A 72,089-nucleotide genomic window follows, 5' to 3' on the forward strand; every position below is an offset into this window, starting at 1 on the left:
AAAACCTCAAACTCTTCCCCTCCTGCCAATTTCTAAGATTTCTAGATGCTCACACTGAAAATATATCAATATATCAATCAGCTCTTATGAGCTCATATGAGCTGGCTCTATCTCACCCCTGATTGAACATTTCATCGTACAACCTACTGAATGGAGATCTACCCAATTTACTGGCAACTTTCCTCCTGGTCTTTTAACATTCTGTGAGGATTTGTTAGTACTCAGGCAGTCCATCTGTTATCCCTAAATCTCAATGTGTGGTTGGTTCATCTCCTTTTCAAATCGTGCATTTCCTGGATGATCTTTTATTCCATTTATTGCCCTTATATGAAGACCATCACTGAACATGTTAAAGCAATTTACACCTTCAATTGCCTTTTGGGTAGGTCACAATTTTTATTCTTTAAAGGTTGTATTGCTCCATGATTTCCACAGCTACAAAAAATACCCAGAGAAATATTGGTGTTTAAATGATGAGGTTTTGTGATGTCCTTTGGATGTTTCTATTGACAAATGACAGCACTTAACACAGGGCCTGGCAAATGGTAGGTATTTAATAAACGCTTATTTACTTGACTTGACATTTTGGTTATTACATCAAGTCCTAGAATATTACAGAGTCTCCTCAATTAGATCAAAGGATTTTGTTCTGCATTGTTAAAGGGTTATTCTGCTTCCCAAATGCAATCTAGTCTACTCCTATTCTTCTCCTATTCAATTCTCCAACTGTTGTGCCTATCTAAAGTGTATTTATTGATGGACTGAATCAAGGGACTGCCTATTCAAGCTTTCCAAATGTAGTACAGCCCACTCTCTCCTATTCAATTGTCCAACTGTTGTGCCTACCAAAAATGTATTTATTGATGAACCAAACCTATTCAACTACATACGTATGCCCAGACAATAAGCATTTTTCATCTATTTGAGTCTTGTTATAACGATTTTAATAGGAAGCTGATCCCTTTTATGTGGTTGTGGAATTCATTGAGGAGTATCCTAGTATTCAAAAGAGCATCTAGAGATTGTCCGCATTCATAGGGAATCCCCCTTTCAGCTGAACTATACTGGATAGTCGGCATGATATTAACAAACACCATTGAGCATATGCCTCCATGTTTTATCCCATGTTTATTCAATGAATAATATTATTTCTGTGATTGCATATGTCTTATATGATGTTATCATACACATAGAAATATCTTCTTGGAAGAGAGTTTTTAAAGCTATTCTTTGTTCTAGTGAGAAAGAGTATATATATATATATATAAAATAAACATATTAATAATGTATCAGTGTACTCATGTATGCATACACGAATACACTCATGTCTATATATGTTTATATATATAAATGTATATTTGATTGATGAAGGGGCTGCGGACAGGCATATTAGTACACTGCTGGTGAAGCTGTGAGTTGGTCCAACTGTTCTGGAAAAAAAAACCTGGAATTAAGCCAAAAAAAAAAAAAAAAGGAGGGTTGCTCATCCCTCATGCTTCTGTCCATTGGCCCAGAGATCCAATTGCTAGGGCATCAGCAACAGACAGCAAGTTTCCATATGTACTCAAATATTTATAACAACTTGTTGCTGTTATGGTGTAGAACTGGTAACAAGTAGGAGCACATCCATTGAGAAGTGGATAAATAAATACATTAATATAATGGGATGTAACTGTAACCATACAAAAGAAACAAATATGAAGAATATGGAGAAATAGCAGAAAACAAAAGCAGGATGAAGTACGCAGAACAAGGAAAACAATATACAGGGTAATGGCAACAATGTACGTAGAAAGAACAATAGACAAAACTGAATGCTGTACGATTATCATGACCAAAGTTGGTCTTGGGAAAGAGTTGTGAAAATATATCTCCCTCCTTTTGCTAGAGAGGTAGGGTAGTATCAGTGTGGGTCAGATCTCAAAGTATACTACAAAACTATTTGGCACTGGTTAAAAATTAGAAAATTCAGCCAGTGGAACAGATTAGGCACACAATATGCAGAAGTAAATAAACCTAATAGCCTACTATTTGATAAACCAAATGACCACATCAAGTGGGGGAAGGGCTCACTTTTGACAGAAACTGTTAGGAAAACTGGGAAGTCAGGCAGAAATTAGGTATAGACCAACATCTTACACTCCATGCTAAGATAATCTCTAAATGGAAACATGACTTAGATATAAAAGGTCACACCATATTCATATTAGAGCAGCAAGAAAGAACATATCATTGGCAACTATGAATGGGAGACGAGTTCATGACCAAACAAGATAGACATGATCATAGAACATAAAATGGACAATTTCAATTGCATATAATTAAAAAGATTTTTCATAATCAAAACCATATTAGAAAGGAAACAAATGGAGAAAAATCTTTGCAGCAAGTTCTCTGACAAAGGTCTCATATCCAAAATATATAAGGAATGGATTCAAATTTATAAGACTAAAAATCATTCCCCAGTTGTCAAATGGTCAAAGAATATGAACAGGTGATTTTCACAAGAAGAAATCCAAACTATCACTAACCATATTAAAAAAAATACTCCAAATGACTAATAATTTGAGAAATGGAAATTAAAGTAATTCTGATATTCTACTTTATACCTATTAGATTGGCAAAGATCCCCAAAAAGGAAAATAATAAATGTCAGTATCACAATTGGAAAATAGCCACACTAATGGCAGAACTATGAATTGGGCCAGATATTCTAAAACGCAATTTGGAACTCTGCTCCCAAATCACCCAACTGATCATTGCCTTTGACTCACTTATAACAATAGTTGTTGTCCTTCATAATCAAAGAGAACCACAATGACATCACTATGTTGGAGCCAAGGTATAGTTTGCCTGACTATGGCTGATCAGACCAATATGAGCTCAGAATGCGCTACCACAGGTCAGGTACAAATAGTTCATATGAACATTTGGAATGGAAATTTCTCTAAATTCATGCATCTCACATTTCTTTTGAGCTACTGCAATTCTGCTTTGCTTATAGCGCACAGTGCCTGCCATACTGGGCTTTCCTGTGCCAGTGTCTTTCATGTCTTTCAATCAACTCCAGAGTTCTTCAGAAGACCTTTAGAGTCCTCTTGTATCACTTCTTCTGACCTCCATGTGAGTGCTTGCCTTGTGTGAGTTCTTTGTAAAATATGACTTAGATATAAAGGGTCATACCATATTCATGTTACAGCAACAAACAATAATGTACCATTAGCAACTATGAATGGGAGAAGAGTTCATGACAGAACAAGAGATGGACAGGATCATAGAACATAAAATGGACAATTTAAATTGCATAAAATTAGACAAACATACCTTTGGAATTTGACAATGTGACCAACACATCAGAGTTGCACTCTCTGCAACAGAGTTTGAATGTTTGAAGTTCAGTTCAAGAAAGGACCTCAGAGTCTGGTACCTTACCCTTCCAGGTGATCTTCAGAATCTTCCTAAGACAATTCAAATGGAAGCAATTCAGTTTCCTGGCATGGTACTGGCATACTGGTGCAGGCATATGACAGTGAGATCGGTACAATGGCTCTGTAGACCTTCAGTTTCATAGGCAGCCTGGTACTCCTCCTCTCCCACATGGGCTTCCCATGAACTAGCTCTGGCAATGCATTCATTAACCCTGTCATCTATGTGTGTATCCCTGGAAAGTATATTGCCAAGATAAGTGAACTTATCCACAACATTCAAATTTTCTCTATTTGCTATAACCAGTGATTCCATGTTTGGATGATGCCATGCTGGCTAGTGGAGAACTTCCATTTTCTTGGTGTTAATTGTCAGGCCAAAATTAGCACAAATGGCAGAGAATTGATCCATATTTTGTTGCATCTCAGCCTCAGAGGCTGCACTGAGTGCACAACCATCTTTGAACAAAAAGTTGCACACCAATTCTCCCTCTACTTTAGTCTTGGTTTGTAGCCTTTTCAAGTTAAATAATTTACCATCAATGCAGTAACTGACCTTGATGCTGTTTTCATGCACATTGAAGGTGTCTGACAACATTGCTGAAAACATCAAAAAACATAGGAGCAGGCACACAGCCCTGCTTCACTCCATTGGTGACTAAGAAAGCGTGAGGGCATCTTCCATTATCTAGATCCTCTGCAAACATGCTGTCATGGAATAGGTGTGAAATACTGATGAATTCCAAGCAACCAAACTTTGCCATGATCTTCCACAAGCCCTTACAACTGACACTATCAAAGGCCTTGGTCAGATCAATGAATGTTTTATACAGACCTCTGTTCTACTCCTGGCATTTCTCCTGGAGTTGTTGGGTAGAAAACACCATATCAACCATTCCTTGGCACTATTTGAAGCCACACTATCTTTTAGGTAGATGACCATCTTCCAGGTGAAGGATCAGACTCTTAAGGAGGACTCTGGCAAGAATCTTGCCATCACTAACTAATCGAGAGACTCTGCTGTGATTGTCACAGGACAACTTTTTTTCCTTTATAGAGTTGGGCAGTGGAAGCATCTTTGAATTCCTGGGGGATAACTTTCTCACCATATAACCTGGAAGATTTCTGTCAGCTTTTGCAGGAGTAGTGGACCCCCTGCCTTGTAAATCTCTGCTGAAATAGAATCAGCACCAGGAACTTTGCCACATGAGAGGAACCTAATGGCATTCAAAACCTCTTTTTCAGTTGGAAGTTTGACTGGAGAGGGATTGACTTCAACCTGAGGTATACAGTCAATGGCTTCAGCATTCATTGATGATGGTCTTTCGAGAATATTATGGAAGTGTTCAGCCTATCTCTCCAGGATCGTTTCCTTATCACTAATCAATGTGGCTCCATCAGCACAGAGTAGTTGAGATGCACCATAGGCCTCTGGCCCACAAATAGCCTTCAAGGTATCAAAAAAGTGCTTTGGTCCCCAATTGATAAATGGTCAAAAGATATGAACAGGAAGTTCTCAGATGAAGAAATAAAAGCTATCTATAGTCATATGGGAAAAAAAAGACCTAAATCTAGATGATTAACAATTACTTGGGATGCGGTGGATGACCTTGGCATCTTTGTTTCTAACCAAGTTCTAAGCACTCCATAGCACCTACTTTAGCTGCCTTTGTGGTCATTTGGAACAAATTGTTCTTATTTGCCCTTCTACCTTCACATGCTTGGTGTAGAGACCCCCCCCCCCAATTCACCAATGGGTTTGAAATCTATTGGTTACCATCAACCTGGTTTAGCCCATCTGCCAAAATGGTTTACTGGGGTGTAGTCACTACATATGCTCTGGTTTCTTGGAGCTACAAGTAAGAGTTGAGTTAATCAAGTGGACACCAAAGGTGGAGAGCAGCTGTCACACTAGTCTTCCCTTAACACTTTGTATACCCCATTATAACACTACTAGGTCTGTAAACACCCAAATGTATCTAAGGGTGGGTGTAGATTGAGTCAATCAATCAAATCATATCATCTCATTTAAAGTGCCAAGATGTTATGCCCTGATACATTAACCAAGTGAAAATTCTTCTCAGTTGCTTCAAACAATAATAAGCCTTAGACTAAGCATGAGAAAGTCCTTGATCAATTTAGATGTCATTGAAAGCCATAGAATAAACTGGAGTGGCATTGTACAGGACATGTATTTTGATTGGTTGGGAAATTCAGTCACTGCCTCTGGGTCATTGATAGAATATCACACCATTTTGGAATCCAGGGCTTAGTCATGGATTCCTCCAGCCAAGCCTCTGAGAAGGAATTGATTGGGGTGGGTGGGTGGCAGGGAGGTAGACAGCATTTTATCTTCAAACTTGTTCTCCTCTCACATCCCCAATCCATTTTGGCCAGAGCTAATCCTGGTGAACTCAGAATATTGAGGAGTTTTTACTTTTTCACTGGTGTTATAGCAATGTCCTTGGAATGTGGCAGTAGCTGGCAGAATGTCTGCATCAGGAGCTGTGAATAAACTAGAAACACGGAGGGAAGTCAAAATGAAGGCTCTCCAAGGAGTCCAGTAGAAAAACTGCACTATACCTAAGGGGAATGTCTTGAGGACTTCAACAAAAAGAATTCTAGAATGGCCACATGTGGCCCCCGAACTTGAGCCTACTTTCCCCTGGATTCTGTATATACTTATGGGACAGTGTGCCAAAGACTTTGAATAAAACAGTGTTTTGTGTCAGCCGTTCTTACTTCCTCCATCTCCTTAATAAATACCTCTTACTAAAAGCTAATTACATCTGGCTGACTAATTTACATCAACCTATAATTATGGGTTGGAGGGAAGGAGAAATCACCAATGGGGGTTTGGTGGGGCTGATAAGTAATAGCATTTTAATGAAACACTCCTCCCCAAACTCTCTGGGCTTATCCTAGAGCCTAGAAGGGTAGGTGAGCTCTGGGGATCTTATTTGCCAGTGCAAGTTAGGTTTGGGAAAGTAATTCCAGAACCCATGTACAAAAATATTTATAGTAGTTCTTTCTGTTATTGCAAAGAAGTAGAAACTAAGAGGAAAATTACCCCTCAATTGGGGAGCAGTTGAACAAATGTGAATATAATGAAATATCATTGTGCCATAAGAATTTGTGAAAGGGATGATTTCAAGGAAAGTTGGGAAGACTTGTATTAAATAACATAGATTGAAGTGAGCAAAACCAGAACAATTTATACAAGAAAACAATATAAGGACAATTTTGAAAGACTTATAAGAGTTTTCATTAGTTCAATGACCAACCACTATTTTAGAGGACTAATGCTTCTCTCTTTTGACAGAGAGGAGATGTCTCAAAATATAGAATGAGACATCCATTTTCAAATACAGCCAAAGTGGGAATTTGTTTTGCTTGGCCATGCTCATTTATGACAAAGGTTTTATTTGTCCTTTCTTTTTTATTTCAGTAAGCATGTGTAGGGCAGGGAGGAAGATTTAGAAGGGAGAGAAGGGCTGGGCATAGGGTAGACGAAAGCAGAAAGAAAAACAATAAAAGAAAAAAGTGGAATTCTTGATGACTATTTTCTAAATGCACAAAAGAGAACGAGGCAAGGAGGAATCATAGACAAGCAGAACAGCTTTGAAAGTTACATGTTGAAAATACTATACATTTAAACTGAAAAGTGAGCTATCTGTAACAGAGATTCAGAGTTTTGTATACAAACCATTTTTTCCCCTGTCCTATTGTTCATTTTACTGGTACTTAAAGTCAAAATAAAAAAATCAATAAACAAATTTTCAGAAATAAGAATGAGAATAATATCTCAATGAAAAAAATAATATTTTCAAAGGCTTAGAATTTGGAATAAACATGATATTCTTATATAGTTAATTTTCAGTCACCAGTAGTTTGTAGTCTAATGAAGATTCCATTGGTAATATATGACCTGTTGGCTAAGTTTCCAAGTTGCTACATTTCTTAGTACATAAAAATGAAAGAAAGAAAACACTGTGAATTTGATAGCTGCAACAAATATGCATCTGTTCGACATGCAACCATTATTATTGCCATGATGGAGCAGAGAGCACATCAAATATTATTGATGGGCAAACCTGCTTGTATTCATACATAATGTTTGATTTCTCCCTTGAATAACAATATTTCCATATCCTTCAAAGAACCATTGCTCTATGACTAATCTTGCAATTAGCAACAGCTTGAATGAAGAAGCTTTTCTGAAAATAGGCGTATCAAAGTTTCCTACTCAGGAAAGAATCACTGAGGGTGAACCAGGGACAGATCTATTACAATGGATTTTACACAGTTCCAGTCCACCTGAGTGGTTTCTATGCATGCCAAAGAGTCTTGGGACTTAGAGAAAAGAGATCCTCAGAGTTCAAGTCCCTGAAAGTTTCAAAAGTACTCACTATTCTAAAACTTTTTAAAATGTCATTTTTCTTTGGGGAAGAAAAATGAATCTAGCAAAAGCTTCCTACATTTAGATCTGGAAGTGATCTAAGCCCATTTTACAGGTGAGGAAATTGAGGCCTACAAAGACTTACTAGCTTGCTCAACTTAAGCATTGCAACTGGGACTAAGGTCGCCTAAATCCCAGTCTAGTTGGCTGTTTCCACTTCAATATGTGGTATGCCGACCTGGAATGATTGTTGGCTTTTTTTAATATTTGTTTATTTATTTTTAGTTTTCAACATTCACTTTTATAAGATTTTGAATTTTAAATTTTCTCCCCTTCCTTCCCCTATCTCCTCCCCAAGGTGGTGTGATGTATGTACAATCACATTAAATATATTTCCACATTAGTCATGTTGGAAAGAAGAAAAAGAACCAAAGGGAAAAACTACAAGAAAGAAAAAAAAGGAAAAACAATATACTTCAATCTGCATTCAGACTCTAGAGTTCTGTCTCTGGATGTGGATAATATTTTCCATCATGAGTGTTTTTGAATTGTCTTAGATCTTTGCATTGCTGAGAAGAGCTAAGTCTATCAAAGATGGTCATCACACAATGTTACTGTTACTGTGTACAATGCTTTCCTGGTTCTGCTCACTTTGTGCAAGTCTTTTCAGGTTTTTCTGAAGTCTTCCTGCTCACATGATTTTTTTTTTAAAGGTGTGAAGGACAGGGAGGAAAAGGTGAAAGTTTTAATTTGAAGGTAATGCATACTGCAAGGAACTAAGTATTTTTTTCTTCTTTTTTCTTGGAGGCAGTCAGGGTTAAGAGACTTGCCCAGGGTCACACAACTAGTAAGTGGTTGAGGCTGGATTTGAACTCAGGTCCTCCTGACTCCAGGGCTGGTGTTCTATCCACTATGGCATCTAAAAGCACCAAGGGAGCAGCTAGGTGGTACAGTGTATAGAGCACTGGCCCTGAAGTCAGGAGGACGTGAGTTCAAATCCGGCCTTCAGACCAAACACTTGACATTTACTAGCTATGTGACCCTGGACAAGTCACTTAACCCCAATTGCCTAAAAACAAAAATAGAAAAAGACACCAAAAGTTATTTTACAGAGCTAGAAAAAATAATAACAAACCTCATTTGGAAGAATAAAAGATGAAGAATATTAAAGAAACTAATGGAAAAAATGTAAAGAAAGGAAGTTTAGCAGTACCAGATCTTAAACTATATTATAAGGCAGAAATTATCAAGACTATCTAGTACTGGCTAAGAAATAGAAAGGTAGATCAGTGGAACAGAGTAGACATACAATCTCCAGCAGCAAATGAATATAGTTACCCAGAGTTTGACAAGTGTAAAAACTTAAGTTTTGGGGATAAGAATTCATTATTTGGTAAAAAAAAAATTGTTGGGAAAACTGAAAAGCAGTATGGCAGAAATTGGGCATAAACCAATATCTTACACCATTTACCAAGATAAGATCAAATTAGATACATGATCCGGATATAAAGGGAACTATTACAAGAAAATTTGAAGAACATGGAACTTATTACCAATCAAACGTATGGATAAACAATTTATGAGCAAATAAGAGGTAGAGAGTATTGTAAAATGTAAAATGGATAATTTTGGTTACATTAAATTAAAAGGTTTTTGTACAAATAAAACAAATGTAGTCAACATCAGAAGGAAAGCAGAAAACTGGGGCAGGGGACGAATTTATAGACAGTTCTTCGGATAAAGGTCTCATATCTCAAATATATAAAGAACTTTGTCAAATCTGTAAGAATGCAAGTAATTCCCCAATTGATAAATGGTCAAAAGATATGAACAGGAAGTTCTCCTATGAAGAAATCGAAACAATTTATAGTCATATGAAAAAATGCTCTAAATCACTATTGATTAGAGAAATGCAAATTAAAACAACCATGAGATATCATATTATACCTATCAGATTGACTAAAACGATAGAAGGGGAAAGTGACAAATGTTGGAGAGGATGTGGAAAAATTAGGACCTTAATTCATTGTTGGTGGATTTGTGAGCTAATCCAACCAGTTTGGAGAAAGATTTGGAATTATGCCCAAAGAGTTATTAAACTGCCTAGACTCTTTGACCCAGCAATACCACTAATAGGTCTGTTTCCCAAGAGGATTAGGGAAAATGAAAAAAAAAACCCACATGTTCTAAAATATTTATAGTAGCTCTCTTTGTGGTGGCAAAGAACTGAAAACTGTGATTGGGGAATGGCTAAACAAATTGTGGTATATGTTCATGATGGAATATTACTCTGCTATTAGAAATGATGAGCTCAATGATTTTAGAAAAGCATAGAGAGACCTCCATGAAATAATGAAGAAAACATGAGCAGAACCAAGAGAACACACAGCGAGAGCATATTGTTTTAAGAACAACTTCTGAGCAATCAAGTCATTCTATTATAAAGAATCAAATTAACCTCAAAGTTATTATGAAAGGGAGGTGGAGCCAAGATGGCAGAATAAAGGCAGGGACTCCAAATACCTTTAAATAATAACTCTAAACAAATTCTAGAATAGCAGAACCCACAAAAAGACCGCATAAAACAATTTTCCAGTCCAACACAACTTGGAAGGTGAACAGGAAAGGCCTGTTGCACCAGCATGAGAATGGAGCACAATCCAGTACAGGCCGGGCAAACCAGGCCCCAACAAACCAGGGGTAAGCTTTGGGGTGATTGAATCAGTGGCAGCAGTGATGGTTTCCAGACCTCTCAGCCCACAGATGGTAAGGGAATCAGACAACAGCTCAGAAGAAGATTTACAGGAGTCCCTTTGCTAGCACCAGGGTCAGGGCTCTGTTGCATTGTCTAGACTTGAATCTGGGTCACAGTCCTGGGTCTTAATTCCAGTGCAAGGAAGAGCACTAGCACAGCAGAGCTTGCAGCTGCAGGGGAGCAGGGACCTTGGTCACAGTTCCAGGGTTGAAAAGAGTGCTTGTGGTTGCTCGTAAACCAGTGCACAACACAGAAGCATAATAAACACACCTTACCCTAGATCATAGCACCTTGTAAAAACCAAAAACTGACAGGTCCTCAGAATTACTTCTGAAAACAGCTGCACAAAAAACCTGAAGCTTGGGTCAGTGCCCACCCCACTTGGGAAGCAGAGCCCCACTTTAGCATAGACTTAAAAGTCAATAAATAGGCTGGAAAATAAGCAAAAACAGAAAAAAAATTCTGACCATAGAAAGTTACTATGGTGACAAGGAAGATCAAAACACACACTCAGGAGAAGACAACAAAGTCAAAATTCCTGCGTCCAAAGCCTCCAAGAAAAATATGAATTGGTCTCAGGCCATAGAAGAGCTCCAAAAGCAGTTTAAAAATCAAGTAAGAGAAGTAGAGAAAAAAATTGGAAAAATGAGAGTGATGCAAGAAAATCATGAAAAAAGAGTCCATAGTTTAATAAAGGAGGTACAAAAAATACTGAAGAAAATAACACCTTTTAAAAAAAAGAAGAGGTCAAATGGTAAAAGAAGCACAAAAATCCAATAAAGAGAAGAATGCCTTGAAAAGCAGAAAAAGAAAAAAAGATATACAAAAATTCACTTAGAATTAGCCAAATGGAAAAGGAGGTACAAAAACTCCCTGAAGAAAATAATTCTTTAAAAGTTAGAATTGGACAAATGGAAGCTAATGACTCTAATGACTTTATGAGACATCAAGAAACAATCAAACAAAATCAAAAGAATGAAGAAAAAGAAAAGAACATGCAGTATCTTGGAAAAACAACTGAACTGGAGAGAGAATTTAGAATTATTGAAGTACTTGAAAGTCATGTTAAATAAAAAGAACCTAGACATGATCTTCCAAGAAATTATCAGGGAAAACTGCCCTGATATTTTAGAACCAGAGGGTAAAATAACAATTGAAAGAAACCACCAATCACCTTCCAAAAGAGATCCCCAGATGAAAACTCCCAAGAATATTATAGCCAAATTCCAGACCTCCCAGATCAAGGATAAAGTACTGCAAGCAGCCAAAAAAGAAACAATTCAAATATCATTGAGCCACAGTCAGGATAACACAAGATTTAGCAGCTTCTACATTAAAGGATCAGAGGGCTTAGAATATGATATTTCAGAGGGTAAAGGAGCTAGATTACAACCAAGTATCACCTACCCAGCAAAACTGAGTATAATCCTTCAGGAGAAAAAATTGATATTCAATGAAACAGAGAACTTTCAAGCATTCCTGATGAAAAGACCAGAGCTAAATAGAAATTTTTACTTTCAAATTCAAGAGGCAAAAGAAGCACAAAAAGGTAAACAAGAAAGAGAAATCATAAGAGATTCAATAAAGCTAAACTGTTTATATTTCTACATGGGAAAATGATATTTATAACTCCTAAAATCTTTCTCATTATTAGGGCAGTTAGAAGGAATATACATAGACAGAAAGCAGAGGTGTGAGTTCAATGTGATGGTATGATTATCTTAAAAAATAAAAGGGATTTAATTAAGGGATTGTGATTAAGGGACGAAAAAGAATAATGCACTGGAAGAAGGGGAAAGGGAGAAGTAGAATGGGGTAAATTATCTGACATAGAAGAGGCCTGAAAGAGATTTTACAATGGAGGGGAAATGAGGGAAATGGGGAGGAGAGCACATGGACTTCACTCTCCTCAGAATTGGCTCAAAGAGTGAATAATATACACACTCAGTTGGGTGTAGAAATCTATCTTACCATACAGGAAAGTAGGAAGAGAAGGGGATAAGAGGAGAGGGAGCTGATAGAAAGGAGGAAAGTTTGGGGGAAGTAAAAGTCAGAAGCAAAACACTTTTGAGAATGGACAGGGTAAAAAGATAGAGAGAGAGAGTAGGATAAGCAGGGGGAAAATAGTATGGAGGGAAATACAGAGTTGGTAATCATTACTGTGAAAAAAAATTTACAGTCAGTTTATCTGATAAAGATTTCATTTCTCAAACATATGGAAAACTGAGTCAAATAGAAATAAGAGGCATTCCTCAACTTATAAATAGTCAAAGTATATGAACAGGCAATTTTCAGACAAAGTAATCAAAGCTATCTATGGTCATGTGAAAAAAATGCTCTAAATCACTATTGATGAAAGAAATGCAAATTAAAACAACTCTGAGCTACTACTTTACATCTGTCAGATTGGCTAATATGACAGAAAAGGAAAATGACAAATGTTGGAGGAGATATGGGAAAATTAAAATACTAATGTACTACTGGGTGAAGTTGTGTACTGATTCAACCATTCCAGAGAGCAATTTGGAACTATGCCCAAAGGGCTATAAAACCATTTATGCCTTTTGACCAAGCAGTACCACTACTAGGTCTGTATCTCAAAGAGATTAAAAAAAAAAAGGAAAAGGACCTATGTGTACAAAAATATTTATAGCAACTCTTTTAGTGGAGGCAAAGAACTGGAAATTGAAGGGATGTCCATCAACTGGGGAATGGCTAAACAAGTTGTTGTAATGATTGTGATGGAGTACTATTGTGCTTTAAGAAATGATGAGCAGGATGCTCTCAGAAAAAACACAGAAATACTTACATGAACTGATGCAAAATGAAATGAGCAGAACCAGAAGAACATTGTACATAGTAACAGCAATATTGTATGGTGATCTTCTATGAATAACTTAGTTATTTTCAGCAATATAATGATCCAAGACAATTCTGTAGGACTTATGATGAAAGGTGCTGTCCATCTCCAGAGAAAGAACTGGTAGAGCCTGAATGCAGATCAAAGATACGTTTTCTTTACTTTCTTTATTTTTCTTGTTTTTTTTTGTCTGTGTTTTCTTTCACAGAATGACTGACATGGAAATATGTTTTGCATGTATACCTATGTCAAATTGCTTGCCTTCTCAATGAGGGGGGAGAAGAGGGAGGAAAAGAATTTGGAACTCAAAATCTGAAAAAAAAAAGAATGTTAAAATTGTTTTTACATGTAATTGGGAAAAATAAAATATTAAATAAGACCAAAAAAAAGATCATATGAAGGGAGATGCTGTTTGAATCCAGAAAGGAATATCATTGCAGTATGGGAAATGATGAGCTGGCTGATTTAGAAGGACATGGAAAGACTTGGACTTTCGAAGGAAGATGCCATCTACCTTCAGAGAAACAAATGATAGGAGGAAATAAGCATAATGGTCTTATATATATGCATATGAGTGTATATGTTTATGTTTAAATGTATATGTTTAACTCTATGTTTATAGATACCTATGTAAACATATATATTTCCATGCTTAATTGTAGCCTTCTTTATGATGGGGTGGGTAGGGAGAGGAAAAATAAAGTAGAAAGCAGACAGCAGAAAACAAAGGAAAACTGACAAGGAAGCAAAGAAAAGCTGGGCAACTTTGGAAACAATGTGTAGTATTTATTATACAGGTTTTCTTGAAATGGAAATGTATTGTTTTATATTGAATTGCCTCTTGTGGTCTGCTCTGTACGTGGCAATTTTTTTCCTTTTCTCATTTTGTATTTAAAAGTAAAAATATAAAATTATGAAAAGAAATAGGCATAGCAAGTAGTAGAGTATATTCCCAGAGTTAACATCACTAATGGAGTGAAACTAGGATGTCCATGGTTGCTATGGCAAGGAACAATTTATATTATTATATATCAAGGAAGATGTTATATGCTATTTGTGGAAGTACCTTTGTGAAAAATCTGGTCACTTGGACTTTCACTAAGCAGAAGTCCAGGTTGATATCTAGCTACTGTAGTCATCTTCAAATATCAAAAGCATTTTTTAAATCTTTAAACAGCAAAATCATATTTATAATGAGAAAGGAAAAACTAGCTTTAATCATTGTTTTGATAAATATTGAGTTGTAGCATTTGAAAGACAGCCCCAGAAGAAAAATTTTCTTGGACTACAAAGATTCATGTTGGAATAAAGAGCATGGATGTTAACTCATATGTCTTAGGACAATGAAATAGATAGATGCATAACTGTAACTATAATGTATCAAGAACATGTAGAATGTATATCAAGGACGTATCACATATAAAACATATCAAGAACATGTGATGTCATCAAAGTGGGAACTGTTTCCCAAGGCAGATCACAAGCCATCAAAGAAAAGTTCTTGAGGCTCAGAAAGGTTAAATGTCTTATGGTCATATGGTCTTATGTCTGTGGTCATAAAGCTTGTGAGTGTCAAGGGCATGATCTGAAATCAGCTTTTCCTGACTCCAAGTCTGGCACTCTATTCTTATACTACACTGCCCTCCCTCTCTCCACACAAAGTCACACAAACACACACACGCACTCACACTCAACAAAGTGCAGCACTGGTTTAGAATAAAAATTCATAGGTATTTACATACATATATACTATATGCTGTGCATATGCATATGTATATATGTATACATATACACATATATTCAGGTACATATGTATGTCATGTGTCTGTCTACCTACCTACCTGCTCCAAGAAGCTGTGGCATACACAGTAGCCACACTCCAATAAACCATCTTGGCAGATGAGCTAAACCAGGTTGCGGGTAAACAATAGGCCTCAGACCCATCGGTGAGTTAGGGGGATGTCGATCCCAAGCATGTGAAGACTTCCCCCAGCAGAATGGGTGGATAAGAACAGTTTGTTCCAATGGCCATGAAAATGGCTGAAGCAGATGCTGTGGAGTGCTTATAACTTAGGAATTGATGACACCAAGGTTATCCACTGCATCCCAGGCCACTGCCAGTCATCTTGACTTTTGTTCTGCTCCTGGACTTAGATGAGAGTGAGGCTGATGACTTTGTGCAACTCTGCCTTATGTGAATCCAAATCATGTGCAAGTCTAGACATCACCTGTGATGTCACTGGTCCTCCTAGAAAACGAAGGACAAACAGCAGTTAAGACCTACCTGCCTATCTATCTACCATCAGTGATTTTTCACAAAAGTACTTTCATAAACAGTATATAATTTATTGCTTCATATATGAATGTTATATAGAATATATATACATACATATATATTTTAAAAGATACTTTTGAAAAGTTCAAATACATTTTGTGTGTTATTAATTTATTTTTCTGTTATATTGAACAAGGATAAATTTTAATGCACTTAACAGAAATTCTTATAATTTACATCAATAGTGCAGACTAAGGAAAGTGAAGGAAGCTGTGGATTCTGAAAAGTCCAGTGCCATTTAATGCGGTGTGATTTATAGAAGCAAAAAAGAAAAGCCAAAGATTATCTCATTAGCCTAAGGCTGAGTATTTTGTGCTAACCCACACCATCACCATCTAAAACATTCTTTCTTAAATACCAAAGCTTTGATATAAGGATGAGTAATATCTCCCCAGGGGGTTCTATTCTTTTTCTTTCAGCCCTCAAGTGGGGTAAAGTCCACAGACCATAATCTATATGACCACAGTTAAATACTCAGTCAACTGTTTTTAACTAGAAGGAAAAAAAAAAACAGTCCAAAAAACAGAGCAGATGGTAACGTTCGCCGCTTCACTCAACTTCGTGAGAACGAGAAATGCTTGTAAAATTTCTAGGAAATAACATTTCCAGACAAAAAAAAAAGATAGAACATAATTAATAGCATCAGTGATCCTAAATGCACCTATGTTGCTGGGAATAGGAAGCTCATCACACATTACAAACCTGTCACATATATTTGAATTGTGGCCAAAAGAAAATCGGGTGGGTTTTCGTAAGTACGTTGCCTTTTTCTGTTCTCCTTCTCAGTCTCCGTTGCTGGATCTTCAACCAGATCACACCTGCTCAGAGAGGGTGTTCCACAGGGCTCTGATCTGGAACATCTTCTTTTCTCTCTCTAGACTATTTCATTTAGCAATTGCATGAGGTCCTATGGTCTCAATAATCTTCTCTATGCTGATGATTTTCACATCTACTCATCCAGCCCTCAGTCCTTTCTTGACCTCCATCTAGTCTTGCTCCTCCAACTATCTGTTAGACATCCTGAACTGAATGTCTTGTAGAGTTCTTAAACCTAATGTGTCTAAAATTGAATTCATTCTAATTTTCCTCAAATCCTCTCCCCTTCCAAGTATCCATATTACTGTCTATGGCACTACTATCCTCCCAGTTGCCCATACTCACAACCTAGGTGTCATCCTTTTCTCCTCACTATCTCTCATACCCTCTATCCAATCTGTTGCCAGTGCCTGTAGATTCTAGCTTCATAACATTTCTTGCATATGACTCCTTCTTTCCTTTGACACTACTACCACCTTGGTGCAAGCCCTCATCACCTCATGCCTGGACTATTGCAATATCCTACTGGTTGGTGTCCTTGTCACAAGTTTCACCCCACACCAATCCATCCTCTACTCAGTTGTTAAATTTTCCTAAAATTCAGGTCTGACAGTTTGTCACTCTACTCAATAAACTTCAGTGGCTCTTTATCACTTCCAGGATCAAATATAAAATCTTCTGTTTGGCATTCAAAGCCCTTAATAACCTGTCCCCCCAAACACCATTCCAGACTTCTTACATCTTACGTTCCCTCCCATATACTCTGTGATCCAGTGACACCAACTCCCTTTGTGTTCCTTGAACAAGATACTGAACTCCTGACTCCAGGTATTTTCACTAGCTATTCTCCCTATTCCTGGAATGCTCCCCCTTCTCATTTCTACCTCCTGGCTTCCCTGGCTTACTTAAAGTTCCAGATAAAATCCCACTTTCCACAGGAAGCCTTTCCTTAATTGCAGTGCTTTATCTCTGTTGTTTATTTCCAATTTATCCTGTAGATAGCTTATTTGTGCATAGCTATTCACATGCTGTCTCCCCATTAGACAGTGAGTCTCTTAAGAGAAATGACTGGTTTTTGCCTTTCTTTGTATTCCAGTACTTAGCACAGTATCTGGAACATAGTAGGTATTTAATAAATGTTTATTGACTGACTGACTTCCCTCTTCCCCTCTGTGGAATGTCTTGACATTTAAAAAAAAAAACCCTCTCTTTCAAAAAATGTTAGGCTATTTGTAAAAATTTGCTTTCTTTAAATGCAATATGTCAAATATAAGCCAGGAGAGGAAACAAAAAAAAAGTATTTGTTTAAAAACAAAAAAAAAAGTATTCTGAGTCTATATGCATGAAACGTACAAGGAAGACAGTACAAGGTAATGGAAAGAGAATTAGAGCCTGGTGATAACAGGTTCTAGTCCCAATTCTGTAATTAACTGTAATTGTGTGACTTTGGGTAAGTCTTTTCACCTTTCTGAAACTCAAGTTCCTCAGTTGTAACAAGGGTGGAGGAGATCATATTTTTTCCCAATCAAAATATCTAACTCTTGGCCAATAAGAAAGACCATTGTTGTAGGTAATTTTCACATTCCACTCCAACCCTAACTCCTCAAGTACCATAGAGTCAAATGGCAACCACATTTGCCCAAGAAGCGACAATGATTTCTGGGGGGTGAGGGGTTGAAAAGAAGAAGTCTCAGGCAAGAATGCAATTGTAGTGTCTGTCAAGCCACGAAGTGAGGAATGGTATTACATTCTTCATGGTCTGCAGGGTCCACCATTCTCAGTATGGGAAATAAAATAGGACTATCATTGATTTTAGCCACCAAAATAGAGACACCTTCACAAATTGTTACTTTCTCCCTCTAAACTATTAGATCTGTACAAATAGGTTCATGTTAGAATACACAGTAGAAAAGAAAGTTGAAAACCATAAGATATGGATGTGTGGAATGTCTAGAACATGTCTTATGACATAAGCAGTTGTGATTGGAACAATGAAAAAAGTCTAAAAGATATCACCCTTACCAAGCTACTGTGGCCACAAAATCTCCAGAATTAGTCTTTCTTTTGAATTTGACATTGCCAACAAGACAATTTGGACACTCAGTTCATAATATAAATCCATTCATTCAACAAACATGTATTGTCTACTACTTGCAGTAGACTTGAATTGTTGAAATTTACTCGCAGAGGACACCTAGGTGTTGCAGTGGATAGAGCACAAGACCTGAAGTCAAGAAGACTCATCTTCTTGAATTCAAATCTGGCCTCAGACACTTGCTAGCTGTGTTAGCCTGAGCAAATTATTTAACCCTATTTGCCTCAGTTTCTTCATCTGTAAAATGAGCTGGAGAAGGAATTGGCAAAACCACTACAGTATCTTTGCCAAGAAAGCCCCAAGTGGGGTGGTGAAGAGGGCAATATGACTGAAACAATTCAACAATTTGTTTGCAGACCAATGGGCTCAGGGAGATGTAAAAAGTTCATAAGACATAATCTCTGCCCTCTTGGAACATGCAGTTTGCTAAGGAGATAAGTTGCAAAAACAGATAACTGTACTATACAATATTACATACTAAGTATATCCAAAAATTTTAAGTAAAGACTTATGTGAAGTCTGGTTGGTGGGGAGGGAAATTGAGGGGGAGGCCATTACTGAATAGGGGAAGGCAGTGGCATTTAAGAAGGTTTTAAAGGGTATTATTAACTTAATTTGGGATGCATTGAGTTTGAGGTAGAAGATTTGAGTGCCTCATGAAATATCATGGAGGTAGAGAAAGAAAAAAACAAGTATAAAGAAAACTCAACAAGAAACCCAACTTATTTACTTTTGTATTTTTTACTTTGTATCTCCATTTTACACATATTGCAGGCCCAACTTAGAATATAAGCTTCTTGGAGGTGAGAATTATTTTATTTTTTACTTTGCATCCCCAGCCTGTAGCACCAATGTGCTTTGAATGTAGTAGGTAGCTAGTAAATGATTACTGTCTTGATTTGTTAAAATTTATGTCATATCTCCTAAAAAAATTTTGGGTTGTTAATAAATTTCAATGTATTCCCACCCATCATGCACTTTACCTTTCAGGTGACTTGCAATTTTAATTTTTTAAAGACTATATCATTCCAAGATTCATAGCATTACACTTTTTCTAAAAAGTATCATTGACAGAGGAAAGTTTTTATGTTGCCCTTGGCTTCCTTATCTTTCCATGTTGTGAGGAGATAAAAAATTTTCCAGTTGAGACAGTTTCTGGGCTTTTCTTGTCTCCTGTTGTGGCAACTACTTTATATTGGTTGAATTTCCAAAGGAAGTTCAATATCTTGTGTTGAAGTCCGTTCTTTAAAAAAATTTCTATTTTCGGGGTGAATCAACCTCTTTCAAAAATAGATCATATTGGGGGCAGCTAGGTGGCGCAGTGGCTGGAGCACTGGCCCTGAAGTCAGGAGGACCTGAGTTCAAATCTGCCCTTGGACCAAACACTTGATACTTACTAGCTGTGTGACCCTGGGCAAGTCACTTAACCCCAATTGCCTAAAAATGAAAAATAAAATAAAAAACAAAAAAAAGATCATATTAGAGTTTCCACAATTATGTGCCTTATCTTCTCATTTTTTATTCTTTCTCCTAATTTGATATTGATTTAGTTCTCTGCCTAGCAGGTATATGGTTTCCCTGTACAGAGATGGTTTGGAAATGACTCATATTGGAAATAAACCACTTTTGGACTATTTGAATATAATCAATTTTACTTTCTGTGATATTGTTTATTTCTCACTATGTTAAGCACTTCCAGATTCTCTTCTTTAAGAAATATTCATGATTCATTACTATGAGGCTTTTGTGTAATCTGTAAACTGTTGGCTTCACTCTTTTTCTATTCTTTTTTTTTTTTTTTAGGCAATTGGGGTTAAGTGACTTGCCCAGGGTCACATAGCTAGTAAGTGTCAAGTGTTTGGTCTGAGGCCAGATTTGAACTCAGGTCCTCCTGACTTCAGGGCCAGTGCTCTATCCACTGTGCCACCTAGTTGCCCCTCTTTTTCTATTCTTGAACTATATTTTGCTGCATATTTTTCATGTCTTCCTCAATACTTACTTTTGCATTGAAGTAACTAAATATCAATATATATGTTGACTTAATTTGGAGAGTCTTTTTGAATTCTTTGTGAGCTCTTTTCCTCCTCATCATCCTAAACAGATATCAACACAACGGCAATGTTCTTTAGAATGGTCTATTTGCTTTTGCTTATCGTAAGTCCTGCAATATAAGATGGTCAAGTGCCCCATGAAATGATGTTTCTTGTTGCCTTTAGACACACAATAAAACCAATTCCATTAACTCCTTTATTTGCCTCTCCAAGTACAGCTTGAGTCATCTTTCCATTCAGCTGAAGTTTTCTCTTGCCTTCTTGTATTATTTGTACCAATCATGTTGAAACTGATAGAATTCAATCAGGACAACCAATTTAGAAAGTAATTTGGAATTATTCAAATAAAGTGATTCAAATGTTAATACTTTTTTACCCAGAGATTCCTCTACTAGACTTATGCCCCAAAGAGTTCATTGATAAGAAAATCTCCGTATACACCAAAATATTCATAATAGCATTTTTTTTTGTGGTAGCAAAGAATTGGAAATAATGTAAATGCCCATTGATTTGGGAATGACTAAACAAATTGTAGTTTGTGACTGTAATGAAATATTATTGTATTATGAGAAATTATGTATGTGATGAATACATAAAAGGATGGAAAGACTTACATGAACTGATGCAGAGTGAAGTAATCTAATCAGAACCAAGAAAACAATATACACAATGACTACAGAAATATAAATAGAAAGGACAACTGCAAAACCATCAAAAGTGAATGTTATAAAATTACAGACATGACTACAAAAAAGAGATATGAGAAGATAGTCACATCCCAATTCTTTTTCAGAGGTGGGAGATCCATAGGTGTGGCACATTGCAAATACAGGGTATTCCAAAATTCTTAGTGAAGTTTTAAGCTAGTAATGCTTAAATTCATGCTTGAAGGTCTGATCTTCAGAGGGTAGCTGACTGCTGCTTCCGTAAGTTATTAAAGTATAAAATTGCATTAAGACTTTGGGGATACCTTGTATTTTTATTTATTAATTAGTTTTGCTTATTTTTTCTTCTTCCACTTTTTCTTTTCTTTAAAAATATTACTTGTTATGATGATAATACTTTGGATGGAAGATGGAGAGAGATAATGGGGAAAAATTCTCATGACATAAAAAGCAAAAAATGTCAATAAAATATTTTTTAAAGATGCTGCTATTAAAAAAAAGATAAATATGATTCATTTCCTTCAGTAACATGTCCACTTATTGGTTGGTTTTTTAAAAAGAATCTCATATTTATATTATTTTCAGTTAAATTGGGTTTTTAGATGATCTAAACCACAGGTATCAAACACATAGCCTGCAGGCACATTGCTTCTGTATCACTCCCTAATACTACTGAAATAGATTAAAATGTGATTGAAAAATATTTAACAACACAAATTAAAATATTATAGAACTTAGAAAATGCTCATGTGTAGTTTTGGAAGTCAATATGCAGCCCACAGGGATCCCTGTGTATGATTTCTATGTGGGTTTGACACCCTTGATCTAACCCATATGATTTTTAGCAACATCTATCTGCTTTTCCCCAACAATGCCATAATTATTTAAGAAATTGAAGGGGCCTTCACGGGACCAAAGTAGATTCCATAGTTTTTATTTCATCGTTGGACTGAGCCAAAGAATTCTTTCAAGAGGAGAGGTTACTTATGACCAGCTAGGCAGGCCTTATAAAGCAGACATATAGTCTATTGATGGGACCAATTAAGTTACATTTGATTAGATTCAGTCCAGAATTCTAGCCTTTTAAAAATGTTTAAAATCTTGGATCTCTGATCCAGTGTATTAGCTATCCCTTCCAGCTTTGTGTTATCTGCAAATTTAAAATGCATGACATTGTTGTCTTCATCCAAATCATTGCATTAATTGTAAGATGTTGAATGGACTAGGGCTGATGGATGGCTCCCTGGAACACTTTGATAAATGTAGGCATTGATGCATTAATTAATTCTTTTGAGGTTTGGATGTTGAAATAATTCTGAATTGATTTAACTATATTATCATCTTGCACTCATCACTCCATCTTGTCAACAAGGTTATTGTCGGAAGCAATGTTAAATGCTTTGTTGAAATCTCTGCTTACTATGTCTTGAAGAAACCTATGACCCACCATTTCAGTAACACTGTCAGAAAAGATGAGGTTAGTCTGACATGATATGCTCTTAATAACCCTGTGCTGACTTGTAGTGATTACTCCTCTTTCTAAATGCTCACAAAATATCCTTTTAAATAATTCATTCTATAATTCTCCAGGAATCAATATCCACCCCGCTGAAGTTTGTAGAATCTATCTCCTCACATCTTCTCAAAATTAGAGGATACTGGCTGAGCCATAATCAGGGTGAACAGGGATTTTCCCCAGGACAATGAAATTTAGGACATAGATAGAATTTATGTTTCTTCTGCAGCACAGAAACAATTGAGAGTTTTCTGGTCCCTTCCCTGCCCAGCAGGCAAAACCCAAATGGGTTCCTCCTCTTCAGCCAATGGGGAGCCTCCCTAACATAGTTCTGAAGGTGTCCTAGGGTCTCTACTCATAAAGTCTTATGTCTTTCTTCTCCTATTATGTGCATTTGTTCTTGAAAGTTGCTTTGAGGGTGAATTTCATGCTACTTTTCCTGTGCAAATTTTATGAAGCTTTCCCCAGATGACAATTTCTAGTTGTGATTCTGGGCACTGGCTTATCTCAAGTTTTGGGGTGCCTCACCTATTCTCCATCATTCCTCAAATATAATTCTGACAGCAATTCGGAGCCATTCATGTAAGTTCTTTCAGTACCTGTGTGTGAGGTTTGTCAGAACCAAGTGACTTGTACTCTAATATTAAAGGCAAAAAAAAAAAAATAAGTTCTTTCCTTTTACTTCATGCACTAAATTTTGTTTACTATTTTTGTTCTGTATACTTTCTAATAGAGATACCCTTCTCTTTGGTAAAGAAAAAAACAAATGAGAGTTGAGTAGTTTAGCCTTCTTGTTATTGTCTATTGTCATGATCACATGCCACCCGAGCAGTGGTATTACATCTTCCTTATTCTTCCTCTTGCAAAAAAAAAAAAATAAAGCAAAAAAAAATTTAATTGTTCTCCTTTTTATTTATCATAAACCTCAAAGTTTATCCTGGATTTCAAGATTCTTGCAACTATTCTTATGTTTCCAACTCTTATTGTTCCACTCTTTTATACAAAGTGCCCTAAAAGTCTTTGTGCAGTTTTAAGCTGAAGCTTAAAGTATTATCTGTCATCCATTTAAGCTAAAGCTTAACATTACACAAAGACTTTTGTGACATCCTGTTTTTCTTCTCAGTTAGCTATAGTCTCTTCCATCCCTTGTAGAAATATGACCTCAGTGTCGTGAGTTCCCCCTGGTACTCCATTGGTCTCTTTAGACATTTTTTTCCTTTTCTTCCTTATTGGAATTATTTGTGCTTGTGCAAGCAGAATTTCATCATTGAGAGCTTCCTGTTCTCTTGGACTGACTTATATGTGACTAGCTAGGCTGGCCCTTGTAAAGTAGACATATAGTCTATTGATGGAACCATATCTAACCCAATTAAATTACATTTTATTAGGTCCATTTTTCTAGGCCTCAATAGATGAACTAATCCCTAGTCAAGAGATATCATTCTTTTTGTTTTGGGCTGTTTTTTTTGTTTTTACTGTGACCTTAACTAACATCAATGTATAAAATCATTTCAATATACAGAGGGTAGAAAAAACATTTGGAGAATTAAACCATGGGATCCTGTCTATCCAATTTTTTGAAATGCATTCTTTTAAAGCCTTCTATATACATTGAACAATGTAGGGACACTCCTTTCCTTACCTATCATAATCTCTGATTTCTGTTATTTCTATTTCAATAGCCAGTTCTTTCTTACTAGTTAGAATAAGTTCCAGTATAGCTATTCTTTTCAATGTTTCCTGTACCTTCTGAAAGGTGAAATTAGCAGCACTGTCTTCTCAAAAAATTATTAGCCACTTTGAAAAGAGAGAGAGCCCATTAGCACATTCTAGACCATTTCATAATATTTCATCATATTTCATAATAATTTTACCCTACTTCCTTGCCTTTGAATCTAGAAGTCACTCTTTATTTCTACCAACTGGAAGGGCAGCCTGTAGTGCAATGCCACCACAACATCATTTCTTTTTCTCCCTTTTATATTCACCCAAAGTTTTCTGCCATATTGTGACTCTCTGATTTATGGATGTCCACACATGTAAATATCTTTTTGCTGTTTACAAAGAACAAATTTGGCCCCAAAGAAAATATATAAGAAAACATGTCCTGCCACTCCTTGGCATCCCTTCTATCTAATCTATTCCTTTTGGGCAAATGTAGCATACACCCCAGCCAGGGCTACCTCTCAACTCACAATGGCAGATCTGATCTTCCATGGGGAGCTGACTACTGCTCCCTTAAATGTTCTAGGGTAACCTTGACATGCTGGGTGTCCATTGCCACATTTCTATAAGAACTCAGGGATAACCGTAAGATCATATTTATCTCCTTGCATTAAAGTCTCTAGCTCACTTGCTTTTTCTTACTAGGAGAGCTACATGGGGTGATGGGTAGAATGCTGGACTTGGATTTAGGAAAACCTGGGATCACATACTATCTCAGACACTTGCTAGTTGTGTGTCCCTCAGCTTGTCACTAAAGCTCTCTGAGATTCATTTTCCCTGGCTGTATCATGAATAATAGCACCCATCTTAGAAAGTTGTTGTCAGGATCAAATGAAATCACGTATATAAAAGCACTTTGCAAATTTCAAAGAAGAGAAAAAATTATAGAAGGGGATATGGAGTAATTTTCTTGCAACCTTGTTAAATGTAACACATACAAACATAAATATGGTTATAGGATTCTTTTAAAACAAGCTGTGTAAAGAAGTCCAGTTTCTTATACAATCCTCTTTGACATTATTCTTGTTGGTTGCAGCTGTTTTCAAATGTTTTGGTCTCAGGACCTTTTTATGCTCTTAAAATTATTGAAGACCATCACCCACCCATAATCCTTTTGTTGATGTGGGTTATATCTATCAATATTTATTGCATTATAAATTAAAACTGGTAACATTTTAAAAATATTTAAGTCATTTAAAAATAGCAGACTCATTACATATTATCATAAATACCATATTTTAATTTTTTAAATGACATTTTCCTAAGCAAGACAAAATTTGGTGAGAAAAGTGGTATTGTTTTATGTATTTTTGCAAATCTCTTTAATGCCTGGCTTACTAGGAGATAGATTCTCATATCTGCTTCTATAATCAGTCTGTTGCTATATGTTAGGAAAAAATCTGTTCTCACACAGATACGTAGTAAGAAAGGGGAGGAGTATTTTAATAAACAAATAATGTGTTAGTATTATTATGAAAATAATTTTGACCTCATGGATCCCTTGAAAGTGTCTTGGACACTCAGGAGTCTGTGGACCGCATTTGAAAACATTGAAATGGTTGAGTTCATTGATGATTGCTAAGTGCACAATTTTAAGAGACAATTTACAAAAATAAAATGCAATGAAATTGAAAAAATCATTTTTGTCCTCTCTTCTTTATCTTTTTTAAAGCAGATAAATTCCTTCGCTAATACTATTCTTTTTCCAGTGCTGCTTTCTCTAGTGTCTGGCTGAGAAGTTATTTCTGAGAAGCTTTATCTTTCCCTCCATTTTTAGTTAAAAGTTTTATTGATCAGGTCAGTGTATCTTCAGGTAAATCCATTTTCCCAGCCCTCATTAAATAAATTATATCCCTGGTCAAGAGCAATTATTCTTTATTGTTTTTTAATGTGACCTTAACAAACATCAACATATATTATTATTTCAATATGCAAAGGGTAGAAAAAGAGCATTTTAAGTAAAAGTGTGAATTATAACCTGCAGTTTGGCTTTTTCAAAGCATATATTGAATTTAACAAGATAGTAACAAGACTGTCCTACATATTTGCATCTTCATCTGAACTTTCTTCCACTATTTTTTTGTGAATTTTTAAAAATTTTTTCATGGATGAAGAGCTGCCATTCTTTTTTCAAAATAAAATTTTATTGGTATCCTTTGTTTTTATATCACTTAAATTTACCCTTGTATCCCTCTGCCTCCCCTCTCTCAGAGAGCCATCCCTTATCACTAAGATTTTTTTTCAAAGAAAAAATCTGAAAATTTGATCAATACATTGAAAAAAATTGACACTACAAGCCATTTTCCACATTTGTGGACCATTCACCTCTGCAAAGGGGTAAGAAGAGGTATATCATCATATCTCTTCTTTGGGGCCAAACTTATTCTTTGAAATTTTACAATATTTATTCTTAAAATTTGTTTTGCAGGTTTTCTTTTCATTTACATTGTAGTAGTCATGGTGCATACTGGGATTTTTTGTTAGTTTTTTTTTTATTTTGGTCTGTGTGCTTCACTTTGCAACAGTTCCTGTAAGTCTTTCAATGCCTCTGTATCCATCATACTCACAATTTATTATTTCACAGTAATATTGCATTACATCCATGTACTTCAATATCTTTCACCATTCCCTAATCAATGGCCACCTACTTTGATTCTGATTTTTTTCTACCACAAAAAGTGAGAGCTGTAATTCTTATGTGATGACCCAGAAAGCTGAATTTAATTCTCTGACAATATCTTCTGAGCTAGCTGATTAACTTTCCATATTCTTTTTTTTCTTCCAAAGTGCCCACCTTCAACCAGCAGTATTAACAAAAACACTACTGTAATTAGGTCAAAACTTTGTCATAGTAATGCCCATTATACTTTAGCGGGAATTCATTTATCAGATTAGATCATCTCAGAGATCAAGGACTTGCTATCTTGGATAAATCTACTGGACTAAAATACTGTTCCCCAAGCTTGGCATTTACCTCTGCACAGTTGGGAAAGCTAATCTCCCTCACTAGAATGTACTCCTCCATCAGTGCTTGCTATTCAAAATCCTTATCATCTTTCACAATTTGGCACAGATGAAGTCTTTCCTGTTCTTCCCCAAGTCCCTGTAATGTTAATTCTTTCTCCCTCCTAAAATTACCTAGAATTTACTTCTCTACGTATATACTTTATCACCTAGTAGAATATGAGTTCCATGAGGGCCTTTGTTGAATGGTAGTATATTGTGTTAAGAGCACTAAAATGGGGGTCAGTAGACTTGATTTCATAGTTTGCCTCTGAGACTTATTACCTTGGCCAAGTCTCAATGTACCTGGGTCTTAGTTTCCTTATTTACAAATCAAGGAGATTGGAATAGATAATTGTTTCACAATTTATGGATTGCATCTCCCTGGGAAGGATTTGGAATTATTATTCTGTGACCAAACATACCTTCTGTGGACAGAATAATGTCTTGTATGCACACGCACACATGCATGTATGTATATATGTATACATGTATGCACATATACATTTATATATAATATGTATAGAATATCTTTCATATATAGTCTGTGGATAGAATGTGTCATACTTATATGTGTATCTTTACATGCATACATATATATACACATTTGAATGTAAAAGACATTATTTTGTCCACGGAAGATATCATTGGTGCATATGTGTATATATGTAAATATATGCATGCATATGTGTATTGTACACATGTGTTTCACATATTTAGGTAATTCACTAGTGTGGAAACTTCCTCCACCATTGCAGATTATCATCTGCTCTGTGTTCACCTATAATATCAAAAAGTTTTCTGGGGCACTGAGAAACCATAAGCCTTGTCCTTGTGCCCATGGTCACGTAATTAGGATATGTCGGAGATAGCCTTAAGCTCAGGTATTGCTGTCTCCATGACTGGTCTTCTATCCACTATACCATGCTGCCTCTCATATATAGCATAAAGCACCAGGTATACATTGCGGGTGGCAGGACACAGTAAAGGACATGAGAATAGTATTATTGATGAGTGGAGGTAGAGAATATGAAAAAGGAAGGTGGGAAGTTTGATAAAGACAAATTACCTGTTCAAAGTATTTGCCTGTAATCGAGCTGATAAGGAGATGAATCCTTGAAAAAAACTTTTAATCATCATTGGATTCTGGAAAGATCTAGCTGATCTCAATAAAGCAAATATATCAAGGACAGAATCACAGATTTAGACAGGACCTTAGGGAGGGAGCAGAGTATAGTGGACGGAGCACTAGATCTGGAACTCCAGGACCTAAGGTCAAAGTCACTTAACTTCTCTGGTCCTCAGTTTCCCCCTCTGTAAAATGAGGGGACTGGACTCAGTGACCTCTAAGGTCCCTTCTACCTCTAAATCTATGATCCTATGATCCAGAGGTCATTTGAGTCAAACCAGGGTCCAAGTTGTTCCCACATAAGCATATTGAATCAAAGAGTTCATAGACTCAGAATTCTAAAGTTGGGAGCAGGGCTGGGGGTCAGGGAAGAGAAGGTGAGAAACCTTAGAAACACCTACTCCAACCCTTCATTTTAGAGTAGTGGCACGGAGTAAATACTCAATATACATTTATTCAAGTTGGAAGAGACTTCAGAGGCCATCTAGTTGAACTCTGTTGTTTTATTGATGAGGGAACTGAGGCCCAGAGAAGGTCAGACAAATAGCATCAGAGGTAGAATTTGAACCCCAGTTTTCTGATTCCAAAGCCAGTTCTCTATCTATTACACCATTTGGGGAAAGAACTTATTTTACAGATGAGAAAATTAAGGCACTGTTAGGAGAAGTGACCTGGTCAAATCACATCATGAGTGCGGTCCAGTGTTCTTTTCCACAGCATTATTAGATCTTTATCATACTATCTGAAAGGGTAAAGGTCATTTCAAAGGATAAGCCAACTACTCATTTATTTGCCTAAGAGAACCAACCAGATGTGCTTACATTCAGTCAGGGAAAATGATGCATTAACAGACGTAACCTTGTGACAAATGGTGAAATCTCAAAAGATGACTCGTGGCCAAGCGTCAGTGATCTTTGAGGTTTCCCTAAATAAAGCTGATGGGGCAATTAAAATTGATTTAGGCAAGACTGAAATCCTAACCCAATTGTTTGTTTGCCTCTCTTTCATAAAATAGAAATGTCAGTTGGGCATGACCTATGTCATTTGGTTCGGGTGATTATTTTTAAAGAAATGAATGTTTTCTCAGTTCCGCCTTTTCTCTGCCCCAGGCTATGTCATGTAAGTACTTCACTTATAGACCTCAAGGGAGCTCCCATTACCTTGCAATGCAGCCCATTCCATTTTGAGATAGCTCTAATTGTCATGGGTTTTCCCTACACTAAACCTAAATTTGCTGGAGAAGGAAATGACAAAGTACTCTGGTGTCTTTGCCAAGAAAACCCCAAAAGGGATCACAAAGAATCAAACACAACTGAAAACAAGTGAACAACAATATGTCTTGTTTTGGGGTTTTTTTTGTTGTTGGATTTTGTTTTACCATTTTAAAATCTTTTTTTTTTTACCATTCTTTAACTTTTTTTTTACCTTTTTTTTTTAACCATTTCCATTCAATCTTACTACTTTCACCACATGGGCAAATTAGAACAAATACTTGAAATACCTATCATAATCCGATTTTGGGAGCCTGTGGAAATACTTGGGCAAAACTAGTGTCTAATAGGACTCTCCTCTCACTTCTTTTTTTTTTAAATTTATTTATTTTTAGTTTTCAACATTTACTTCCACAAGATTTTGAGTTCCAAATTTTCACCCCATCTCACCCCTCCCCTTACCGCAAGATGGCATGCATTCTAAATACCCCTTCCCCTAGTCTGCCCTCTCTTCTATCTCTCCCCCCACTTCTCTTATCCCCTTTCCCTTCTACTTTCCTGTAGAGCAGGATGGATTTCTGTACCCCATTTCCTATATTTCTTATTTCTCAGTTGCATGTGAAAACATTTTTTTTTAAAAACATGTGTTTTTAAAACTTTGGGTTCCAAATTTTTTCTCTTCCTCCCTCCCCACCCACCCTCATTGAAAAGGCAAGCAACTCAATATAGGCTACACGTGTGCAGTTATGCAAAACACTTCCATAGTAGTCATGTTGTGAAAAACTAACTCTGTTTCCCTTAATCCTATCCCACCCCCCCATTTATTCTATTCTTTCTTTTGACCCTGTCCCTCTTCAGAAGTGTTTGCTTCTGATTGCCCCCTTTCCCAATCTGCCTTCCTCTCTAACATTCCCCGGTTCTTTTCTCCCCTTCTCCCCCTATTTTCCTATAGGGTAAGACAGATTTCCATACCCAATTGAGTGTGTATGTTATTCCCTCCTTAAGCCAAATCCTATGAGAATAAGATTCACTCATTCCCTCTCACCTTCCCCTGTTTCCCCTCCACTGTAAGAGCCTTTTCTTTTGGTTTTTTTTTTTGTGAGATAATTTACCCCATTCTACCTCTCCCTTTCTCCTTCTCCCAGTATAATCCTCTCACCCCTTAATTTTATTGTCCAAATATGACCCCTTCATCTTCAACTCACCCTGTGCCCCCTATCTATCTATCTATCTATCTATCTATCTATCTATCTATCTATCTATATATATATATATATATATACATATACATACAAACATATAATTTTTTCCCTCCAACTACCCTAATACTGACTAAGGTCTCATGAGTTATAAATATCATCTTTCCATGCAGGAATGTAAATAGTTCAACCTTAATAAGTCTCTTATGATTTCTCTTTCCTGTTTACCTCTTCAGGTTCCACTTGAGTCTTGTATTGGAAAGTCAAATTTTCTATTTAGCTCTGGTCTTTCCATCAAGAATGCTTGAAAGTCCCCTATTTCATTGAATGATTATTTTTTTCCTCTGAAAGATTATACTCAGTTTTGCTGGGTAGGTGATTCTTGGTTGTAATCCTATCTCCTTTGCCCTGTGGAATATTATATTCCATGCCCTGTGGTCCCTTAATGTAGAAGCTGCTAAATCTTGTGTTATTCTGATTGTGTTTCCACAGTACTTGAATTGTTTCTTTCTGGCTGCTTGGAATATTTTTTCCTTGACCTGGGAACTCTGGAATTTGGCTACAATATTCCTAGGAGTTTTCCCTTGGGGATCTCTTTCAGAAGGAGATTGGTGGATTCTTTCCATTTCTATTTTGCCCTCTGGTTCTAGAATATCAGGGCAGTTTTCCTTGATCATTTCTTGAAAGATGATGTCTAGGCTCTTTTTTTGATCATGGCTTTCAGATAGTCCAATAATTTTTAAATTCTCTCTCCTGGATCTGTTTTCAAGGTCACTTATTTTTCCAATGAAATATTTCACATTGTTTTCTAATTTTTCATTCTTTTAGATTTGTTTTACAGTGTCTTGATTTCTCATAAAATCACTAGCTTCCAATTGCTCTATTCTAATTTTTAAGGAAGTATTTTTTTCAGTAATCTTTTGGACTTCCTTTTCCATTTGGCCAATTTTGCTTTTTAGAGCATTTCTTCTCCTCATTGACTTTTTAGACCTCTTTTGCCATTTGGGTTAGGCTATTTTTTAAGGTGTTATTTTCTTAAGTATTTTTTGTGTTTCCTTTAGCAAGCTGTTGACTTGTTTTTCATGATTTTCTTGCATCACTCTCATTTTTCTTCCCAGTTTTTACTCTACTTCTCTTACTTGCTTCTCAAAATCCTTTTTTGAGCTCTTCCAAGGCCTAGAACTGATTCATATTTTTCTTGGAGGCTTTGGATGTAGTAGTTTTGACTTTGTTGTCTTCTTCTGGTTGTATGTTTTGATCTTCTTTGTTACCAAAAAAAGATTCTATGGTCTGACACTTCTTGCAAGGTTTGCTCGTGATCCCAGCCAATTACTTGAGTTATAAACTCTTTATTAAGGTAGAGGTCTGCTTCCAATGTGGAGAATGTACTGTCCCAAGCTTTGGGTGTTTGTACAGCTGTTTTCAGAGATACTTCTAGGGACCTGTAAATTTTCAGTTCTTCCAAGGTGGTATGATAAAGGATGCGGTGTTTCCTCTCCACCACCACAACAAATTCCACCAAGCCAGCACTCCAACTCACCCCAGGACCACCCCTCAGAACTGCGACCCAGATCCAAGCAAATGCAAAGCAAGAGATTCCTGCCTCAGCACTGGCAAAGAGATCCCTGCAATGCACCTCTGATCCTGATTCCCCCTCAGTCTGTGGGCTGGAACCTCAGGAGGCAGCCACCGCCCTGGGGCCACATTCAGGAACTGGGACTGAGACCTAGCTTCTCTCTCACCGCAGAAACAGACTTTTCCCACTGACCTTTTAAGTTTTCTTTGGCAGTTGTGGGTTGAGAGGTCTGGAAACCACCACAGCTGCCTGTGATTCATTCCTCTGAGGCCTGCTCCAGGTTCACTGTGGCCTGCATGCCCACACTGAACTGTGCTCCTCTCCCAGCCCAGTGTGCAATATACTTTTCTGATCAACCATCCAGGTTGTCTTGGGCTGGAAATTTGTTTCACTCTGTCTTTTTGTGGGTTCTGCTGCTTTAGAATTTGTTTAGAGCCATTTTTATAGGTATTTGGAGGATTTGGGGGGAAAACTCAAGCAAGTCACTGCTTTCACTCCACCATCTTGGCTCCACCCCCTTCCTCTCACTTCTTTACCCCAAGCCACCCCAAAGCTCTACTGTACACCATGCTGGTCACTGGAAAGGATCCAAAAGAAGCTGAAAACATGGTTCCTGCTTTTACAAGGTTTGCTAACCGGGGAAGCAAAACCAACATACATAAAACCATTAGAGAAGAATTACGTGTTAAAATGTATGATACAATCTGTAAGTGAAACAAGAGGAAAAAGGTCAGACTAAGGTGGAGGAAAGATTTTATGAAACATCAGGTAAGTTGATATTCTGGTGTCGGGAATGCTGTAAGGAAAGGTGGGAAAATGTGATATAAAACCATAGGATTTTTTTTTCAGCTGAAAGAGACATTTATGGCTGGGCTGAGTCAAATAAGATGAAACTTACAGGGTGGAAGGTGTGTTGTAAATGTAAATTCTTACACTTGAAATCAACTTCATAGGTACAAAATGGGAAAGGCATGGCCAAACAGCTATTTGTCTTTATCACATCTGGAAGTTTTGTCGAGGGAGAATCAATATGAATCAGCAGCATGATATGGCAGTCTGGAAAGCCAATTCAATCTTGGGTTGCATTAAAAGAGGCATGACAGCCAGAAGTATGGAGGGGACATGCTGCTATGTTTGGCCTTGATCAGATCACATCTGGAGCGTCATTGTCCATTTTGGAAATATATTTTAGAGGGATATTGGATAAATTGGAGAACATCTAGAGGAGAGAATCTTGATCTTATTCCAGGTTAACCAGTTGAAGAAACTAAGGATGTTTAGCCCGGAAAAGAGAAATTTAGGAGGGAGAGAGTGGAAATGTTAGATGTTTACAAGTTTTTGAAAGGCTCTAGAAGAAGGAAGAAGGAATCAACTTGTTCTATTTGGTGTCAGATGGTAGAACAAGGAGTAAAAAATGGAAATAAAAAGAGGCAGATTTAGGTTTGATATAAGGAAAAAACCTAACAACAATTAGAGCTTTTCAAAAGTGGAATGGTCTACCTTGAAAAGTAATGGATTCTCCCTCAAAGCAAAGGCTAAGTGACCACTTGTCAGGTTGTAGAGTAGCCTTTTTTCAGGTACAGGTAAGACCAGATGGGCAGTGAGATTCCTTCCAAGCCTTGATTCTGTGATTATAGAAGATTATTTTGTTCCAACCCCTTATTTAACTGATGAACAATCTAAGGCTAAATAACTCATCATCCAAAGAGCTCAGCTTCTAACTATTGACACCAAATTCTAAGACTAGTACTCTCTTCACTAAATTATAAATATTCACTAGACAGTGGAGAAGACTTACCTGGCTAGAATGGTGGGTGCGTGTTAGGGAATAGTGATAAACAAGTTTGATGAAATAAGGTATGGCCAGATCATGTGGGATTTTAATGGCTAGGCAGAGGATTTGATGAAATGGCCATATAATGAAGTCAGCTAACAGGAAATCATAACAGGTCCCTGAGCATTGGACAATTTGGTGAATGACACATGAAAGGCCAGTATGAAATACAGATCCCCAAATTTCTTGACAAGGCTTCTTAAGGAGAATAACAACAATAACAAAACAATAAGATTTCATTTCTTAACATATAGATTGAGATGAGTTATTATTAATAACCAATGATTTGAGGAGAGCCAGAGCTTTCTCCTTTTTCTAAAGTCCTAATTTTAAAAGTTCAGTATCTTGAAGGACACAACCAATAATGAGATTGGACTAACTTTCTTGTTCAGACCCCAACCCCCATGGGGAAGTCATTGTATTCTGCTCAGGCTTTTGGGGGGGGGGGTAAATTCTTTGAATAGATTGCCCAAGGCTAGGGGTAACTCAGAAGTAAATGACATAATCAAAATTCAGGTCCAGCCTCTCAATTTAATATTCATTCTCTCATTCATTGTTAGCCAATTAGAGTTGATTGCCACCCTCTGGAACACCCCTCTTCCAATGGGCATATAAGCCATGAGCCTGCTACCATGATTATCTTTGGTCTAAGAGAAAGATGGCTAAATGACCATCCTTTTATTAAAATGCTAGCATTACTAATAAAATGATTAAATTACCCAGAAATTGTCTCTCAAACCTTTTTAAACACCTCAAGACACCAAAAATACTTTTTGGGGCCCTGCATTATTAGGGTTTATTTGTTCTTAGAGTGGAAGGGTGGAATAGGAATATAATATTTTAAAAGGATTTCTACACCTCAGTTTCTTCATCTATCAATTGAAGGAGTTATACTAGATGACACCTAAAATCCCTCCCAGGCCAACTAGGTGGTACAGTGGATAGAGCACTGAGGCTGGAGTCAGGAAGACTCACTTTCCTGAGTTCAAATCTGGTCTCAGACACTTAGTTGTGTGACCCTGGGCAAGTCACTTAACTCTGTTTGCCTCAGTTTCCTCATCTGTAAAATGAGTTGGAGAAAAAAAATGACAAAGCACTCCAGTATCTTTCTCAAGAAAACTGCAAAAGGTGTTACAAAGAGTTCGGCATGACTGATAAACAACCAAACAACAAAGTCCCTCCCAGCTCTCGCCCTAGGATCCAATGATCTATCATAGGTGGTAGATAATTAACTTATTAAAACAATTAACCTATTGTTTTCCTTAAGTCCTTCCATGGCAATCAACATAATAGTCAACCATATCAGTAATGGATATTAACAATTCACATTTACATAGTACGTTATGATTTTTTTGAAAATACATAAATCACAACCACCCTCTAAGAGAGTTAGGGATAGATCATAGGGATAGAGACTAGACCTGCAAGGTGAGGAATATCCCTTTCCCAGGCGAGGAATCTCTCTTTACAATGGCAAGCCAGCACCTCCTCTGCCACTTACAATCTTAGAGAGCTACCTCTAGAGAAGTGAGGGGTAAAGTGACTCACAGAGGACCACATCATAGCCACTATGTTACAGAGGTAGGATTGGAAGTGACATCTTTCTGGCTTTGAAGTCAGTTCTCTATTCACCATGCCACATAGTACATTAGGTCAATGAATTTTGAAGATGAAAAAACAGATGCAATGAAATTAAATGCTTTTCCCTACATTACAATACCTATGGCCTCCGGTTTTGGCTCTTCTCAGTTTGCTCCATTGACAGCAAGGAAGGATTTTATGTCTGAGCCAAGATGGGAATATAGATACCTCATAATTCTATGCTGCTTTAAAAGTGACAAAACACTGTCTTCACAATAGCCCTGAGAGGCATGTACTCCAGTATTATTATCCCCATTTTACAGATGGGACTCAGGAAAACCATTTACCTATGGTTATGCATTTAGTAAATGACATTATTTTTTTCCAGTGACATCAAGCTGCTTTCTAATCCTATAGATGGTCTTCTTTTGGGCAAAGGATAAAAATTTAAGGCATTTTTTACACAATGCCACTGTCTTTTTGAAGAGCACATTCTATGTGTAGTGTATTTCATATTTAAGGAGGTGGTGAGTTGCAGCAGAAAGCACAATGGATTTGACCCAGAGGACCTGGGTTCAAGTCCTACCTCTAACACTTAGTACCTGTGTGACCTTGGGCAAGTCATTTGATTTCTCTGGGCCTCAGTTTTCCCATCTGTAAAATGAAGGAGTTGGAGGAGATGGCCTCTGAGTCCCCACTCTACATCCATAATACCGTTATGTCATCTAAAAAGAGATGGGAGAATTTTGCCATGAAATCATTTGTTGCCAGTGTCCTACAGACTTTGCAAACTGGTATGCTTTCTGGTTAGCTGGCTCTGTAAGACATTACTGAAATCCCAGGGCAAAACCAATTTTCTTATTTTCTTCTTGGAGGCAGGTAGGTGGCTCAGTGGACAGAACACTGAACAGGGAGTCAAGAAAACCTGAGTTCAAATTGTGCCTCAGACACTTACTGGCTCAGTGAGCCTGAGTAAGTCACTTGACCTCTGTCTGCCTCAGTTTCCTCAACCTTGAAATAGGGATAATTATAGCACTTGCCATCCAAAGTTATTAGAATAAAATGAGATAATACTTGTAAAATACTTTGCAAATCTTAAAGTGTTCAGTGCTAGTTGGCTTTTATTTTTATCAGTCAGGGGACACAAGTGGGAAATGAAGTGAAATAAATGATTTTTAGGTTTTACCTTTTTTTCTCAGAGTATTTTTTCCAAGCAACTACTCGTTTCTTACAATGTTATCATGAGGCTTCAGGGAGATCAGTTGAATCCCTATTCTTCAAACAACTGTGAGGAAAAGGTTAAATATCTTATCCAAGCTCAGGTTATGTGAATTAGCAACCAATGGGGAAGTGGAGCCCAGGGCGATGCTGTTGGTACAAAGTAATTTTCCTCTCCTCATTAGAACCTCTAACTGACTGAAGCTGAGCAGAGGCTAGGAGAAAAAAAAAACAAACAACAATCAGTAGAAATCTGGAAGAACTGGTTGCCCTGGTCTCATGACTGTAGACAGACACATAGATGGATTTGCCATAAAATTTCTATCAGAATGGCTCTGGAAGCTGTCCTCCTTCTTGGCATGGTTTTTATTATCATAGGAAAAAGTTCTCGTATAGCTTCTTTCTCACTGGGTACCATCCTTAAGATTCTACAACATTCTTCATCTCAAAGGCTCACAAAATCTTAGAGCAAGCCTGCATAACATGCAACCCGCAGGCGGTATGTTGAACAGTTTGTTTTACATCCTCCACTTATTTCGTAGGCTGTCCAAAATCCTTTCACAGGTAACGAGTGGTCCATGGACTGAATGTTGTTGTGCAGGCCTGTCTTATAGTATGGAAGGGGGTCTCTGAGGGCATCTAATCTAGCCAATATCTGAACGACTTCCCTCCCTAAAACTCACAGCAAGGAGCATCCAGCTTTTGCTTGAAAAACTCTACCAACTCCCAAGGCAGAACATTCTACTCTTGGTTATCTTTAATTATGAGTGAAAGAGCTCAGTCCCTAACTATTGTTGCCAAGTTCCAAGCCCAAGTGTTCTTTCCACTAGGCCATGCACATTCACTAGACAGTGGAGAAGACTCACCTGGCTAGAATGGAAGGTGAATGTTGGCAAACAGTGGCAAGCAAGTTTAGCTAAGTAAGGTGTGTCTAGATCAGCACTTCTTAAACTGTGGGTCGTGACCCCATGTGGGGTCATGAAAGATTGGGCAACAGTAAAAGGTTTCTCAATGCCCAACGATCAAAAAAGTAATTCAAAATCAAATGCGTAATGAATCTGAGGTGTTTCTGGCAGCTTGCTGGTGTTGCATCATGTAACTTCACTGCAGCCTTGGTCTTGAATACAAAGCAGGCACACTTTGCATTGCACATGTCCTCAGGCCACACAACACCAACTGTGTGGTAGAAAAGAGAAAAGGGGTCAGGAGTGGAAAACGTATAAGAAGCCCTGGTCTAGGTCATGTGGGACCTTGATGGCTAGATGGAGAAATCTGTTAGGAAATCTAACCTAAATCTGTTTCTCTGCAGCTTCCATGAATTCCTAGTTGGGCCCTCTGGGGCTAAGCAGAGTAAGTATAATAACCCTTCTCACATATGACAACTCTTCAAACACCTGGAGATGGGAGTGCAAAGGATAGAGCACTGGATCTAGAGTCAATCAAGGAGATCTGAGTTCAAACCAGGTCTCAAATACTTACTAGTTGTGTTACTTTGAGCAAGTCACAACCTCTATCTGACTCAATTTCCTCTACTGTAAAATGGGGATAGGCAGTCAGGAAGACCTGAGTTCAAATCCAGCCTCAGACAGTAATTATATGACCATGGGCAAGTCACTTAACCCTGTTTGCTTCAGTTTCCTCATCTGTAAAATGAGCTGGAGAAGGAAATGGCAAACCAGTCCAGTATCTTTGCCAAGAAAACCTCAAATGGGGTCATGAAGAGTTGGACATGACTGAAATGATTAAACAATAACAAAATGGAATAATAGTGCCTATGTGCCAGAGTTATTGTGAGGACCAAATGTGATATTTGTAAAGTACTTAGCATAGTACCTGGCACATAGTAGGAGCTTAATAAAGGTGTGTTCCCTTCTTTAAGTGTTTCTTTTCTAAGCTAACCAATTTTCATATGGAAAGATTTTCAGTGCCTTTCCTATCTACTTTGTCAATGTCTACCTTATAAGGTGTTGTCCAGACCTGAATTTCATATGTGACCAATTTTCCTTTGATGATTTCTGAATAAAATGTAAAGTAATGTCTCATCTAAGTAGAAATGTGAGGGACTATGGGTGCAGAATGTTTTATGTATCAGGTTTAAATGTGGTCACTGTGTTGCTTGATTTTGCTTGCCTATTACAAGGAAAAGTTCAGTGGGGCAGGGGACCATATTGGAAAAATAGCTATTGCAAAAATGAAAAGTGTCAATAAGACATTTTAAAAAATAAAATAGGTTAACATAAAAGGGAGTAATGGTCTTTTCTGAAATCAAAGTCATAAAATGAAAGCCTTAAAGTAAGAATGGCAGCTATAATAGTGGAAGTATATTGGACTGAATCAGAAGACCTGGACTGTGGTCCTGATTCTATCATTAACCATCTGTGCGACCTTGAGCCACACATTCACTTTCCCACTTGGAGCTTTAGTCTTCTTATATACAAGGCCATGTGGGAGGCTGGGCTGAGAGATGTGAGGCAGTGAAACTGTGGTTCATTCTAAAATGATCCCAGAATTAATGTTCCTTGGGAAGATGGGAAGTATCTATTTAATAATTAATAATTGAGATGTTTCCATTAGTGAAGGGCCAAGCAACCAAAGGCACGGGGCCACTGAAAGACTCCTGAAACAATTGTTGGTATGTCTGGCATTCTTCGCTATTTTCCTTTATTGTTCTTTCATTTCTCTCTTTCTCTTTCTACTCACTTTCCTTTACTCCTCTCTTAAACTCAGCCCATTTATCTTTCCTCTTCTTTTTCTCCCTTTTTCCTCTGACTGTGCTCTAAGCCTATCAGTAAGAAACTGTAGAAAACTGTAAGAAACAATGGGCAGGCCTATTCCTATACCTCAGAGTGGAACAAATTGTGCTATATACACTCATCCCCATCTCCTCAATATTTTACTACAAATGAAATCAAAATAAAAGGAACATCAAAGCCATTCCTGATGAAGAAGGGTAACCATAAAAGATGCAGCTGAGGAGTGTGATAGGAGGAGGGGGCTCTTCTCCTTGGGCCTACCTTGTGCATAGGATGTCTTCATGGTATTTCTCCATTTAGAATGCTAGGATTTTTGAGCCTAAGGACTGATCATTGGTATATTCTTAGCCCTTAGTCCAATGCCTGGCCCATATTTGAGGGATCGATATATGCTTGTTGATTGACTGATGGAGGGCACTAGGAAAAGAGGGATTGTGGGAAGCCTATAGGCCATTGTCTAAATATAAACCTCTTCTTCTCCACCTTGGGCTTGCTCCCTCAGACACTGAAGAAAGGTCAAGAAAAGTTTGCAATTAAAAGAGAGCAGTTTTAATGAAATGATGAAGTCAGAAGCCAGATTATAAAGAGTTAAGAAGTGAGTGAGAGAGAGAGAGAATGTGGCGGCACCTGTTGTAGTTGCCAAGGAATTTGGCTACAAAGGGCAGAAGAGACGTAGGATGATAGTTAATAGGGATGGAAGGATCAAGTAAGGGGTTTTTGAGGATAGGAGAAACATGGTCATGATTGTAGGCAGGGAAAAAAATGAATATAAGTGAAAAGGGAGGATGGAGGGGACAACCTGTTGGAGGAGATGGGATGGAATGGTATTGCTTATGCAGGTAGAGGGGTGGGCCTTGCTAAGGAGTAAAGCCACCTTACTGTGTGAGACATGGGTAAAGGAGGAGATGGTGGCAGAGAGTAACAGGAGATGAAGAAGAGGAGGGAAGAGAGGGAACCTAATAAACGTTTGTTGCCTGCCTGCCATACTTCCCTACCAGACAGCTAGCTTCAAAAGGGCAGGGATCATGCCTTAAAATTTTTGTCTATACTCAGGGATATACAAAGAGGAGGACCAATTAAGTCCAAGACAAATCAATCCAATTTTTTTTTGAGTATTTGATCTTCCCAGAACATCTTCACCATATTAAAATCCATTATACGTAAGTATTATACTTCTAGGAAAAGCTTGCACTAAGCTAAGCTTCTCAACACTGTAGGGGTGACCTTTTTCGTTTGTTTTTGCTATAAGGTGAAAGGGGTAGGAAATACCACTAAAAACCCTCGATTTCTTTCTTCCTGTTCTAAGCTTCTGGCTATGGTAAGTAAAAGAAATAGGAGAAGAGCAAGGCTACAATGACGTGAATGACAACCCAGTGGAATCATTTCCCCAAGCAAACAATATTAGCCAAGCTGTTGTGCAACATCTGTCAGCTCCCTTGTCTCTATTTTCAGAGGTTCAACCAAGTGACTCAGGACCCAGCCTGACATAAGGCATCACAGAAGGGAAAAGTTTAGGCTGAGTTGCTGGGTTAACATAGGAACTGAATCATTTTCTGACTTTAAGGATCAAGAAGAGGAAGTGTCTTTAACACTATGTGCTTACTCTGAGTCATCCCCACATTTAGCCATTTATTCAGCATGCATTGATTTAGACAAGTATTATTTAAACTGGGGAAAAAATCTGGTTGGGCAACTGCCCTTTTAGATGTTCTCCTTTTCTAGTTAGAGCAACAATAAACTCCCTATCAACATGTCTCATTATTCCAGTCAGAGATAGAGATTCCATTGCGCAGACTGTAGGCTCCATGAGGGCAGGGTCTTGTTCGTACTTGTCTTTTGAGACACCACAGTGTACATAGCATTACAGAATTTGAAAGCCAAAAGGAAAGTTAGAGGTCATCTAATCCAATCCCATCATTTCTACAAAGGAGGAAACTGAGGCTCAGAGAAATTAAGTTCAATTTAATTTTTTTAAATGATTAAAAAAGCATTTTGTCCAGAACATTATACAAAATTTAAGCAAAGGTGTGGTCCTTGCCCTTATGAAATTGACTGTCCAATAGGGGAATATGGCAGTCAGGCAACAAGGATTTAAGTGCTTTCTATGGGCCAACAACTATGCCAAGCACAGGGGATACAAATAAAAACAGAAAGAAACGCAGTCCCTCCCCTCAAGGAGCTTATATTCTAATGGGAGAAGACAACACATAAAAAAGAGAGCTGAAAATGGAAGTTTGGCTCACATGTAAATAAGCTTAAAACAAATAATATATGGTAAGTGAGTTTAAAAAGTACAAGCAACATATGATGTGAGGTCCCAGGTAGAATTACTGACTGTGGGGATCTAGAAAAGTTTACTGGAGGAGATAAAATTTAAGTTGGGCTTTGAAGAATCAGTAGGAATCAAACAGAGAGGGTAGGGAAGGACATTCTGGCCTAGGAAACAGCATGAGCAAAGACACAGAGGTAGGAAAATTCAGAGTGTATGGGAGTCAATGAATAGTCTAGTTTGGCTGGTGCATTTATTTAATGGAATATAATATGAGATAATGCTGTGTAATAGAGATCAGATGAGGGAAAGCTTATTCTTTCTAGCAAGCTGTACAACAGAAACTACATGTTTTATTTACTTTAGTCCTAAAATGCGGAAGTTATGCCTGATGGCAAGGTCCTGAGACTGCTGCTAATTGCTCTGAGATGCTGTAATAGTGACAAGGTCACAATGAGGAGATGATGGTGGAAAACGAAGAAAACCAAGAAAGTAGGATCATAAATCAAACAGCTAATGAGTATAAAGTGCTTTATAAATCTCAAAGCACTATAGAAACTACCTTATTTTCTCCCCCATTAGATTGTAAGTTCCTTGAGGGCAGGGACTATCTTTTGCCTCTTTTTGTATCCCCAGCATTTAGCACAGTGCTTGGTGCATAGTAGGCACTTAATAAATGTTTATTGATCGACTGATTATTTTAGCCCAGTTTAACACCATAAGGAGAAGACAACTAGGGGTACCAATTCATGGAGCCAATCAGAAGTAGAGCCCGGATTGAGTAAAAGAACAGAGGTGCCAAAATATTGGTCAGGCTTCCCCAGTTTCTAAGCAGAAACCTAGGTTTTCCTTCTTTTGTTGTTGGAAATCTGGATCAAGGAAGGTTTCCTCTCTGGACTGTGCTGGGGAAACAGTGGGTAGAGATGAATCATTGGAAGGATTGATTGCTTGAGAATGTTTTTAATGTTTATTTCACTTCTTGGTCTGTTCTTGTTCTTGTTCTCGTTTCACTGATCCTATGCTGTGATTTGCCTAGATTTCTTGTTAACACAAAAATAACTTGGCTTTAGCCCTCCCTCCAAGTGCCTTCTGGTGTTGAATGCATCGCATAATTATTGGGGCTACTGTGAGACTGCCTGATCTAATGATTACTGCACAAGCAACACCTGGAACCCACCCCAGCACCCTCTGGTGGTTAATACATGTTTGGGTAATGTTGCAGTGTCTTTGGAGATTGCAAGGCAAACTGCAGGTGTAAGAACACAGACACTGGTCTTGGTATGCCCAGAAATGGAAAACATCTACAGATTTTCAACATCTGCAGATTTCAGCCTAGTCAAAATAGTGCAAGTGGCAACCTGGAGGTCAGTCCATAAACTCCCAGCCAGCCCATGTGTCTCAGCACTGCTCACACAAATCTATAGAGGAAGCACACAGGAAGATGGAAGAAGGTGTGAGCTGGGAGTGTCAAGAAAGCATTGAACCCACCAGTTCAAAGGTGGATGGAGAGTTCACTTTTGAAGACTCTTCAGTGCTAATGGAATGGAAAGAATGTCTGAAGAATGAAATCAGTGAAAGAGCTAAAGTATTCTCGCTGCATGAGTGGGATGTAGGAGGTGCACAAAAAGCAATACTACCAATACACTTTAATGACCCTCTCCCCACCCCTCCCCTCCTCTCTTCTCACCATTCCTCTCCTCTCTTCTCTTCTCCTCTCCAGTCTTGGGAAACTCTTTTTTTTTTCTAAGACGGAAGACCTAAAGAATCACCTTAAAGAGCTGCCAGAGTCCTGGAATCTGAATATTTCACCTCTAGTGACAATACAGAAGAAGAATGGGAATATCAGGATATATGTGGACTATCAGACTTTGTAAAGGAGAAACTAAGACGTCATGCTATGAATTCATGGTAACTTATGCTATCCTCTTGGCCAGCTATTCTCAAATTGTGGTCTAGGGACCCCTGCAGGCTTCTCCCATATCCTTTCGGGTGGTCCATGAAGTCAAAACTATTTTCTTAATAATATAAAAATGTTTATATTTGTAATTTGGTAAACATAAAAATATAAAGATATAATAACCCACATAAACAAAAACTCTCGGGGTGGGTTGGGGGATCCTTTTATGTGTGTAAAGTTGGTCCTGAGACCAAAAAGCTTGAGAACCACTGCTACTGGCAGTCAGGTATATTCAGTGCTGGACCTAAATAGTGGATACTATCAGATCCCCATGGCATAGAAAGATAAGTAAAAGATAGTTTTCTTTCATCTAATGGGATCTTACCAATTTGCAGAGTTTCAAGCAAATGTGAAAAATTCCACTGACATATTCTAACAAGAGCTAAGTTGGATGTCACCAACCTGAGATGGGTGGCTGCCCAGAATATACTTTAAAAGGTCAAAAGAATAATTAAAGTTTATTGTGTGCATTGATTCTGAAAGTTCAACACGTATTACCAGCCATGGAAGACCGACATGAATGCAAATGCCTGATCTTATAGGCTCCATGCATCTAAACCTTGATGATCTCCATAAAAAAGGAGGAAATGATCTGTGACGTTTAAGGAAAAAGGAACAAGTCACTTCACTTCTCTGGGACTCAGTTTCCTTACTTGTAAGGTCCCTTCCAACTCTAAATCTATGATCTATGATAAGTTAAGAGTCTAGAATTCCTTCCCAAGAGCATGTCATTGGAGGGAGTAAATGAATTAGCAATGAACTAACATTCCCCTGCCCTGATCATCCTCAGACAGGAGACAAGCATAACTTGGAAATAAATAGTTCTAAGAAATGCTACAGGACAACAGAATTGAGGTCTCCAACTTAGTTCCCCAGATGGCACCATGCTATTATGAGAACAGTCAAGATGGAAGCTATGCAATGAAATCCTTTTAGCACACTATCACTGATCCTACGGAAGGGCCCAGAAGTCAGTTAGCCCTACCCAGGTCGGTGGCTCACTTCTACCTTCCTGATTTCCTTCGAGATTTAGTTCAAACACTGCCTTCTGCAAGGGGCTCTTCCTGGACTCCCTTGCCTCTAGCTCCTTCTCTCTGAGATTATCTTCCATTTCACCGTGTATGGCCCATATGTACACAGTTATTTGCATGTTTTCTCCTCCCTTACAACATGAGCTTCTCTGGGTGAAGGACTGTGTTGGTTTTTTTTTCCTTTCTTTATATTCCCACTACTTACTATAGTGCCTGACATATAATGAGCATTTAATAAATGTTTGTTGACTGACAGTGAAAGCAGTCTCTGTACATTCAGGCCAAGAGAAAACTCAGGAACAGAGGTGCTGAACATAGTCTGGTGGCTCCAAATGGCAGTACTATAGTGGATAGTGTGCCAGACCTGGAGTCAGGAAGACCAGAGTTCAAATCTAACCTTACATACTTACTAGCTGCATTACACGGACAACTAGGTAGAGCAGCGGATACAGGGCCAGCTTGGAGTCAGGAAGACCTGAGTTCAAATCCGGCCTCAGATCCTAACTAGCTGTGTGACCATGGACAAGTCACTTAACCCTGTTTGCCTCAGTTTCTCATATGTAAAATGAGCTGGAGAAGGAAATGGCAAACCACTCCAGTATATTTGCCAAGGGTCTTCCTGGGTCTTCACTGAGTCTTCATGACCCAAAAATAGGGTCGTGAAGAGCTGGACACTAATGAAACAACTGAACAACAACAAAAGCTGTGTTACCCTGGGCAAGTCACTTACCCACTGTTTGCCTCAGTTTCCTCAACTGTAAAATGGAGATAATAATAGCACCTATCTCTCAGGTTTGTTTATGAGGATCAAATTAGATAATATTTGTAAAAAGTGCTTAGCACAGTGCTTGGTACACAGCAGTCACTATATAAATACTTGTCCCCTTCTCTTCTTTAGGAGTGAGAGAACTAGGCTCAGCATATACATGGGAATGCACTACCAACTCAGGCTCTTTACATGAAACACCTAAGCAACAACAAATCTTTGGAATTGACATGAACCAACTTCTTTTATTTTTTCCTGGGAGGGGATAAGAGAAACAGAAGCAACATCCTGGTGGTCATAGATCACTTCACCTGACATACAGGGGCTTACCCAACCAGGAACCAGAAAAGCTCCCTCAGTGTGGTAGGAGAAATACTTCTCAGTTAATGTCTGTTTATTCCTTTCAACGTTGAGACTTTGAGTGCAAATTACTCAATCAGTTGCTACCCATGTCAGGAATAAAGAAGACTTTAAAATAAATAAAGAAGACTATGTCACCCTCAAGGAGACCCTCAGCCAGAGCATTTTGATCACACCCTACTCAGTATTCTGGGAACCTAGAAACCTGAACAATGGCTCAAGAGAATCTACATGTGACTTTTCCAGTGGGTGTATTTTTACCAGGAAGTATTATAGGATTTCCTCCATGTCTATTGGTATTTGCCCAAAAGCCGTGGTTGTCTAATCAGTCAGTAAATCAACAAGCATTTATTAAATGCATACTATGTGCCAAGTCTTAGAAGATAGAGATGAGTTTGGAGCGTCTCATTGGGCTGAGAGTTCAGGTGAAGGAGGCAAAACTCTTAGCTATTACATCATCTCAGAATAGGTCAAAGAAAGAAAAACAAGCAATGGTATAATGCTCAAATTTGCTGTCAATGGACTCTGTTGATGGAGTGTATCTGGTGTGAACTTTGGATGAAACTCTAATATGTGATGTTTTGTTCTGTGTATTTGCATATGACCTTCATGTTTCCTCTACAGTGTGCCCTTCATATGCCCAAGCAGTGAAATTTGCATTGAATGCATTTTTTTTAATTGGGGGAGGATATAGGATAGTGGAAGCTGAGCCATGTTGCAGAGCAGTGGGGAGACAGTGAGGGATTCCACTACATGGAAATGTACTGAATTAGTACTAAGGACTGACTAGACAGGCAGGCTGCCAACTAAGTTATAAGAGAATGAGCTAGCAGGACTCCAAAATGGCACACTGGATGGCACAGGTTGCCATTGAGAACCTAGGTTTTCCTCACGTTGTCAGTGAGAACCTGGATAAAGGATAAAATTTCTTCCCTGTATGATGATGGAAAAGCAAAGAGTGGGAATCATTCATTTGGAGAATGATTGCTGAGAATGCTTTTAGTGTTTGTTTTATGTTTTAATGGTTTCTGTTAAATTTTTTAATTACTATCATTTGTTTATGTAATTGGTAGGTAATGGTGCAGTGGATAGAGCACTAGAAATCAGGAAGATCTGAATTCAAATCTGGAAATCTACTTCAAATCTAGAAATGCTAGTTATTATGTGGTGGTGGTAGTGGTGGTAGTCATGGTGGTTGCTGCTGGCTTAGATTCTATTAGGATGGTACTAGCTAAGTGTTTGGAACCAAGTTGACTTTAACACTCCAAACTTGACCCATGTAAAATACACATCTGAAAATACACTGCCAACAAACATGAACCAAAGTCCATTTAGGGTTCCTGTTAACTGATACCCAGGTGATAGCGAAAAAGGTAGGATGGATCCAGATTATGAAGATCTTTGAATACTAGGCTAAGGGATTTCAGCTTTGCTTGCTTGGTTAAGGGGGTCACTGGAAGGTTTGAAGAAGAGGGATGACATGATCAAGGTCACAAACCTAGGTATATTACATAACAAGGCAAAGTAGTTAGAGTACTAGATTCGGAGACAAGACAATCTGGGTTCAAATACTGCCTCTGACACGTACTATCAGCAAGCAACTTATTCAATACCATGCTGCCTCTATAGGTATGCAATAAATGTTTATTGAATAAAGGATTTTCAGGCTACCAGCCTTCAGTCTTTCTTCTCTCCAATTCTTCTTTCACACGGCTGCCAGTGATTTTCCTAAAGCATGGGTTTGACATTGCCATGCTCTTGCTCCAAAAGCTCCAGTGGATTCGTATTACCTCGAGGTTCAAGTAACACAAACCCTTCTGTTTGGCATTCAAAGGCCCTCACAGTCTGGCTCCAGACTACTTCACTAGAGTAATTACAAATTATTTTACTTCATGTACTTTATGGTCCTAGGTGGTGCAGTGGATAGAACTCCAGGTCTGGAGTAGGCAGATTCCTCTTCCTGAGTTCAAATCTGGTCTCAGACACTTACCAGCTGTATGACCCTGGGCAAGTCACTTAACCCTGTTTGCTTCAGTTACCTATCTGTAAAATAAGCAGGTGAAAGAAAAGGCAAACCACTCCAGTATCTTTGCCAAAAAAAACCCAAAACAACAAAAACAAAACAAAACAAAAAACAAAAACAAACAAAAAAAACAAATGGGGTCACAAAGAGTCAGACATGACTGAAACAACTCAACAACAACAACAAAAACTTTGTAGTTCAGGCAAACTGGCCTAACTCCTGTCTCTTACACTTGAAATATCATCTCTTTGTGCCTTTGCTGAAGCCATTCCCACTGCTTTGAAAGCCGTCCCTGCTCACCCCAGCCTCTTAAAATCCCCGGCTACTGACTAGACAGGCAGGCTGCCAACTAAGTTATAAGAGGATGAATTAGCAGGACTGCCAAAATGGTACATTGGATGGTACAGGTTGCCATTGAGAACCTAGGCCACCTCTTACATGAGGCCTTTCCCAATCCTCTCTGATCCCAGTACCTTCCATTCCACTCTCAAATTCTTTTGAATTTAATTTGTAAATATCCATATACATGTACACAAATGTATATATTTGTGTACGTGTGTACATATATGTATATATGTATTTGTAGGTATATAGTCGCATATGTCTACATATACACACAGATATATAGATATAGGTAAATTGTTTTAAATGTTCATATGTGTATATATATATTTATTAATATGTATATGTGTATATATAAGTATATATGTATACATATAGCTATATCTGCATATGCATATGTGTGCATATATGCATACATGTAGATGCTACAAATAGTTTATACCCAAATATATACATGCACATATATGTTTATATGTGTGTGTGTGTGTGTGTGTGTGTGTGTATATATATATATATATATATACACACAGGTATACAGATGTATCTACGTATACATACAGCTATACACAGTCAGTCCTCAACATTTGTGTGTTTCAACTTTCAGGACTTCAAGCATTTGTGATTTTATTAGTAATGTCCATTTCACTTTCATGCAAATTTGTGGCTATGTGCAATAGAGAAAAAAAATGAGAGCCAAGGTATGTGCAAGTTTGGGGAGTGGCTGGTATCCTACCAGGAGCTTCACTGGCCTTGTTCATCCTATCATTGTAAAGAGTTCCCTGTGCATTTGTTGTATATTTTCATCGTTTGCCTTTAAAACTCAAATTTTGGGCTGCAATTAGGCCCCCAAAGCAGGGTCACCCTGTGGCGAAGCCTTGGCTAGTTCAGTGAACATCAGAGGCAAGATTCCTTAGTGCTGAATACTAAAGGTCTGGCACCTTTCTTCCTCCCCAGACAATGAGGCAGGTGTAGGAAGATACAGGTTGCCCAGGAGGGGAAGTAGGTTACCTAATACTGCTGAGAAACTGGAAGGGAAAAGAGGTCTCCCAAGATCCACTCTGTTCTAGCCTGAACAGTCTCAACCAGAAGCCTCTATTCTGGAAGCCCAGGAGGGTGGATGAGACATACTGACACACATGAGCAGCTGCACTTTGCTGCATACAATTCTTTATAACAAAACATTAGTTCTGATAATATGCACTTTTCCTAACATAGTAGCCATGAAAAAAAAAACCATAAAATGCAGTATACAAAATAACATAAGTAACATGAAAAACATTTTTCCTCCTTAGTAATACAACAGTCTCTAGCAAAAGATTTCAGCTTTTGGTGGTCCAAGGAACCTAACCTCCTATTTTTCATAGGTTAAAAGTATCTACATTCTCATTTTTTACTTTCATGCCATTTTCTAGGAAGGTTACCCCTCAAAAGTTGAGGATTGACTACATACTGTTTCTCCTGGTAGGCTGTAACAATCTGTTTGAGAGGGAGACAACATATACAGTGGAATGGTGGCCAGAGAAAGGTATTTTGAAAGTTATAGAGAAATAGAATAACACACTCTTTCTAGTAGCAGTGACAGTATTGATTTGATTATGAATTCAGAACTGGAAAAGGGGAAGGGGAGGGGAAAGAGGGTGGCAGCAAGGCAATGGTCAAGGTGGTGGCAGAGGATGGCTGTGACAGTTGGCCAAATATAGTTATAGGACCTAATATAGGATCTGGGAGGGGTTCCAAAAATGAAAGGGTCAAGTCCTCAGTGCACAGGCAGTACAATACTCTTGGACACCCAACCCTGCTCTGTTTTTTGACATAATGCCCCATACTTCAGACCTTTCTTGACTCTAACCTCTCTCTCTCTCTCTCTCTTTCTCTCTCTCTCTCTCTTTTTTTAGGCAATTGGGGTTAAGTGACTTGCCCAGGGTCACACAGCTAGTAAGTGCCAAGTGTTTGGTCTGAAGTCAGATTTGAGCTCATGTCCTCCTGACTTCAGGGCCAGTGCTCTATCTACTGCTCCTCTCTTTCAAATATAATCATCACTCACAATCGATTACCAAGTGTTTGCTATGTTCTCACTAGACTTTGCTGGGTGGCTATCTAATTTAATAAAAAAATTTTACCACCTTAAAATTTCACTGGAAAACAAATAGCTTTGAGAAATCTTTTAGTTCCACAGAAATATTTGTTGACCCAAGACCCCCTCGACCCTCATGCCACCGCACATTCAGCTTCTATGAGTGGAAAATTCCAACCCATTAGCTCTCTTTCTAAATTTGTTAAGCAAGGAACCAGCCAAATGGTTCACTGACGTCAGTGGAAGCCCAGCAGCACCAGATCAGGCCTTGCTGGGCAAAGGCAAAGTCAGTTCTGACCATTAGCTTAATATGATTTAAACTCTAACCTTAACTAAAACCAAAACAGTCCCCTACAAAAAGCCCCATTCTGAGCTATTCTCTATGACAGAATGTCAGTTGGTAGAACTTGGGTAACCTCTGGAGTGTCCCACTAACACAGAGGAGTTTCTAGACAGGCGATTAGAAATGATCTATACCCTGTCATCTCTATTTGCTTTCTCCAGGTTGGTTTTAGAGATTTTTCTATTTTAAGCCATGAAAGAAGCCATGTCCCTTCTCACTTTGAGGTTATTTCTGAACTTTGTAATTACAGGTAGGTTTGGTGCCTTTGGTTGGCACTTAGTAAAGTGACATTGTAAAATGAGTTTCACAAATATTTAATCAGCTGTGCACACAACAGGACTTTAAGTCTCTTACGTAGACTATGATCAGCCATGTGTCAGTGTTGCTGTAGTTACCTGCTGTCTCCTTTAAGATGACAAATCTAATTTGGGGGATGAGTTCCCAAAGCAGCATTTCCTTAAAGGCTGCAATATTGCTTTAGGAGAGAGAGATGTCATGGTCTGATTTTTTTCAAAGTCTTGGACTGAATTCAAAATTCATAATGTCCTAGTTCAGATGTTCTTATAGACATCCTATGAAACTGTTGCTATTTTCTCCTATATTTTCTAATACTTCAATTTTATTCATGGACAAAATGGTTCTTGGTGAGATAGGGATCTTAGGAGGGATGCCAAGTAAGAATAATAAATCAAACACCGTTATAGTGATATCCTGTCAGTCCTCCACATCTTTCATGTTTATTCCCATCTCTGCACTCACAAGGTCACCCACCATCTTAGTTCAGCTCTCATTACCTCTCATCTTGGCTATTGCAATGGCTGCCCCATTGGTCTCCCTAACTTAAATCTCTCCCATCTCCAATCTATTCTTCCTACAAGTACCAAAGTGATATCCCTAAAACACAGGTCTGCTCACATCATTTCCTTGTTGAAGAAGCTGCTAATCTCTCTAGGATAAAGTGCTATCTCCTCCATTTGACATTTAAAGATCTGCATAAGTTGAGTCCAGCAGCTAGGTAGCCAAATCCAAGTTCAAATGTGGCCTCAGACACTTTCTAGCTCTGTGACCCTGGGGAAGTCACTTAACCTCTCTTCACCTCCATTTCCTCATCTGTAAAATGGAAATAATAATAATATCACTTATCCCTCAGAGTTATCAGATGATATGATAATTATAAAGTGCTTTGTGTAGTGCCTGGCATGTTGTTTAAATGCTATATAAATGTTACCTATTATTATTATCTTTTCAATCAACAAACATTTATTAAGAGCTTATTATGTACCAGGTAATGAGCTAAGTGGTGGTGATATAAAGTAAGAGCAAAACCAGTCTCTCACCTTAAGAAGCTTACATTCCATAAAGGAGTATATACAAGATAAATACAGAATACATGAAGAGTAGCATTAGAGGGGAAACCACTGAAAACTGGGAGGACCAGGAAAGGACCAGGAAATCCTAGATTCTCCAAGGAGGAGGTTAGGAGGAAAGCATTTCAGGCATGGAGGGACAACCTCCTCAACATCCTTTACATTCTAACCAAACTAGGCTACTTGATTCTCCTAGTACAAAACATACTATCTGTTGCCTCAGTATCTCTGCTCTGTCCTCTATTGCTGAAACTCCCTTTTCACTTCAAGGTTTTAGAATCTCTAGTTTCCTTCAAGCCTTAGCACACTGCCATTTACTTCCAGTAGAATGTAACCTCCTTGAAGGCAGGAACTGTTTCACTTTTGTCTTTGTATACCCTGGCACCTAATGTTGTTGTTGTTGTTCAGTTGTTTCTATTATGTCTGACTCTTTGTGACCCCATTTTTGGGTGGGTTTTTTGGCAAAGATCCTGGGGTGGTTTGCCATTTCCTGATCCAGCTCATTTTACAGATGAGGAAACTGAAGCAAACTGAGTTAAATGACTTGCCAAGGTCACACAGCTAGTAAGTGTCTGGGGTGGGATTTAAAGCCAGCTCTTCCTGACTCCAGGCCCAGCATTCTATCCACTGTACCATCTAGTCGCCCTAGTATACCTAGTATGCTGAACTTGTTGTTGAGTTGAACAAAAATCAAGGGACCAACCATGTTGTTCCTTTTTTGTGATGGAATTTCTTCGTTTCAAATATTGTTTGAATCAAGAAGAATTTGGGTTTAGATCTGGAAGCCATTTTCTGGTGCCATGGATTATAGTGCAATGGGGTCTGTAATATATTTGGGTAACCAAGCTTTGCACATACCCAGATCACCTTAAATTGAGACATCCATTTGGAAGACAGCTAGGACCTGCTTCTGGGAAAAAAACATTCTGAACCCTCTATGATGTGGGTGGGAGCAGACAATGAAAAGAGGATGCTTACTACTTCCATCCACATGCTAGAGGAACATATGGTAGAGATTGCATGGAGAAGAATGGATGGTTTTCTCCATTCTGGGTGGGAACAGTTAGCAGTCTCTGTCTACTGATTGCTGCTACTCCTGTGGTAGGGGAACACAGAATGTCTTTTCCAGAAGCAGTTCCCTTCACTCTCCCATGAGTGCCTCCGTTGTAGGTAATATGGGCATGTGGAAAGCCCATTTAACCCTTGTAAAAATCACAGAGCTGGCTGAAATGTCACTTCATTTTCCAGTAGAAGCAAATCAGGTATGTCTTCTTCAGCACTCTCTTCAGCACCATTTTCTCTGACATCAATAATGCTTTTTGCCAGCTTTATCAGTGTAATGTCTACTTATTTCTCTTAATGATTAAAAAAATAGTTTTAGCCTGGACCTGCGATGACATCAATTTGGGAATTCCCTCTGCTAAATCATATCAGCAACTCCTGAATAATTTCAAGTCTCAGAGATTTGCCTGGGCCAGCCACTATGGGTTAAGTGACTTGCTCATGATCACACACTAGTTTGTGACAAAGGCAAGACTTGAACCCAATTCTTCCTGGTTCCAAGGCTGTTTCTTAATTTATATACCATGCTATCTCTTAATCACTGAAAAAGAAGAAAACTGGGTCAAATTTAACACAAACTCCTGCTGTGTTCTCACCTGACCCATGTCATCTAAGAAATTCATCATATTTCTATTACTACTGAAGCCAATTTCCTAAATACTTGACTATCTAGTTTCAAAAGCTTATATGACTAGACTCTTTTAGGGAGGAAGGAAGGAAACAAACATTTATTAAATGCCTAGTATGTGATGGAGATGTGTACAGGGTGTTCAAGGACTAGCACTTCTGGTGTGAGGGCTTGAGCCCTTTTCAGGGCTGCTTATCCACCTTTGGTGTCCACCTCTCATCCAACTCTCACCTGTGGCTTCAAGAAGCTGTAGCATATGCAGTGGCCGAATCCTGGTAAACTGTCTGGGCAAACAGGCTAAACCAGGTTGAGGGTAACCAACAAGCTTCAAACCCATTAGTGAGTCAGGGGTTGTCTACCCCAAGCTTATGAAAACTTCCCCTGATGGAATGGGTAGCTGAGAACAATTTGTTCCAATGACCATGAAGGTGGCTGAAGCAGGCACTTCTGAATACTTAGAGCTTGCTCAGACGTGGAAGGCACCAAGGTTCTCCACTGCATCCCAGGCCATCACCAGTCACTTTGACTTTTGTCCTGCCATTGGCCTTAGATGACTCTGGAGATGGATGACTTAGCACAACTCTGCCTCACTTGAATTCAATTCATCACCCTGTGTTGTTACTGACTCTTGTGCCAGCCGCGCCGACCTTGTGCCGGCCGCGCCGTGCACTCTCCTCCTATAAGGAGCAGGCTGCCAGAGTCATACTTACCAGTCTTCAGTCCTCAACTGGATAAACACAGAGACGAGCCTACCGGGAGGTGCCAACACCAGAGCTTTATTCAGAGGCCATCACAGCAAGGCCAAGCAGAAAGGCCAGAGCAACAGAGCAGGAGCAAAGAGAGAGTGCACTCCCGACCCCGTTCTTAAGTACCTACTTAGCCCCTCCTCCTCAGCCCGCCTACTAGTTAATGATTGTAGGGTCAGATACCGGAAGGGGCTGTCTAAGTTTAGCGCACCAAGGGAGAGGAAGTGACGCAGGAGGCTAGGACCAGATACAGGAAGGAGGCGTCTGGGATTAGTGCTACACAAAGGGAAGGTACGTGACCCAGGAAGTCAGGAAGGACACAGGAAGGAGGCGTCTGGGGTTGACGTTGCATATAGGGAGGGGACTAAGCAAAGGGAACTCGTCCTCTGCCGTCCCACTCCCACGTGGCACGGCCCCCAGCCTCAGAAGCACGTGCTCTGCTACTTCCTTGTATCCTGATCCTTCCCCAGCTTATCTCACATAGCACTGCCCACTGCCTCAGGGCTTCTCCATATCCAGCCCATCCCAGTTCACCACAACTCTGCCTACCACAGCCCCTGCCTCGGGGGCGTGAGCTCCCGGTTGCTTCTAATACCCAGATCCTACCCTAATCTTGCCACAACGTCCATCTGGCAGCAGTCAACATCAGACAGTCCCTCACAGACTCTCTTTGAAAACGAAGGACAAACAGTAACTATGTGACAGGCACTGTGTGAAGGCCTTTTTGGATATTATCTCATTTGATCTTAATTAATAACCTTCACGTTCGGTGCTATTATTGTTGTAAATTATTCAGCTTGAAAAGACTACAAGTCAAGACTAAAGTGTAAGGAGTGTTGGTTCATGAGTTTTTGTTTGCAGATGATTGTGCATACAATGCAGCCTCTGAGGCTGAGATAAAAGAGAGTATGGACCAGTACTCTGCTGCTTTTGCTAATTTTGGCCGAATGATTAACACCAAGAAAACATAGGTGCTCCACCAGTCAGCACTACACCATCCATACATGGAACCATTGGTTTCAGTAAATAGAGAAGTTTTGAATACTATAGATAAGTTTACTTACCTTGGCAGTATTCTTTACATAGATGTACACGTAGACGATGAAGTTGATGTACGAATTGCCAGAGCTAGTTCAGCGTTTAGGAGGCCCCAAAGGAAAGTGTGAGAGAGAAGAGGTATTAGACCCACTTCCAAACTGAAGGTCAACAGAACTGTTGCACTGATGTCATTATTGTATGCCTGTGAAACCCGGACAGTATACCAGCACCATGCCAGGAAACGGAATCCTTTCCATCTGAATTGTCTTAGGAAGATTCTGAAGATCGTCTGGCAGGATAAGGTACCAGACAATGAGGTTCTTTCTTGAACTAAACTACCAAACATTCAAACTCTACTGCAGAGAATGCAGCTATGATGGGCTGGCCACACTGTTTGAACATCAAACATATACTTGCCTAAAAGATTATTTTACAGAGAAGTCACAAAAGGTAAGCGCTTACGTGGTGGTCAGAAGAAGCAATACAAGGACACCTGTATAATAATACAAGCAATACAAGGTCTCTCTAAAGAATGCTGGAATTGATTGAGAGACATGGGAGACATTGGCACAGTACCACCCAGTGTGGCATATTCTCATTAAAGAAGGTGCTATATTCTATGAGCAAAGTAGAATTTTGCAGTAGCTCAAAAGAAATGTGAGGTGCATGGATTCAGAGATATTTTCCATTCCAAACGTTCATTTGGACTATTTTGCCTGACCCATGGCATTCTGAGCTCGTATTGGTCTGACCAGCCACAGTCAGACACTATAACTCGACTCTAACATAGTGATCTTATTTTGGTCCTCTTTTAGAACCAAGGACAACAACCATTATTATTCCCATTTTACAGATGAGGAAACTGAGTTGTTATTTTGATAAACTTCCTCCCTCCTCTTCACATGCAGATCCATGAGGTTGCATATTTTGCCTTTGTGATTTTTTTCCCCCTTTGATGGCCTTTGTGAGGCTTTTTTTAGAGAGGAAGGGGAAGGAGGGAAAAGGAGTACACAGTATGATTTTTCCCAGGCCCTACATCCTCTTTAGGGACAACTCTGGTTAGAAGCTATTGAAATAAAAATACAAAATATATGTAAAATGTGAAAATGAACAGCCACAATACATATTTGGCGATAAAAAAAAATCTGGCTGTCTCATTATAGAAGAAAATAAAGAGTTATTCATGATGCATATAGGCATCACCCTATGAATTTGGCTCAAATCAATATGCTAACAACAAAAAAAAACAAAAAACAAAAGACAAGGCATCTAGGCGGTGTAGTGGATAGGGCTGCAGGCTGGCATTAGTAAGACCTGAGTTCAAATTTGGCCTCAGACCAAAGAGTTGTGCTACCCTGAACAAGTCACTTAACCTCTGATTCAATTACTCAGTTAATTCTGACTCAGTGGAGTCAGACTCTGTCTGACTTAAGTCACTTAAACTCTGCCTGACCACGTCAGCAAAGCCAGGGACCCAGATAGTACAGAAAAACCCATTTTTATTGAGATGCAGGAAAGGAGGGGGTTGGAGTGGTTGAGAAGTCTTAGGATTGACTGCCACTGGGAAAAATGGGTTGGCTTCAGGTTTGACTGACCACACCCTCTCTGACAATAGTTAAGGCTGATTGCTTTATGGGATTCAGCAGCCTCTAGTAACCTTGGCTGCAAAATCAGAACCACCCAAATCAGAATCACCCTGGTTAGCCAAAACCACCAAATTAGGTGGTTTTGCATTAGGGGACCAAACCACCCCTAATTTTTACAAGAAGACACAAGGGTCAAGAGCTGTCCCTTTAGTTTAGACTCATTTCTGTCTACTGGTAAACAAAACGAGGATCCCGGTTAAACTGGTTAGCAAACAAACATCCCAGGCGCCAGGAATGATCACACTATTCAATCAGGCCAACTGGAAGAGAGAGCCTTTTGAGCTACATTGAGAAAAGGGGTTTTACCACATGGGGAATAGGATCAATTACAGAGTAGAATGGGTTATTAAATGATGCAGCATAGTCAGGTGAGAGAACAGCTAACTTGACAATTTGAGTGGAATGAAAGGTATAGGGAGGTGAGTAATATAAAGTGAGTGGTAAGGTAGTTTGGACTTGAAGCCATTACTCCTGCCTAAGTCCAGAACTCTGTTGTGATTCTGTCTGTCTCTGGCTCTCTCATAGATTCTCTCTCCATTTTACAGTGAAGGGGAGAGAACTTCTTCAATGCTAAAGGAATTTTTTAGAGCCACTCCCTTCTCAGTCACTGTCTAACATGGGGGTCCCTCCAAAAGCAGAGCCTGTCTTAGTGTGAACACAGCCTCTCAGTAGAGCTTCTGAATTAAGCTGACCACAGTGACTCAGGGGCAGCATAACACCATTTAACTCTGGCTAAAACTGCGTGCATCATATGGAAATAATATCAGCCATCTGTTTACTCAAGATTTGAAATGAACAGACAGCAAGAGTCTTTGCTGAGAGGTTGGGGCTCAAGAGACCAGCCTGTAGTTGACAGCCCCATCATTCCTCCCAGCAATACAGCCAGTTTTCTCTATAGTTTGTTTACAGAGGACCAGCAAATTAGCTTGTAATTTGAGAGATAATGACAGCCCAGGGAGCACCTGACCAGGTTTGTCAGCTTGGTTGGGGTGTGTTTTTTACTCTGGCTCCAGGCAGTAGGCTTCACAATTTCTCTGACAGCTTATGAAACTGGCTAGTCAAAATAACAGAGATATGTGGGACTCTATGGTTGTGTTGACAGGATGTATGAGTTCAAGAATACCAACAAACCTTTGAGAAAGGGAGGAAATCTAGGACCGAGGGAACTCAGAAATCTTTATGACTGGTATATTATGGCAGTTGCAGGTTCCTAGACAACTAGTTTTTGATTAAACCATAGTGAAATAAAATCATATTGCATGGGAAGGGAAATCATTGGCCTAGGAACTGACCAAGAAGCTTCATTGTCTCTAGGATAAAATATAAATTCTGGTGTTTTAAGGTCTTCCCAGAGGTGGTGAAAAAGATAGTGTTCTAAACCTGGAGTCAAGAAGACCTGAGTTCAAATCCAGATTCAGATATTTACCAGCAGTGTGACCCTGGACAAGTCACTTAACCTCTGCCTGCCTCAGTTTCTTCATCTGTAAAATGGAGATAATAATAGCACCCACCTCCCAGGATTGTTGTGAGAATCAAACAATATAATATCTGTTAATAATATAATAATTACATATCTTAGAGGGCTTTATAAATCTTAGCTGTTGTTATTTGGCTCCAGTTCTTTCCATATTATCCCTCCTCTTTCAGGGGCATGCTGGTAAATGTTTAACAACTGAATCCCTGAGTAAAAAATATACCCATAACACATTTTTAAAGTTTAATCTGCATTACTAACAGTTTCTCCATCATTTTTTAAAATCTAAACAATTGATGAAACAATGCTTTGAGCCCCAATTTGTAGTATTTGCTGATTTCCGAGGTATGGATGCTCACAGTGAAAATTTGACAATTGACTAGGAGGGTTTTGAGCTAGCTCAGGGATACCCCTGTGCCTCATACATTCTTCATTCTTGCCAAATTGGCCCATTGCTGTTCCTCATAGGAAACGTTGTCTCCCTGTGTCTCCATGTAAAATGGTGGAAAGTGTGTTGAACATGGAGTTCTATAAGCTGAGTTGCAATCCTGGCTCTGCTCCTTACTACCAGGTCTGATCTTGGGCAAGTTAGTTTACTGCCTTGGGCCTCCGTTTCCTTATCTGTAAAACAAGGGGGCTGAGCCAGTTCTAGATCTGTACTCCTTTACGGGGTGTCCCCCATGCCTGGGGTGTGTTCATTCCTCATCTCTACCCCTTAGAATCTCTAACTTTTTCAGGGCTCAACTCAAACATCACCTCCTATACAAGGCCTTTCCTGAACCTCACCTACTCCCCAAGTTGATAGTGTGCCCCCAAATTACTTTGTATATATTTTGGGTTGGTTTTTTTATCTTTGTATTCCTAATACTTTGCAATAGGAGGCATATAATGTTTGCTCATTGAATGAATGAAGAGAAATACCACACTTGCAGGATTATCTTGAAATGCGTTTCCAAACACCAAGCTTTAGACAAAAGGGGGAAAAAAAATCAAACCTATTTTGGAGACAGTGAGGCAGCAACATGCCATAGCAGATAGTGAGCTGGCCATGGAGCCAGGAAAACCTGGGCCCAAATACCACCTCTATAAGACCCTGGGCAAGTCGTTTATCAAATGAGATAGTAGTTATAAAGTGCTTAGCACAGAACCTGGCACTTAGTAGGTGCTATACAAATGTTCGTCCCATTCTCTTCCCTCCCCTCTCCTTTCCCATTTAACTTCTCAGTGCATAGTAACCTATACCAGTAAGAGTTTCCTCATCTTAAAGTTCCCTATATCAGTGAAATCTCAGGTCCAAACTACACCCCCGTTTTGGATAGATACGGAGCTTCATCACTCTACAATAACAAGTTGACAATCTAGTTTCTCTTTTTCTTTTCTCTTCCACATTCACCAGTCACCAGTCTTTGAGCTGCTATGCCCTTCCTCCTCTCCCAGTCTCTTTCCAAGCTCTGACTTATGAATATCTTCATAACTATCTGTGAAAAGGAAAGAACTCTTTACTGCATAATACAATAATAACATCATGTCTTAAGGCTGCTTTAAGATCATCCAACAACTAGCCCAACTTGATTCTTTAGTCAAACAAGTCAGTCAATAAACATCTACTATGTGCCAAGCACCATTCTAAAAAAAGAAAGGCTACAAAGAAAAGCTAAACTCCCTGCTCTCAAGGAGCTCAAAGTTTAATGGGGAAGACAACATGCAAACAACTATGGACAAACAAGATATATACAGGATAAAGTGGAAATAAACAATAGAGAGAGAGAAGGCACTAGAATTAAGGGGAATTAGGAAAGGTTTCCTGTAGATAATAAGATTTTAGCTGGGACTTGAAGGAAACCAGGGAAACCAAGAGATAGAGATGAGGAAAGAAGGCATTCCAGGCATGGGGGACAGCCAGAGAAAATGCCCAGAGCTGAGATATGGAAGGTCTTGCCCTTTAGCAAATCAGAGAGAAATGGCAGCCAATAAAGTCAATTACATCTTTAGCTAGATTCAGAGAAAGGGTCAAGCACTAGGGATGTGCTAGCTCTACTCTTCTCTGTCCCAGTCAGACTACATCTGGAATGTTATGTTCAATCCTGCATACCGCATTTTAGAAAGAACACTAACAAGTTGCAGAGTGTATAGAAGAGGTCATCCATGATAAAAGGTCTTCTAGTTCCTGCTACATAAGAAATAGTTGAAGAAACTGTAGTTGTTCAGCATAAAGAAAAGAGAGGGAGAGGGGAGGATGAGAGCAATACCTAATTATCTGAAGAAAGGGATTAGACTTAGACGAAAAAGAGTAGAAGTTGAAGAGAGGCAAACTTAGCTTGATTTGAGTTTTTTAAAATTCCCTAACAATTAGGGCTATCCAAAAGTGGAATTGGCTGCCTCAGGAGGCAATGGTTCCCCCTTCACTGGATGTCTTCAAGCAAAGACAGTATGATGTCTTGCCAAGTATGTTATATAGGGAATCTTTTTTCATGTGTATGGATTGGATTACATGATTTTTGAGGTTCCTTACAACTTTGAGAGTCTATGAAATGGAGAGCTGAGGTTTCAACTTACCTAATATCACAGTTATTGATGGCATTTGTTTAAAAAAAACTCTTAGGATTGACTTCTTTGAATTGGAAATCGAGGGGATGCACATCAATTGGGGAATGGCTGAACAAGTTGTGGTATATGAATGTAATGGAATACTATTGTTCCATAAGAAATGATAAGCAGACAGAATTCAGAAAAACCTGGAAAGACTTATATGAACCGATGCTGAGGGAAGTGAGCAGAACTAGGAGAACATTGTACACAGTAATAGCAACATTGTTCAATGACCAACTTTGATAGACTTAGCTCTTCTCAGCAATACAAGGATCTAAGACAATTCCAAAAGACTTATGATGGAAAATTCTATCCACACTCAGAGAAAGAACTATGGAGTCTGAATGCAGATCAAAGCATACTATTTTCTCCCTCTTTTTTTTTGTTTTTCTCATGGTTTTTCCCTTTTGTTCTGATTCTTCTTTCCCAACATGACTAATGTGGAAATATGTTTAATATGATTGTGCATGTAGAGCCTATATCAGATTGCATGCTGTACTGGGGATAGGGGAGAGAAAGGAGGGGGTGGGGAATTTAGAATTCAAAATCTTATAAAAGTGAATGTTGAAAACCAAAAATAAGTAAATAAATATTTTAAAAAAGAAAAGAAAGGATTGACTTTTTTGGAAGCGTTTATAACCTATAGATTTCACTTGCCCATACCATCCTTAGTTTCTATTCATTCCTGTCTTTTCTCTATATCTAGAATGTACTTCTTTCTCCAGTTTGCTTCTGAGATTCCCCAGCTTCCTTCACAGCTCAGCTCAAATGCTACCAAGGCCTTTTGTGATCCCCAGTACCTCTCCTCAAGGAAGGCAGGAAACAACTATTTATTAAGCACCTACTATGTGCCAAGCACTGTGCTATGCACTTGATAAAGATTATCTCATTTGATCCTCAAAACAACCCTAAAAGATAGGTGCTATTATTACCTCCATTTTACAACTGAGGAAACTGACCCAAAGCAAATATATTTAAAAGGCAAAAAAAATTTAAAAAACACACTTAATACATTGAAATTACATTAAAGAGGCAGCTGACTATATTAGAAGCCATATTGGGTCAGAATTTAAAATTTTAGAGTTAAAAAACCCAACCTCCTCATGTTACAGATGCCCAGAGAATGAAGTAATTCACAGAAGGTCACAGTATAGAGCAAGAACCAAGAATGTAGTGATTCCCAGTCCAGAAAATCCTCAGATTTGGAGGCTCTGGAGATTAGGATTCTAATGCAAATTACTCAAACTTCTCTGTACTTCAATTTTCTCATCTGTAAAATTGCGGTAGTATCTGTAGCACCTACCCCACAGGGGTGTTATGAGAATTAAATGACCCAATATATGTAAAGCACAATGTAAATGTCAGCCATCATTATTCTTCCTGATAAAATCATGCTCCTAAAAACAAACCTAAGCTTTCAAAATCAAACAAGCTTGGGACAAACAGTTTTCTCATCTGTAAAATGAGATGACCTGTAAGAGATTTTCCACCTTACATCTGTAAGTCTTGTGATCCTGGACTTCTGGCTTAAAAAATAAAAAGATGAATAGATATCCATGCATAATCAAGAATGCAATCTTTCCGGTGACAGTAACTACGGAATTTAAAAGCTTGTAGAATTTTAGCATCAAGTAATGCAATGCCACCATCCTTTTTAAAGAAAGTGAAGTGGTGATAACAATTGAGGATGAACATCTCTGGTTGGGATGAGAAAAGGTTGGAACATTGCTGAAATATACAAAGAGACAGAAGGAAGTCCTAATTTGAACAAAAGGCAAGATCTGATGGAAGTCAGAATGCAGGCTCTAGGCATGGCCCCCTGAGGAAGATGACTGACCAGCTGAGAAGGTTGGCAGTACGGTTTTCCATCTGGTGTACATGGGCTACAACTATTCTGAGTTCTGGCCCAGGCTTGTTTTTGTTGATTTGAGCAATAAAAGCTCATGTTCCAAAGCTTGTCTATTTTGTACTATAAACTACAAACAGATGCTATTACACAGTGTCAAATTTGTTTCCCTGCTTGTGACATCTCTAGGTATTAATGCTTGTTTCGCTTCTACAAATGATTCATTTTGGGCAACCAAAGGCCTGAGTCACAGTCAGTACCATTTATTCAATTCTCCTACCATTATTATTGCTTGCCAGTGTGGAGCAATATTTATGAGTTCTCTTTGTAAATGTTAAAGAGGAAAGCTGAGTCTCTTAGTAACCTGTTGGCTATTTTTTCTCCTGTCTGTAGCTGGGTTAAGTAATGACGAATACAAAAACAAAACAAGAGACATTTCTGTTCATAGTAAAGACCTGCTTTTAAAGACAGTCCCATGTTTTATCATTTAACTTCCATTTACAGAGAAATTTTTCCCCACAAATGGCTTTAAAATGTGTTTCCAACACAGTCCAAATGGCACCAATTCCCTCTTCATATTCAAAAAGCTTTTAGCCAAACTCTAAGTAGACCAGGACAATTGTGCGGTGGGGAAAGGGGTAATTCCCAGGGTTTGAATTTAGAGCACACTGAAAACACTTGTGGTCCTTCAGCAGTATATAAAAAATGAAGCATAGCACCTAGACATCAAAAATATTTAGTTAAAATTGGAATTTACCAGAATTGGGACAGGTTGGGATGAGTTCCTATCCCCCTCTTTCTTACTATCCTCCTCCTAGCTAAAGGTATACTCCTGGCCTGCTGCCTGGGCATTTTGTGTTCCTGCCTTGGGTACAAAAACTCCTAATTATACTTCTTGACATTGCTAAATTAATAAATAATCTTTATTAAGCACTTATTATGTGTTAGACTCTGTGCTAAGGACTAGTGGTGAAAAGAAAGGTTAAAAAAAATGGTCCCTGCCCTCAAGGAATTTACAATTCTAATGGTGAAAAGCAATATATAAATTAATAGGTATGTACAAGATACATAAAAAGTAGATGAAATGTAATCTTAAAGGGAAAAGCAGTTGAGGGGGCCTGGAAAAGCTTCCTGATGATGGTGACATTTGTACTGAGTCTTGAAGGAAGCCAGGGTTCTGTCCTTTGCCTAGTCCCATAACATTATTTCATCCCGTGAAATCTCTTAACTACCTTCAACACACCCCTCCCCCTCTCCCATCCTCCCCCTCACCTTCTGGTCCTTCATGACAGCCCTTAGGATGTACTCAACTGCAACCTATTTTTAAATGATCAGCGTAAGCATGTTCACCTTGGGAACTAACAAATGCTACCTGTCAGGGTTTCATTTTCTATATTTAAGAAGGGATGGAGAAAATGTTAATAATTCAGATTAAACTTTATTAAAATTTTATTCAGATTATTGTTTTATTCAGATACTTTATTCAGATTAAAAGTATGCTGTGTGTGTATGTATACATGTATGTGTGTGTATTTATTTATTTTCGGAGAGCCAGTTGTTAAGCATTTACCAGCACATGACTACTTTAAGAGAACTATGAACAAAATCCCATTAAATCAAACTTTAAAATGTTAGTATAATAGGGAGAATAGGACATTCAGAGTTGGAGAGACTGACAGCTGAAAAAGGCCCAAGGGATGATAAGCATAGGAGAGACTGGTGGAAATAATTGAATCAAGTGACATGACAAATGTCTTTCTACCAGGGTATTCAAGGGAGGTGGGTACCTTGCATAGTAAACATGTCTATTTGTAATGATAAGAAAGAGAAGAATGAGCATGGGGAGGAGATCTGTTAACTCATCTACTTCCCCTCAAAAAAAACCCCACCCCCTCCAAACTTCCCTCTTTCTTCACAAGGAACCAGTCCTCATCTCTTCACTTTCCCTCACCCCATTAATTCAACCAGTTGCTAAATCTTGCATGTTTCTATCTCTATACAGTCACCACGGCCACCATGCCAATTCAAGTTCTCATCATGGGCCTCTATCATCACAACAGCCTCCTAATTGCCCCCCCTGCCTCAAGGATGTCCAATTTCCAATCCATCCTCCACTTAGCTGCCAAAATGATTTTCCTAGGGATCAGATCCAACCACATCCCTCTTCTACTAAATAAACTCTTGTGCCCAAATCCGGAGAGATTGGGAGAAAGGCATGGGGGAAAGGAAGAGGAAAGATGAGTAGTAGAAGAGCTCTTCTCAGTCCTCTTCTCAGCATCAAATTGCTTTGTGGCATAGTGAATAAAAATGGTACTCAACTCAAGTTCCACCTCCTACAGAAGCCTTTTTCCCATCGCCCCTCCTAGAATTCTCCTGAAAAGACTTTGTATCTAATTTGTATATGCTCTGTAGTTAGTTATGTGTGCACATGTTGTTTCTTCTATTAGAACATAAGCTTCTTAAGGACAAGGCTATCTTTGTTCTTGAATTTGCATCTCCATTGCTTTGCATTAGTACTTGGCACATAGTAAACCTTCATTCATTCAGAGTAATAAAAATAATAGAAAGGGGGATGTTTAAAAAAAGATTCTTTTAGAATTCGATTGTCACAAGGATTTAGAGGTGACAAAAAAGATGATATAACTATAGTTTTGTTAAAGACATAAGAAAAAAGAAAAAAGAAGTGGGAAGAGGATACATTAAAAAAATTGGAGAAAAGATGGGAGAACTTGCTAATATGCACAACGGGCTGTGTAAAACCATGCAAACTTGAAAGGAGTAAGAGACATCACTAGAACTTTACCTTTACCATAACTTGTCAAAATAAAGCAGAACACACACACACACAAACACACACTGAGTTTGGTATAGAAATACAATACATTCACTTCAGCAGGGATACAAATAGGAACAGGAAGAGGGGAAAGGAACTATAAGAGGAAGAAAGATTCAGGAAGAGATTAATTATAAGCAAAATAAACTTTAAGCTTGGAGAGGAAGGAGTGAAGATAAGAGTAAAGGGGGGGAAATAAAGGGTAATAATTTGAAATTAACAGGGGCAAAGGCATATAGAGAAGAAAAATATGAGTATAGAATGGAAGCAAATAAACAATTAATTATCATAATTGTGAATGGGAAGAAATCACCTATAAAGCATAAGTGATTAGCAGAATGTATTAGAAAGCAAAATATGACAATACATTGTTTACAAGAAACACATTTGAAACATAAAGACTTGTGGTTAAATAAAATATTGAAGCAAAATTTATTATGCCTCAGCTAAACACGCAAAAAAAGCAGAGGTAGCAATTAGATTTCAAAGAAGGCAACAGCAAAAGGGGACAATTAAAAGGTATAAAAAGGGAAACTATATTTTGCTGAAAGGTAACATATACAAGGAACTGATTTCAATAACACACACATGTACATCCAGCCCAAGACAACCTGGATGGTTGATCAGAAAGTTATACCGCGCCGCGGGGAGAGGAGTGCAGTTCGGCATGGGTGCACAGGCTGCAGTGACCCTGGAGCAGGCCTCAGAGGACTGAATTGCAGGAAGCTGTGGTGGTTTCCAGACTTCTCAACCCACAAACGCCAAAGACAACTTAGAAGTTCAGTGGGAAAAGTCTGTAACTGCGGTGAGAGAAGGAGCTAGGTCTCAGCCACAAGTCCTGACTGCAGCATCTGGGGCAGCAGCTGCCTCCTGAGATTCTGGCCCACAGACTGAGGGGGAATTGGGTGGCTGATCAGAGGTGCATCGTAGGGATCTCTTTGCCAGTGCTGAGGCAGGAATCTCTTGCTTTGCCCATGTTTGAATCTGGGTCACAGTTCTAAGGGGCGGTTCTGGGGCGAGGAGGAGTGCTGATGTGGTGGAGCCGGTTGTGGTGGTGGAGAGGAAACACCTCACCTCTTATCATACCACCTTGGAAGAACTGAAAATTTACAGGTCCCTAGAAGTATCTCTGAAAACAGCTGTACAAACACCCAAAGCTTGGGACAGTACATTCTCCACATTGGAAGCAGACCTCTACCTTAATAAAGAGTTTATAACTCAAGTAATTGGCTGGGAAAATGAGTAAGCAGTGCAAAAAGAGTCAGATTATACTATCTTACTTTGGTGACAAAGAAGATCAAAACATACAACCAGAAGAAGACAACAAAGTCAAAACTACTACATCCAAAGCCTCCAAGAAAAATATGAATCAGTCCCAGGCCTTGGAAGAGCTCAAAAGGGATTTTGAAAAGCAAATAAGAGAAGTAGAGGAAAAACTGGGAAGAGAAATGAGAGGGATGCAAGAAAATCACAAAAAACAGGTCAACAACTTGCTAAAGGAGACCCAAAAAAATAATGAAGAAAATAACACCTTAAAAAATAGCCTAACTCAAATGGCTAAAGAGGTCCAAAAAGCCAATGAGGAGAAGAATGCCCTAAAAAGCAAAACTGGACAAATGGAACAGGAAGTCCAAAAGATTACTGAAAAAAATACTTCCTTAAAAATTAGAATATAGCAATTGGAAGCTAGTGATTTTATGAGAAATCAAGACACTGTAAAACAAATCCAAAAGAATGAAAAATTAGAAAACAATATGAAATATCTCATTGGAAAAACAACTGACCTGGAAAATAGATCCAGGAGAGAGAATTTAAAAATTATTGGACTATCTGAAAGCTATAATCAAAAAAAGAGCCTAGACATCATCTTTCAAGAAATTATCCAGGAAAACTGCCCTGATATTCTAGAACCAGAGGACAAAATAGAAATGGAAAGAATCCACCAATCTCCTCCTGAAAGAGATCCCCAAGGGAAAACTCCTAGGAATATTGTAGCCAAATTCCAGAGTTCCCAGGTCAAGGAAAAAATATCACAAGCAGCCAGAAAGAAACAATTCAAGTATTGTGGAAACACAATCAGGATAACACAAGATTTAGCAGCTTCTACATTAAGGGACCGCAGGGCATGGAATATAATATTCCACAGGGCAAAGGAGATAGGATTACAACCAAGAATCACCTACCCAGCAAAACTGAGTATAATCCTTCAGGGGAAAAAATGGTCATTCAGTGGCATAGAGGACTTTCAAGCATTCTTGATGAAAAGACCAGAGCTGAATAGAAAATTTGACTTTCCAATACAAGACTCAAGGGGAACATAAAGAGGTGAACAGGAAAGAAAAATCTTAAGAGACTTATTAAGGTTGAACTGTTTACATTCCTGCACAGAAAGATGATATTTGTAACTCATTAGACCTTTGTCAGTATTAGGGTAGTTGGAGGGAAAAAATTATATGTATATATATATATATGTAGATATAGATATAGATAGATAAATAGATAGAGGACACAGGGTGAGTTGAAGATGAAAGGGTCATATCTGGAGAATAAAATTAAGGGGTGAGAGAGGATTATACTAGGAGAGGGAGAAAGGGAGAGATAGAACAGGGTAAATTATCTCACAAAAAAATACAGAAAAGAAAAGGCTCTTACAGTGGAGGGGAAACAGGGGAAGGTGAGAGGGAATGAGTGAATCTTATTCTCATAGGATTTGACTTAAGGAGGGAATAACATACACACTCAATTGGATATGGAAATCTATCTTACCCTACAGGAAAATAGGAGGGGAAGGGAACAAGAGAGTAGGGGAGTGATAGAGAGGAGGGCAGATTGGGAAGGGGGTAATCAGAAGCAAATACTTCTGAGGAGGGACAGGGTCAAAAGAAATAATGAATAAATGGGGGAGCGGGATAGGAGTAAGGGAAATAGAGTTAGTTTTTCACAGCATGTCTACTATGGAAGTGTTTTGCATAACTGCGCATGTATAGCCTATATTGAGTTGCTTGCCTTTTCAATGAGGGTGGGTGGGGAGGAAGGAAGGGAAAAAATTTGGAACCCAAAGTTTTAAAAACACATGTTTAAAAAAAATGTTTTCACATGCAACTGGGAAATAAGAAATACAGGAAATGGGGTACAGAAATCTATCTTGCGCTACAGGAAAACAGAAGGGGAAGGGGATAAGAAAAGGGGAGGAGAGATAGCAGGGAAAGCAGACTAGGGGAAGGGGTATTCAGAATGCATGCCATCTTGGGGTAAGGGGAGGGGTGAGATGGGGTGAAAATTTGGAACTCAAAATCTTGTGGAAGTAAATGTTGAAAACTAAAAATAAATAAATTTATTTAAAAAAAGATTTAAGGCAAATTAGAAAGTGAAGGGTAAAAACAACCAGAATGAAGTGGGTTTCCTTGCTCAGATTACCAAAGATGTCTGGAACCTCAAGACCAGGCCCCACTCTTCACTCCCATCCACCCACTCTTTTTTTTCCTCCTGAATGTATAAAAGCCTTTCTCTAAGTTTTCTTGGTGGACATCCATCTACTCCCATATATGGGTGCCCTGGGCTCAAACCCTCTTTATCGCAATTAAAGAAGCTTTTTTCACTGTATTTTGATTTTTTAGTTTGATTTATTTCAGGGTTTACAGTATTTATATATTTGCTGTGGATATGAGCTCTGTAATTCTTAACCAATTAAATATGCTAGAGCTTCCCTTTTTCACAGGGGAACCAGACAATGGAGTAGAACAACAACTAGCCAATCAGGAGGACATCTGATGAGCAGGGATGCTTGACACACCAGTGATCCTTTGAGAAATAAACTTTAGCTGAACTCAGAGATGCCTGCAACTGCTGAAACCAGTCTTGACCAACTCAGAGAGAAAAGCAAACATCTTAGTTTCAGACTTATCTGAAATGAAGCAGACATCTTGGTTTCTGAATTATCTAAAGAACAGCAAATATCCTGCTTTCTGATTTATTGTAATTACAGATATCCTCTCCCTAAACCCCAATATCCCACTGACTTCCCAATTTATTGTTTCTCCCTTAACCTTGACTTAGCTATTAATACCTCAGAAAGTCCTGAATACCTCAAATATGTATAAATATCTCATCCTTTCCCTTTCTCCTTTGAGTCAATGAGAACATTGCCTTACTGCTCCAGCTTGCAAGCTTCTTTTTTTTTTCAGGCAATAAATGCGTTTATAATTTTTGTAAACTGTGATTGACCTCTGGTTCATTCCAGGTCTCCCTTATGGAACTGGAGTTTCTTCCATTTTAGCAATTCACAGGAGTTTTTATTTTAACATTGCATACAGCCATTTAGAGAATTTCTTTTGCTTGACTTTGCGTATTTGTTACAAGAAATTTGTTTTTCTTTTCCTTTTTTCCAATGAGGTGAAGAAGAGAAAATAGATTTCTGTTTCTTTGTTTTGGTGGGGATGCCACAGACATAAAAATGCTGCACGAACTTTCTGCTGGCATTGCTATGCTACCTGTTTTATTTTGTTACGAAAGACCTCTCATGAACTGGGAGTGATTCCAAAATGTTTGTAACATAAAAATAAAACATATCAATAAAACTTTTTGAAAAAGTAATAGCAAAGCAGAGCAAATGTGAAGTTTCAGGGTTAGGGCAGCAAATAGAGAACAGGTGTGCAAACAGAATGCCAGTGAATTCATTCATATGTCAGACAAAAGAGGTACCAAGTTTAGAAGACCAGATGGCTCCCAAGAACTCTGCAGGAACTGAAGGAAAACGAGTAAGACAGGAGAACATCAGTGGCAGGTAAATTAGCAGCAAACAAGAAAAGCCACTGAGGGCATAGGAGTAAGGTAGACAGAAGACAGTGAAATAAAAGTTGTTGCAAAGATGGATCCCTTTGACACTTTGTCAAATTTGCAGGTAGTAAGGGGTAAGGACAGTGACATTGAGATGTAAGGCTAGATCTTTTTCCTGAACTGTCTGGATCTTTCTATAACCCCAGTCTTCTACAATGTGCTCAGATCTCATTTGTGTCAAGCTAGGACGTGGCCTTTTGAGGTACGAGTGAATCATTCTGCACCTGGTTAAGGATGTGAGGCTCTGAGTTGCTTATTTGCATTTGAAAAAGTCAGGAATACAGCTAAGTAACCAAGAAAGGCAATGAATTTATCCCTAGGACATAGGTGCCCAGGTTCTTTTTCCTCCAGCAACTAGTTTGTATAAACCTATAGGATGATCTTAGAATTTTAAAAAAAAAGCACTAGGAATTCCTGAACCCCGGAATTGTTTGGTAATTATTGGGCACATGGTCACTGTCTAGTTATGGGCTAGCCTGAAGAGATGGAGATTTGGGAAATGGTTACCCTGGGTTAGGGTGAGTGAGGGACTCAGCTCTGAATCAGGCAAAGTAAAAGAAAGGTGAGACTTTCGCTCTTTTACCTCCTTCCTGGGAAAAGGTAGCTAGGTGGTGCAGTGGATAGAGTGCTAGGCCTGGAGTCAGGAAGACCCAAGATCAAATCTGACCTCAGACACTTACTAGCTGTGTGACCCTGGGCAAGTCTGTTTGCCT

The sequence above is a fragment of the Vombatus ursinus genome, unplaced genomic scaffold (assembly GCF_900497805.2).
Source record: "Vombatus ursinus unplaced genomic scaffold, bare-nosed wombat genome assembly UNPS02009205.1, whole genome shotgun sequence".
NCBI classification, from domain to species: Eukaryota; Metazoa; Chordata; class Mammalia; order Diprotodontia; family Vombatidae; genus Vombatus; species Vombatus ursinus.